The sequence below is a fragment of the Rhinoderma darwinii genome, chromosome 2, assembly GCF_050947455.1.
Source record: "Rhinoderma darwinii isolate aRhiDar2 chromosome 2, aRhiDar2.hap1, whole genome shotgun sequence".
Taxonomy (NCBI): Eukaryota; Metazoa; Chordata; class Amphibia; order Anura; family Rhinodermatidae; genus Rhinoderma; species Rhinoderma darwinii.
Window position 1 is genome coordinate 339,675,648 of NC_134688.1, and position 72,089 is coordinate 339,747,736.

Genomic DNA, 72,089 nt, shown 5'->3' on the forward strand with positions numbered 1-72,089 from the left:
GGTTCGGCCGAACCCGGTGAAGTTCGGATTCGCTGCGAACCGAACTTTTCACGATGTTCGGACTGAAACCGGGTTCGGTTGTCCCGGTTTGCTCATCTCTATTTGTAAATTTGCCTGAAGAAGGAGCCTGCGTGCTCTGAAATCTTGCGTATATATATATTTTTTTCGTTAGCCAATAAAGGTAGCATACCTACAATTCTTTCGTCTTTTTTGTACACAAAAGTATTTAACATTGCATATTTTGTCTGGCTAACACGGTTATTATTGCCTAACATTTTGCATGTTATAGTTAAAAGTCCTGGTTGGATTATCGAGAAAGTATTTAAAAACATTGAGAGTCTATTCACAGAATAGAGGGAAATATCCCAGTATTAAATTAAGCCAGTTAAAACAACCAAGCCTGAAAGTATATTTCTTGGCAGCGCAACTTCAACAACTTATAGAGTTATAGAGTAGCGAAATTTTAAAGCATTTTGTAAGGAGGGGTTTCTAAGTATTACGAAATTATATTACTGTATTTATAAGATGTTAGATCAGGTCAATTGGGGCAGTGTTGGAAATAGCTGCCCACCTTGTATTTATATGTTAAGTTACGGAGCTTGATGGGAAAAATATTTAAAGTAATCAGTCTGTTTCTAAAAACCCTGAATTGGGGAAATATTGAATTGAAAGATGCTTTGTTCATAAATGAAAAGAAACAGAAGAGATTAATGGAATACGTCAGTTGTTCAAAGGTGGGCAATTTAAATCATTTGCAGAGTTGGTTGGGGAATATGGGCAAAGGCATAGGCATAGAGAAATATTTAGATATATTCAATTGAAGCATGCTGTTGAAGGGAGTCAGGAAATAAAATTGGGTGAATATGGGATGAATCCAATAGAGGAAATGCTGAAGGTGACTAAAATATATGAGCGGACATGGAGATTGTCTAATCTATAAAGTAAAATGTAGAAAAAATTTAGATATTATGTCTACGGCAGCCTTTAATAGATGGTTAGATAATTAATCCCTATGGGAGCATGCACTGGCAAATATCCCCGAAACTTTTATCTAGACTTTTTTTGTGTATGGGAAGGGTAAGGGTGATGGGAGAGCCAGATATAGTAATTTATTGTTTTGTTTGTGTTTTGGTATACGCTATGTGCAATATTTTACTAGTAAAGAAGGATTAAAGATACCCCCCAAAAAAATAGTCCCCACTTGTCCCAGCATTCTAATCACTGGGACTGACCGTTTTATACTTACAAAACCCCTTAGGACTGTCAAGTAATAATGCCTATTAGTTTCAGACAATATTGTAATGTCACACAAAAAAAATACATGATATTATAGTGGAAATAAATGTAAAAATATGTATGTAAAAAATTCTCTAATGAAATATAATAGTGTAAAAAACATACAATAAATATAATTTTTTTAAAATCATTTTTATTAAAGTAGCTAAAACATGAAACAACATTTGGTATACCCATACTCATAACAACCCATACACTGAAGGTATCAATTACATTGAACATAATTTTAAAAAAGTGCTTTTTATGCATCCACCATCATAAAAAATGTTATAAAAATTAAAAGTTAACTCATATTTACCCTAACATAGTGCATAACATTTTTTTTTTAAATAATTATAAATGTAAAAATATGTATGTAAAAAATCTCTCATGAAAAATAATAGTGTAAAAAAAATACAATAAATATCTTTTTTTAAATAAATAATTTTTATTCAAGTAGCTAAAATGTAAAAAAAAAAACATTTGGTATACCCATACTCATATAAACCCATACAATGAAGGTATCAATTATGATTGACATAAAAAAAAAAAAAGTGCTTTCTATGCATCCGCAATCATATTTTTTTTTATAGAAATTAAACGTTAACTCATATTTACCCTAACAAAGTGCATAAAAAAAATGTACCATTCTTCGAAAACAAAGCCTCAAATGGCTACAGTCTTAAGAAAGAGAATAAAGTTTTGGTGGATAGAATGGGGGGCAAGAAAGCAGAAATTTCTTTGACCCTCAGGGCACGACGTGGTGGAATTCCGCTGCGGACAGTCCGCAGTGGAATTCTCCTGTGGCCGTTTTTTACGGTTGTTTCAATAAATTTTTAGGGAAGGTAGTTCAGACGTTGCAGAAAACTCCGCTATGGACCATAGGCTGTGGTGCGGAATTTTCCCTCCGCAGCATGCACTGTCTGTTGCGGAGAAGAAGCGGAATTTCACTGCGTATTTCAGCCTTTGCAATGCTAAAACTGAAATCTGTGGCACGTCCGCTGTCTTTTCGGCAACGTCTGAATTACCTGTCAAATATGCAAATGTTGGTGCAGATTCGTTGCGTAATTGCCCCAAATCTGCACCAACATTTGCAGCGGAAAAACTCTGCCACATGTGGCCGTGCCCTTAGGGCATGTTCAGACGTGGCAAAGTTGCTGTCTAATTCCACTGCGGACAGTCCGCAGTGGAAATCCACAGCAGCTTTTGTTTCCTTTGGTTTATATAGCTTTTTCGGTATCTTAGTTCAGACATTGCGGAAAATAATAGTGCGGAACTTTACACTCCGCAGCATGCAAAGTGTGTTGCGAAGAAGCAGCAGATTTTCACTGCAGATTTCAGCCTTTGCAATGCAAAAACTCAAATCTGCGGCAAGTCCGCTGTGAAATCCCCAACATCTGAACAAATTGTCAAAACTGCAAATGTTGCAGCAGATTCGTTGCGTTATTGCAACAAAATATCTGCAAGATCTGCAGCGATAAAAATTCTGCCAGGTCTGAACATGCCCTTAAAGCCAAAATAGTCGTCAAGGGGCTGCTAGATTGTTTCTGTGATAAAAACATGGAGCCAAAAAATGGCCCCATCAAGCCATGCTATTTACAATCTTAGCCTAAATTATTAAAGGAATAATTCAAGTAAAAATTCATAAACTGTGCTAAGCATAGTGCAGTGCCTAAGGTTGTGGTCTATAACACAGGGATTTGAAGAACGGTGAAGAGAGAATCAATGTGCCAGGCTCCATCCCCTCTGGCCCTGTACTAAGCATAATCTATAATAATAATACAGTATCAATTTTGCCTGGAGTCAAATTGTTCTTTAAAACAAAAAACAGTTTAGAAATCAAAATGAATGCCGAAAAGCTCAAAACATGGTATATTCATCACAAAAAGTAACAAACATAATAGTTTAAATACAATAATTTAACGAGGAATTTAAATTAATTTCAGTTATCAGTTTCTAATAAATATTTGCAATCCTTAGGCCCCATGCACACGAACGTGCTTTTGCGGCCGCAATTCTCCCGAAAATCCACAGGTGAATTGCAGCCCCATTCATTCCTATGGGGCCATGCACATGACTGGACATGTCTTATTACGGCAGTGTTCTGCGATCCAGGCTCATAGCAAATAATGGCCGCGGCCATGTGCATGGCCCACGGTTTGGGGGCGGCTCGCGGATATCACTCCGCTGCCGGCCGACCCGAAAATCACGGCCGTGCACATGGTGTGCATGAGGACTTAGGTGAAATACAATATTTGACTTTATATCATTAATACATACTAAAATATATTGAAATTACAATATGATAACAGACAAATACGGAGCATTACATTTTACACATTTCTTTTATGTCAAGTCCAAATATTATAAATGTATCAGATGTTATCAACAGTACTGATGGCAATACATGATAATAATGACGTTTACTTCACTCAAATAAAATGGGCGCTGAGCTGAAACTGAAGCTAAAAGGCCCTGTTCACACTGAGTTTTTTTTCAGCAATTTTTGCAGCGGAAACCACGGAAAAACTCAAGGCAAAAAAACGGCCAAAATTGACTCCTATTGATTTCAATGGGAGGTAGAGGTGTTTTTTACCGCGAACAAAAAACGCTTGTGGGAAAAAGAAGTGACATGCCCTATCTTCAGGCGTTTTCCGCTTCAAAAAACCCATTAAAATCAATGGGAGATACATGCGTTTTTTGACCGCCACCATATCAGCGAGCAGTAATAGAACACTGCTGTATGATACAGGAGCAAGTGAATACTGACAGCTCATATGTGTAGTTCATTTGCATCTTTTATTTTAATAAATTGAGTAATTAAAATGTATATTTTAGCTTTACTTTTCAGCTCATTGTCCATGATATATTATAAATACCAAAGTTGTATATTACGCATCACCGTGTCTAACTGCATTATTCTAAAAGGTTCTTCTCACATCGGCATTGTGGCTTCCATTCAAAACGGAAAGCGCAGCGCTGTGCCGGATCCGTCATACGACAGTTTCAAACAGAGCCCAATAGATCCCATTGACTTATAATGGGGTCTGTGTGGGTCCGCCAAGGTTTCCGTTGCCTTGACGGAAAGTACAGCACTGCATGCTGCCCTATTCTTGCAGTCAAAAGTGAAGGATCCGCAAATGGAGGCTTTGAATGGAGAGTTGAATGGCAGTGTGATCATAGCCTAATACATCTGAAAGCCATTGTTGTTCTGAAAAATACCCCTGATTTTTTTGGGTATCTCAGATCTAAATAATTACTTCCCTTTCTCCTGCATTATCTGGTAAGAGAAAGCAGAAAGACGTTTCATAAAAAAAGACCTGATGAAAAAATATTCCTGTATTTCATTACGGAATCCAATCCCAGACTTGGGCCAAAATCTGTGGCTCTCACATTTGTGCATAAAGCCCAAGTCAAAATGAGGAAACTTACATATCCACTTTTTCTTGCATGGGCAAACATACCTTATGTGTTACCATTGCAGTTGCACAGGGGCCCAATAGGTAAGGGGTCCCTTTTCCTGCATAAAATCTTCTTCATCCTGTCTATTATATTGCATGCCACTGAACTAATGTGTTTCATGGCTTACAGTTACTGGTGGATTGTTATATACAGAGTTATTCAAAAGCCAGAAGCCTATAGGCCCATATACTGTTCTCGCATGTGGAACCTTAAGTCGCACACAGTGAAACTCTGAAGCTTCGCCCACTTTATCATATGTGTCTAAAAAAGTGGCGCTGGGGCTTCCTAATTATAGCGTCAATACATTCATAAATCAGCTCCAATGTGTTAAAATGCTTCAGCCTGGGAGCAGCCACATAAGTGCCTGTTCACATCACCATTGGCTTTCCGTTCCGGGGTTCAGTTGGAGGTTTCCATCGGGTGAACCCCACAACGGAAAGTCAAACTGAAACCACAGCTTTCGTTTCCATCACGATTGATGTCAATGGTGACGGAAACATTGCTAATGGATACCGGTCGTCACTATTCCGGCAGGTTTCCGTTTTAACGACAGAATCAATAGCGTAGTCGACTGCGCTATTGATTCCGTCGGAAAAACGGAAACCTGGCAGAATGGTAGAATGGTGACAAACGTAAACCATTAAAAATGTTTCCGTCACCATTGATATCAATGGTGACAGAAACGGAAGCTGTGGTTTCAGTTTGACTTTCCGTTGCGGGGTTCACCCGACAAAAACCTCAGACGGAACCCCGGTACGGAAAGCCAACGCTGATGTGAACAGGCCCTTAGCGAGGAGCATCTTCCATTTCTGTAGGCTTCTCTGAATGAACGGCTGCAGGCACCCACTAAATAGGCCCAGCCTACAGATGCTGCAGTAGCTCTCTGCTCCCTCTAACGTAAGTTTCTCATTGGTAAGAGTTAAATACTAACAACATATCTAAAAAATGTGTCTTAACAATATCAATTCATATTAATAATTACTGCAAATATTAACAATAAATAAAATAAAAAAAATACATTTTCAACACTACCATCTATGTTGCAAGGTTCTCAGCAAAAAAAGTTTTTCTGCACCCAACTAAATAGAATATGGAGTTCTCCAACAGCTTTGTGTGCAGCAGCCACCTTTTCCAACTATTAAAAATAAGAAAAAGAAAACAATTATTTAAAGTTGGACATGTTGGCTTTTATAATATATTACATATACTACTACAATACTGCTAAATCTACTTACAATAGGGAGGTTCTTAGCGCACATTTTGATCAAATTGTGTGAGCCCACCTGCCACAACAAGGCGACCTCTGTAAGGTGGGAACCTACGCTGCACATACACCCAGAACTGGGACTAAGCCTACATATACTTGGGGATGGTAGGAACCAGCATTAAACTAATTAAAATCACCCAGGGCAGAATGGGAGGAGTGTAAGATCAAAAACGGAGGCAGTCACTAACCCCACATATATGAATCACATAAACAACACAAAAGTTTGAACAGCACATTCCAACAAAATGAAACAAAATGTGAATACAGGTGCAAGAACACCTGTGACTGCAAATATACAGCACACAAGAAAATGGCGACAGAACACCTAACCACTAAATATAAATAAATATGCATTACTGCTAAATCTACTTACAATGGGGAGGTTCTATAACAGTTACCTTAGAAAAATCATTCTTGAACTCTTCCATCATGTTCATTGCTTGTCTTCCACATTGGCACCCAATAGTATAATGCTGGATAAAATATAGAACGACAAATCAGTTACAATTGGTGATATTGATAAATATAAATACATAATAAACATTACTGTCTGACATTTCATGTTGGATTAAGACATGGGACAAGCATGGATAAAGTTTATGCATTTTAATATGTAACTTCTTAGCGATATCACCAGAGTGGCATGACATAGGGTATGTTTGATTCGGGCAGGTTTAATAAGAATAAGGGTATGTTCACACGACAGCGTCCGTAACGGCTGAAATTATGGGGATGTTTCCGCCTGAAAACATCCCCGTAATTTCAGCCGTAACGGCATGTGCAGGCGCTTGAACGCCGCGTCCATTACGGATGTAATTGGCGCTGCTATTCATTGGAGTCAATGAATAACGGCTCCAATTACGGCCAAAGAAGTGACAGGTCACTTCTTTGACGCGGGCGTCTATTTACGCGCCGTCATTTGACAGCGGCGCGTAAATATACACCTCGTGTGAACAGACAAACGTCTGTCCATTGCTTTCAATGGGCAGATGTTTGTCAACGCTATTGAGGCGCTATTTTCGGACGTAATTCGGAGCAAAAACGCCCGAATTACGTCCGTAATTAGTGCATGTGAACATACCCTTATAGAGTGCTGGGTCAGCATAGATGTTATGATTTAATTTTGGGTTATCTGATACATTAATTCAATTCACCAGTAGTTGGCAAGCTACCAAATCCGATATTACATGGCCATTCTATGGTAGTATTATTTAGTTATTTATTGGCTGTATTATTGGGGCACTCTATTGTATAGATTTATAATTGTGGTACTGTATGAAACTACATGGTGGTATTTATGTATAGTTAGTTTAGGTATGCTGTATCCAAGGCACATGGTTAGGGTGGAGCATGTGGCATGTCCCACAAAACTGCCCCTTTTGCCATAACACAAATTCTACCTTTGCCCCTGTAATAAATTGGTACTGTAGATAGTCAAATAAATTGCACTTTGTTTACTATGTATTCATGACATTGAATTTCAAAAACTTACACAGCGAGATGTGAGCTCTATCTTCATCCCAAGCAGTGAATTTGCCAAATTATGATATTGTTTTCGTTCATGTCTCTTCTTCATTGTGAAGTCTATGTTGGTAAAAACATTAGCCAGATAGAAGTTGCTAAGCTCATTGAGAAAGCAGCATTGTTCAGAAACCTGAAAAAGGGGACATTTAGGGGAGATATGAGTTAGAGGACTACATTGAGTTCAGACAATAATAGCAGTCTTCCCTTAGATTGAGGTTTAGTTATGGGTTATCTGGGTTATTTTACTAAAGCGAATAAAATTAATATGCAAGAATATGCAAGACCTCAAAGGTCATACTACCACATGGCAGATTTGTTGCAGAAATTTTTGTGACTGTCCTATTCATTTGAATAGGGCTATCATAAATCCATGTGCTTTCCACCGAAACAACTCTATTCAGATAAATGGAACTGATTTTCAGTTGCCCATACATGAAACATTGTTAATGGTAAAACACCCGACGCGCGTTTCGCCGGAACTTCCGGCTTCTTCCAGGGGGAAGCCGGAAGTTCCGGCGAAACGCGCGTCCGGTGTTTTACCATTAACAATGTTTCATGCTCTAACACTTCTTCCCCTGGAAGAAGCCGGAAGTTCCGGCGAAACGCGCGTCGGGTGTTTTACCATTAACAATGTTTCATGCTCTAACACTTACTCCGTTATTTGAGACACTAGTCTCCAACTAACAACTGTGGCAGAATATCTGCTAAGAGACAGGGACTCCTCTATGCCTCTATCACTGAAGCTGCACATAGTACGTGCGCTCAGTCAATTATAGCAGTTCAAACGAAGGGACCGGGCTGCTCTGGACGTGCTGATTAGCACCCAGACAGCTGATCCCGGCATAAAGGCTTCAACTCCCTGGTCGTTGGTCACGAACGGCACTGTCTACTGTGTGCCGGAATGATCAACGAGCAGCTTCAAAGACCACAGAGACTGTCATTTCAACAGTCTCTTGTTGACGCTGTACACACAGTGTGTGCCTAGGGAACCGCAGCAGCCTGCAGTGGAGGACCGTGCTGAGCTGTACTGGATGTGCTGTTAGCACCCAGACAACTGATCCGGGCTCAACACTGTAAAACTCCCTTTCTTATCACGAACGGCACTACTCCCTGTATGCCGTAGTGATCAACTAGAAGCTCCACAGGAATGCAGAGACTGTCATCCTGACAGTCTCTCCTCGACGCAGCACACAGTGTGTGCCCAGTGAGCCATAGCAGCCCACAGTGAGAGTCCGTGCTACGCTGTACTGGACGTGCTGACAGCACCCAGACGGCTTATCTCGGCTCTACTCTGTAGATTACACTGGTTCATTATTCACAAACGGCACTTTTGATTTTGTGCTGTGTGACCATTGAGCCTCTACGTAGAGACTGTTGATTTAGCAGTCTCTCCATCTACGCTGCACACACATCCTGTGCTCAGTGAGCTGCAGTAGCCCACAAATAGGGACCGTGTTTAACTGCACTGGACGTGCTAACAAGCACCCAGACAGCTTATCCCGGCTTTTGCCGTGTACTCTCTCTCATTTGACCGTGCTCAGCATTGTACTTTGTATGCTGATCTGGTCTATGTGCAACTTGACAGACACACAGTGACTGTCACTTTACTAGGTTCCTCCATCGCTGGGCTAACATTACAGCCCGATGAAGGAACCTTCAGCACAGCATTATAGAGAATTGTGTACCACTACAACCAACTCAAGTTAATGCTCTAGCAGTGTAATTTCCACAACACTTTGCTTTAGCATATACAACTGTGGGCTAATCAATATATCAATATACATCTGAGATTTAGGCTACTTGTCCCATTACTCGCATATTTCCCCAACGGAGTAAGAATAATTAAGACATTTATTTGTCTATAGTGTCAAGTGAGGGGTCATTGGCACTACAAATTTTCAGCTAACATTGTTATTTTAACTATTTACTAATAAAGAATTTATTATTTTCAAAATTATTTGTTCACACTACTTTCCTCTTTCCCTTTCCTGTTACTATACATATATTCACACTCATAAGATTTGTTGCAAGAGTATGGGCAACTGAAAATCAGTTCCATTTATCTGAATAGAGTTGTTTCGGTGGAAAGCACATGGATTTATGATAGCCCTATTCAAATGAATAGGACAGTCACAAAAATTTCTGCAACAAATCTGCCATGTGGTAGTATGTTACTATACATATATCATAAATCGGTGGTGTACACCTAGTGTGAATCTCATTACTCCAACATATTATATATAAAATTGTATGAGGGTAATACCTATCAATCTATAATACTGAGTGTGAATATACACTTAGGGTATGTTCACACGAGGTCATTACGTCCGTAATTGACGGACGTATTTCGGCCGCAAGTACCGGACCGAACACAGTGCAGGGAGCCGGGCTCCTAGCATCATAGTTATGTACGACGCTAGGAGTCCCTGCCTCGCTGCCGGACAACTGTCCCGTACTGTAATCATGTTTTCAGTACGAGACAGCTGTCCGGCAGCGAGGCAGGGACTCCTAGCGTCGTACATAACTATGATGCTAGGAGCCCGGCTCCCTGCACTGTGTTTGGTCCGGTACTTGCGGCCGAAATACGTACGTCAATTACGGACGTAATGACCTCGTGTGAACATACCCTAAAAGTCATACAAATGTACATTAGTATAACACCTAATTCTTACCAAAACTGGTGCAATGGCATAGTCAATGACTTATCCACGGCAACAAATCAGATACCAGCTCTTATTTTCAGAAACCCTTTAGATAATGAAAGAGTAAATCTAATTGGTGGCTATAGGTAACTCCAGTTTTGATAAATATCCACCATTATTTTGAACCAAAAGAAAAGGATACTATAAGAACAGGCTGTAAAATTGGTTATTTCTTCTAAACCCCAAATATGATAAGTTTAATAATCTAGCATTTTAGTCCAAGATGTGTTTGAGCTATGGGAAAATTGTTATTACCATTAGGATACCCAAGGCAGTATCATTTAGAGGTAGTTAAATTTGGGCAACATGTTTGGGTTGCCTAAATTAAAGGAGTATTCCAATTTCAGCAAATGAACATTATTATTTGTATAATCAAAAGTTATATTACTTTCTAATTTGCTGTACATATAGATTCCTTATGGTTTTCAAGATCTTTGCTTGATTCCATTCAATAGGAAACTCCCAGTGGATACAATTCTGTCCTGGTCATCTGATGGACACAAAGGAGCTTATCCCATTATACCTATAGTTAAGTTATCGGAGTTGTGTCTTGTAACAAGCTGTGCATCTGTATTCTCATCGCATAACCAGGACAGATTATTATTCCCTGGGAGTCAATAATAAAAATTCTGATTGAATGACAGCAAACAGGGATTTTCCAAAACATTACGAATATAGGAAGTAGATTGGAAAATATATATTTTTTCATAATACAAAAAAATTACATCTATTTGCTTAAACCAATATACCCATTTAAATGCACACAACAGGGGTTTCTGAAATGCATTATTTAAATGGGATTTCATAACCCATTCAATACAGTGTAACGCCCAACCATAAAGGCAAAAATCCTGAAACTCTGGGAAAACCATCCTTTAAATTGTATTTACATCTGTGGATAACACATGCTAATAATTCCACCCCATGTAATAAGAACATCAGCGTAAAAAATATGTTTTATACTGCCACATGTCAAGGCTGCCGAACCAGTAAGTGAACACCTCCCCTTCCCTCTGCAGTTGATTGATCGCTCTGCTTGGGGGGAGGAGTTGGAGCGATAGATGCCGGACACTTCATGGCTCGGCGAAATGGGTCGTGGCAGAATATAACCCATTTTTTAAATGGACACAAGTGGTAACATCTTACACAATAGTATGTTACTAATCTGTTTCCCGATAGCTACCTAGTGGTGTCAGACGTTTGGCAGAATAAAATCTCCTGATAGACTCCCTTTAAAATATAACTTCCTGCCTGCCTGCAGCAAACACTTGAGAGACCACAGGAGCTGACTGCATACTGTGTTAATATTAAAGGCTATGTAAACCTTTGAATGTCATTTTATTTATTTATAAAAATGTCAGTGAGTGTGATTTGTGCAACTTTATGAATAATTTTTATTAAAAAATAATTTTTACTTTTTGAAAATACAGCTGCTTTGTATTTTCTATACAAAGCAGCTGTATAGTTCACTAAATCCTACATACCGGCAAGTCCACAGATTTGACAGTTCAGTGTCAGCGGGTCCAGGCAGGACCCACCTGTTATCTATCACATCAAAGTTCAAAAATTTGAGCAGATATTTGTTTTTTAACCCGTTAGTGACCGCGAATAGGTGTTTTTACGGTGGCCACTAACATGCTTTATTCCGATACAATAGCCTTTTTACGGCGCTGCATCGGAATGAATAAACAGAGTAGGGAGCCGTTAAATCTCCCTGCTCTCAGCTAGCAGAGGTAGCTGAGGGCTGGGGGCATCCCTGCTGTAACGGGTGAGATCAATATCAGTATTGATCTCACCCGTTTAACCCCTCAGATGTGGCGCTCTCCCCACCGGCATCCCCTCTCATCGCTGGGTGCCGGTGTGTCTTCTATGGCAGCCGGGGGCCTAATAAAAGCCCCCAGGTCTGCCCCTGGTTATGCCTAATAAAGGCCCCCAGGTCTGCCAATAATTATGCCTGCTAGGCCATGCCAGAGGCATGGCCTAGCAGATGCCTGTCCGTTTTAAACGGACAGGCACTAATACACTGCAATATAAAATACACTGAAAAAAAAATGAAAAACCCACTTTTTCCCCTTACAAACTGCTTTATTAATAAAAAAAACAAAATAAAGTAAAAAAAGTTACACATATTTGGTATTGCCGCATTCATAAGACCCCAACTATAAAGTTATTACATTATTTAACCAGCACGGTGAAGTCGTAAAAAAAATAAAAAAAAAACAATTCAAAAATTGCTGTTTTCTTTGAACGTGATAAAAAAATTATCAAAAAGTTGCATTTACTCCAAAATGGTACCAAGAAAAACTACAAGCAGTCCCGCAAAAAAAAAACCTCATACAACTGCATCGGCGAAAAAATAAAAAAGTTTTTGGCTCTTCAAATATGGAGACACAAAAACAAATCATTTTGAAAAAAAACTGTTTTTACTGTGTAAAAGTAGTAAAACATACAAAATCGCTATAAATTTGGCATCATTGCAATCGCAATAACCCGCTGAATAAAGTTATTGTGTTATTTATACCACACGGTAATCGGCGTAAATTTGTGACGCAAAAATTGTTGTCCCCCCCAAAAAAAAAGTTTATAAAAGTTAATCAATAAATTCTATGTACCGCAAAATGGTGCTATTAAATTTACAACTTGTCCCGAAAAAAACAAGACCTTATACAGCTATGTCGACGCAAAAATAAAAAAGTTATAGCTCTTTGAATGAGACAATGGAAAAACGTAAAAAATAGTTTGGTCATTAAGGTCTAAAATAGGCTCTAAAACGTGTAGGAGACCCCTAGGCATATATAGTTAGCAATATTTTGTTTTCTTCAAAATTGTAACCATTTTTTTTTCTACTTACATGAATACGGTTCAGTATACTTTCTTTGATGAGGTTAATTTCTGTTATGATGTCCTCTTTATGCTACATAAATAAAGTCCATAGTCAGTTGCAGTTTTATATATATGTATATATATATATATATATATATATATATATATATATATATATATATACATTGCTGGAACAAATAAACTGTATTGTGATTTATACATTTTCGTTCTATTTGCCTATTATTTGTTGTTTTCTGCTTAGTGGACAGTGATGTATAATCAGACTTTTGACCAAGATATAGCTGGTCAATGGGTCTCTTGCAATTTTCTTTAAAATGGTAATTGTTAAGAATTTTATGTTATATTTAAATAGATTTTTGAGTCTTCTACTATGACATCTGCAAAGCTACTGAGGTCAATATCTTATATGCTATAATGCCTTGCAATAATATAATAAAAACTATTACTAATTTAATATTATTATTTTCTTATTTTTTTTTATTATTATGCATACACTTACCAAAATTTCCTTTATAGCACCAAAGTGCCTTTTTAGCTCTAGTAAGTCTGCTGATACTTTTCCATTGATAGCGAAGCCTTGTGCATTTGACATCCTCAAAAGCAGGATGGTAGCAACTATACTCCACAAATTACCAATCCACATTTCCATGGTAATCTTCTAGGAAAATGTTCTTCTAGTACAAACTAAGTAAATTAAACATAAAAGAGAAAGGTTCATATAGCACAGTATATTACAATAAAAAGCTTTTGTAAAACCAACTTATAAAACTGCGCATTCTGTATGTAAATTACCTGTAAAGACTCTTTGGTGCGTAGCTGAGATCCTGAAGAGTCAGGCAGTACAGTTAATAAACACAACCTTCTTGGCTTTTTGACTCCCAGCAGGCTCTTCTACTTCTTTACAAGCCAGCCTAGGGAATGTCAATCGAGCCAGGAAGGGCATGTTTAGGGATCGGACTGCCTAACTCTTCAGCATCGCGGATACACCCAGATGACTCTTCGTAGGTAATTTGCATACAGCACACGCTGTATTATAAAATTGGTTTTCTAGATTATGCTGCATCAGTCAGTTTATACAGGGGCATCTTTATAAACCTATGCATGTAATGTATTACAGCATTGCGAAGGTTAAGGGAGCTGAAAAGTAATAATAGGTTCCCTTTAAAAAGCCATAGTTCCATAGTTATATTGTCTGTTTAGTGAAAAATGAGTTGACAAGGCACTTACATAATTGTTTATACTGTATCATAGTTACATGATATTAAATAGTATAATATAAAAAATACTATATAAAATATTGGAAACTGAAAATAAGTATAACTGTAATAATAGCCTTTATAGAACAAAAATAATTGTTTCTTTTATATTAATTTTAATATATTAAACATACCATAATATTGCTAATAACCCTTATTTATATAACATCAACATATTGAGCATTGCTTTATAAACATCATATCTGTATATCATGTATCAATAGAGGGTTCTAAGATTTAACCCCTTCCCCTTATCCGCATGCACACCCCTCCCCTGGTCAATGAATGTGTCTTTCTTCAACTGCTCTAACTAGGTAACTATGCACTATAAATTTTCATTTCAGAATGTAGAAAAATGGTTAAGCAGACATAGGAAAATGAAAAAAAAAAAAGATCTTTTACATTTTCAATTAATAACAACTACTAAAACTTTATTCATATTCACATTGAAGAGATACATTATATAGATGATAGATAGATAGATAGATAGATAGATAGATAGATAGATAGATAGATAGATAGATAGATAGATAGATAGATAGATAGATAGATAGATAGATAGATAGATAGATAGATAGATAGATAGATAGATAGATAGATATGAGATAGATAGATAGATAGATAGATAGATAGATAGATAGATAGATAGATAGATAGATAGATAGATAGATAGATAGATAGATAGATAGATATGAGATAGATAGATAGATAGATAGATAGATAGATAGATAGATAGATAGATAGATAGATAGATAGATAGATAGATAGATAGATAGATGTGAGTTGTGATACAGGAGGAACAGTTATATTGGTAAGTCTTACCTCCCGATATCTTCTGACTTACTAAGATTATTTTGAACCTTTACTTTGACTCTTATATACTTCAGCATCTTTATTGTTAACTTCCTTAACACAAAGGTAAGGTGTTTTGTTTTTTTACCAATTTTATGTGTAATGTACCTGTTGCTAACATTCTTTACAATGTGCATATTTTACAAGTTTTAAATAGTCTGATTTTAAATTCATAGGTTTACAGAGACGGAATATCAATCAAAAAATGAAAATGTTCTTTTTGCATATGTTTGTTTACCTTAAGATGATGATTTATCCCCGAAAATAAGAAAGATAATTAGAGAATAAAGATTGAATATTGCATATTACAGATACATAACTAATATACATTATAAAGAAAATGTTTTGCTATATATATTGTTCAATGAAACATTTCTACAAAGGGGTTGCATTTTAAAATAATGGCTGGAAAAATGTATTTCTATTTTTTAATATAAAATGTTATATTATAGCATCTGGAGTAAAACACTTACCATTTGATTAAAGAAGCCCTCCGGCAAAATGTTGTTTTTTTGCACAAATCATGCTAGCTCGGCGTATGCACCCGGGAATAGGAGAACATGCTGCAGGAAGCAGGCAGAAAATGCAGCCGCTCGTCTGGAGAATGGGGTTGGGTGAGTTTTTTCCTTTTTTCATTTTTATTGGCGCATAGGGAACCTAACTGCTATATGGCATAAAGGAGACTTAAATACTAAAGGGCACTTAAGGACACCAAGCGGACCTAACTGCTATATGGGACACAAAGAGGACCTAACTGCTATATGTGGGCACAAAGGGGACCTAACTACACCATGGGAGCACAAAGGGGACCTAACTGCTATATAAGGACACAAATGGGACCTAACTACTATACAGAGGCACCACAGGGACCTAACTACTACATGTGGGCACAAAGGAGACCTAACTACTATATGGGGGCACAAAGGGGACTTGACTACTATTTGGGGGCACAAAGGGCACCTGACAACTATATGGAAGCAAAAAGGGGAGCTAAGAACAATATGGGGGCACTAAAGGGACCTAATTAATATGTGGGGCACAAAAGAGGACAACCACTATATGGGGGCACAAAAATACAGTACTCTTGTGTGCTGGCACAAAGGGGGACCTAACTACTCTATGGGGGTACACAGGGAAACATTACTACTTTGTGGGAGCACATAGGGAGGTATTACTGTCTAAGGAGAACAAAGGAAGTCCCTTTTACTCTCTGTGGGGAATTATAACTGTGTGAGGCAATAATAGGAGCACTACTATTGTACAGTGTCTAAAGGGGGCACTATCACTGTTTGGGGGCACTATTACTGTATGTGGCACCAAGAGGAACACTATTACTGTGTGGGGCCTAAAGGGGTCACTATTACTGTGAGGGGGTCACTATTTCTGTGTGGAGCAAATGAGGTGAGTACTATTATGAATAACGTTCTGGGCCGGATAAAGAGGAAAAAGGAAAGTGATCGACTCCAATCAGAGAAGACGTCACCTGTAATTCACTGGATTTCACTGTACTGTATTCACTTAAATGGTCTGCAGAGCACCTGTGTATAACCAGTATTTAGCACAAGGCTTTATCCGGTGTTACAAAACATTACATACACACACTGTATAATTGATTCATGTTGTATGGATCCACACTATGATACTAATAACCAACACACACACACACATATGTATTTGCCTGCAAATTTGCCAAGTACTGTATATATGGCTTATCGTAAAGTATCCTTCAGAAGTAAAACAATTTGTTTTATGTCTTAAATGTAAAAGAATAGGGAGAAGTCAGCAAAGGAATCAAATTCTTTCTGAACTAGAACAGGGTAAATGTTCAAACTTGATCCATTGATTTTCCAGTATATTTCTCATTATGAATAATTTTCCCATATGTGCTAGGCTTCAGTCAATCCCAGTGACAAGGCAGATGACGCTGGATCATCCAAAATCCTAGACAATTAACCATATCAGAATCAGTTTCCCATTTAGTACAGTGTGACAAAGCAAACAAAATAAAAATATCCTATGACGTTAATGGTAAATTCCTTTAGTCTTTCTAAGCTATGAAAGGTGTATAATGGCAGAAACTTTTTTTTGGATGTTTTGTTATTTCCCCTGAAGCAACAATAACCAAGCATCTTTTACATTTTTACTGTGTGCAATGTTTGACTTCTGTCAGAAGGTAGAACAAGGTAACTTTTTATAGAAAAAGCTGAACTGTAAAAGATTAATAATAAATTAAATCATAATATAAGGGAATACAGTCTTGTGGGGCATGCACATATTATATTCTCTTATGACTTATTGTACATTGAATGGCTAGCTAACATTTGGTTTATTGAATTGGAAGCTCAAAACTTATAAAGTTAGAGGGCCTTTCCTTTGAGGGATGGGGGTCCATGGACGGACTTACAAATGGTACAACTTGTGCAGTGACATGGGGCCCAATAAGTAAGAGGGCCCATTGCAGCCTTAGAAGGAAGCTGCTAGCTGCTTATGTTTGTAGCTCACAATTACTGGAGGACTGTTAGAGAAGCATAAATGGGTGCTCTATGATGAGTAATTAGAAAGCAAGGGGTCCATATACTGTTCTTGCACAGGGGCCCTCTTCTATCTCTGACCACCCCTGGCCATCTCTGTCCCAACCCCAAATCTTACCACCACGACCTCTACAATCAGCTAAATTAAGTGGCAGCCCCTTAACTGCAGTAGACAGCATATCAACATCCATACCAGTGTAGGTCTTGCAGCTCAACCAAGCTCAGCTCCGTTCACTTAAAAGGGCTAATCTGCAGTACCAGACACACTCTCATGAAACGTCTCTTTGCTGGCTACTGCACTGAAGTGGGCCACTTTGCTGATCGGTGGGACTCCAACGATTATACATTAATGGCCTATCCTTAGGACAAGTCATCAATTTAAATATCGCTAAAAATCCCATTAATGGATTTCAATACAATCAGAAAAAAATATAACAGTTTAAGGGATTGTTATTTATTTTTTTGTACATCAGATTAGGTAGCACACAAATTCCCCAAATTATTTTGTAATGTATCATATACACTACCGTTCAAAAGTTTGGGGTCACCAAGACAATTTTGTGTTTTCCATGAAAACTCACACTTTTATTTATCAAATGAGTTGCAAAATGACTAGAAAATATAGTCAAGACATTGACAAGGTTAGAAATAATGATTTTTATTTGAAATAATAATTTTCTCCTTCAAACTTTACTTTCGTTAAAGAATGCTCCATTTGCAGCAATTACAGCATTGCAGACCTTTGGCATTCTAGCTCTTAATTTGCTGAGGTAATCGGAAGAAATTTCACCCCATGCTTCCAGAAGCCCCTCCGACAAGTTGGATTTGCTTGATGGGCACTATTCCGTACCATACGGTCAAGCTGCTTCCACAACAGCTCTATGGGGTTGAGATCTGTGACGGTGCTGGCCACTCCATTACAGATAGAATACCAGCTACCTGCTTCTTCCCTAAATAGTTCTTGCATAAATTGGAGGTGTGCTTTGGGTCATTGTCCTGTTGTAGGATGAAATTGGCTGTCAAGCGCTGTCCACAGGGTATGGCATGGCATGGCATTGCAAAATGGAGTGATAGCCTTCCTTATTCAAAATCCCTTTTACCTTGTACAAATCTCCCACTTTACCAGCACCAAAGCAACCCCAGACCATCACATTACCTCCACCATGCTTGACAGATGGTGTCAGGCACTCTTCCAGCATCTTTTCAGTTGTTCTGCGTCTCACAAATGTTCTTCTGTGTGATCCAAACACCTCAAACTTCGATTCGTCTGTCCATAACACTTTTTTCCAATCTTCCTCTGTCCAATGTCTGTGTGCTTTTGGCCATATTAATCTTTCCCTTTTATTAGCCAGTCTCAGATATGGCTTTTTCTTTGCCACTCTGCCCTGAAGGCCAGCATCCCGGAGTCGCCTCTTCACTGTAGACGTTGACACTGGCGTTTTGCGGGTACTATTTAATGAAGCTGCCAGTTGAGGACCTGTGAGGCGTCTATTTCTCAAACTAGAGACTCTAATGTACTTGTCTTGTTGCTCAGTTGTGCAACGGGGCCTCCCACTTCTCTTTCTACTCTGGTTAGAGCCTGTATGTGCTGTCCTCTGAAGGGAGTAGTACACACCATTGTAGGCAATGTTCAGTTTCTTGGCAATTTCTCGCATGGAATAGCCTTCATTTCTAAGAACAAAATTAGACTGTCGAGTTTCACATGAAAGCTCTCTTTTTCTAGCCATTTGGAGAGTTTAATCGAACCCACAAATGTAATGCTCCAGACTCTCAACTAGCTCAAAGGAAGGTCAGTTTTATAGCTCCTCTAAACAGCAAAACTGTTTACAGCGGTGCTAACATAATTGCACAAGGGTTTTCAAGTGTTTTCTAATCATCCATTAGCCTTCTAACACAGTTAGCAAACACAATGTACCATTAGAACACTGGAGTGATGGTTGCTGGAAATGGGCCTCTATACACCTATGTAGATATTGCATTAAAAACCAGACATTTGCAGCTAGAATAGTCATTTAGCGCATTAACAATGTATAGAGTATATTTCTGAGTAATTTAATGTTATCTTCATTGAAAAAAACTGTGCTTTTCTTTCAAAAGTCAGGATTTCTATGTGACCCTAAACTTTTGAACGGTGGTGTATATCATATTGATATCGCATATGCATTTGTGTCGTACTATGAGAAAATGTATAATTTGGGATTAGATCACACGGTTCCTCAACCAACTGATATTTGGATTGATGATTTCCTCCACAAGCTGGACTTACCAAAACTGAATGATTCACAAAGAGAGTCTCTCAATAGCCCTACCTCAGTTGCTGAAATCGAGAAAGCCATCAAAACTATTAAGACCTCAAAAGCCCCGGGACCTGATGGGAAACCAGGAGAGTATTATAAATCCTTCTCTTATATTTTATCTGGAGCCCTGGCACAAGTGTTTAACACCTTAGTAAATACAGGTTACATAGTTACATAGTTAGTACGTTTGAAAAAAGACACATGTCCATCAAGTTCAACCAAGGGATGGGAAAAGGGAAGGTAAAAATTTCTACACATAGGAGCTAATATTTTTTTGTCCTAGGAAATTATCTAAGCCTTTTTTAAAGCCATCTACTGTCCCTGCTGTGACCAGCTCCTGCGGTAGACTATTCCATAGATTCACAGTTCTCACAGTAAAGAAGGCTTGTCGCCTCTGCAGATTGAACCTTTTTTTTCCAGACGGAGGGAATGTCCCCTTGTTTTTTGAGGGGGTTTTACATGGAACAGGATTTCACCATATTTTTTGTATGTGCCATTAATATATTTATATACGTTAACCCCTTAAGGACGCAGCCTTGTTTTGGCCTTAAGGCTCAGAGCCCATTTTTCAAATCTGACATATTTCATTTTATGTGGTAATAACGTCGGAATGCTTAAACCTATCCAAGCGATTCTGAGATGGTTTTCTCGTAACACATTGGGCTTTATATTAGTGGTAAAATTTGGACTATATATTCAGTGTTTATTGGTGAAAAATTGCAAAATTTAGAGAAAATGTATAAAAAATAGCATTTTTCAGAATTTAAATGCATCTGCTTGTAAAAAAGACGGTTATACGACCCAAAATAGTTACTAGTTCACATTTCCCATATGTATACTTTAGATTGGAATCATTTTTTTAACATTCTTTTATTTTTCTTGGACGTTACAAGGCTTAGAACATAAACAGCAATTTCTCATATTTTGTAAAAAATTTCAAAAGCCTTATTTTTACGGTACCTGTTCAGTTCCGAAGTGGCTTTCAGGGGCCTATGTATTAGAAACCCCCATAAAACACCCCATTTTGAATACTAGACCCTTCAAAGTATTCAAAACAACATTTAGAAAGTTTATTTAACCCTTCAGGCATTTCACAGAAATTAAAGCAAAGTAGAGGTGAAATTTGCAAATTTAATTTTTCTTGCTGAATTTCAATTGTATTCAATTTTTTTGTGTAACACAGAAGCTTTTACCAGAGAAACACTACTAAATATGTATTGTCCAGATTCTGCAGTTTTTAGAAATGTCTCACATGTGTCTCTAGTTCGCTCGTGGACTAAAACACAAGCCCCAGAAGCAAAGAAGGACCTAGTACATTTTGAGGACTCTTTTTTTATTAGAATATATTTTAGGCAGCATACCAGGTTTGAAGAGGTGTTGAGGTGCCAAAGCAGTAGAAATCCCACAAAAGTGACCCCATTTCGGAAACTACACACCTCAAGGAATTAATTTATGGATGTTGTTACCATTTTGACCCCACAGTTTTTACACAGCACGTATTTGAATTGGGCTGTGAAATTAAAAAAATTAAATTTTTGATAAAAATTTCTTATTTTCACAGGGAACAAAATACCCCATTTTGTTGCCCAATTTGTCCTGAGTGCAGCAATACCCCATTTGTGGCGATAAACTGCCATTTGGGCCCATGGGTGGCCTCAGAAGGGAAGGAGCGCTGTGTGTTCTTTGGAGTGCAGATTTTGCTGGATTGGTTTTCGGGTGCCATGTCACATTTGCAGAGCCCCAGAGGTATCAAAGCAATGGAAACCCACCAGAATTGACATCATTATGGAAACTACACCCCTCAAGGAATTCATTTATGGATGTTGTTACCATTTTTACTGCACAGTTTTTTCACAGCACCTATTTGAATTGGGCTGTGAAATAAAAAAAAATGAAATTCTTTCCAATAAGATGTAATTTTTTATCAAAATTTCTTATTTTCACAGGGAACAAAATACCCCATTTTGTTGCCCAATTTCTCCTGAGTGCAGCAATACCCCATTTGTGGCGATAAACTGCCGTTTGAGCCCATGGGAGGCCTCAGAAGGGAAGGAGCGCTGTGTGTTCTTTGGAGTGCAGATTTTGCTGGATTGGTTTTCTGGTGTCATGTCGCATTTGCAGAGCCCCAGAGGTATCAAAGCAATGGAAACCCACCAGAAGTGACCCCATTTTGGAAACTATTCCCCTCAAGGAATTCATTTATTGGTGTTGTGACCATTTTGGCCCCATAGTTTTTTTCACATAACTTATTTGAATTGGGCTGGGAATTAAAACAAAATATTTTTTTTCCAATAATATGTAGTTTTGGCTGAAAATTTCTTATTTTCACAAGAAATAAAAATACCCCATTTTGTTGCCTAATTTGTCCTGAGTGCGGCAATGGCTAATTTGTGGTGATAAACTGACGTTTGGGCCATGGGAGGGCTCAGAAGGAGAAGACCACCATTTGGCCTACTGGGGATTTTCTGGTGCTAAGTCATGTATGCAGAAGCCCCTGAGGTACCAGTACAGTTGAAACCCCCAAGAAGTGACCCCGTTTTAAAAACTACACCCCTTAAGGCATTCATCTAGAGGTGTAGTGAGCATTTTTACCGGAGACATACACCCCATAAACTGTTATGTGGGTTTTCACGGGTATGGCAATACCCTCAATGTGGCTGTTATCAGCTGCCTGGGCACACGGCATGGCTCAGAAGGGAAAGATGAGGGGGATAAGATTTGCGGAGTGCATCAGGGTAAGTAAAACTGGCGAAGATTAAAAATCAAGGGATGGATGATACATTTTGAAGCACTCTTTCATATGGAGCCTTAGTTTTTTGGGACACGTGTCACATTGATATAGCAGACTTTGTACCTCTTTTGACTTTTTCCTTTCTTGCCAGTTTAAGGAACTTCTCATGGAAAGTGTTGCCCTGGTACGATGCGTGTGGCGTGCTTCCAGAAGTACTGGGTGCCCCCCTTCTTGGTCCCTAAAAATTAGTTTCTTGATAACCACCTCTTGAAATTCCAGGAAAGTTCCCGTTTGGCTTGTACATCGATGTAGCACGTACATCTGTATGATGTGCACGGCCAGCTTCTTATACCAAGCCGCATGGCGCTGTAGGGCTTCAGGGCTTGATCTGACAAGTCCACCCCTCCCATGTACCTATTGTAGTCCAGGATGCAGTCTGGTTTGGCGGCGTCTGTAGTGGTACCTTGTACAGGTACATGGGTACTGGTGTGGGCATGTATTGTTGTCAATAACAGGACATCTCTCTTGTCCTTGTACTTGACACACAATATGTTGCTGCTAGATTGTGCCCTGCTCTCACCCCTTCTGGGTGTTGGCCCAAGCAGAGTCTTAGGGAGGCCTCTCAGATTTCTTCTAGCAGTGCCGCATGCCACAGGACTTCTGGAAGCGAGGCACATGAAGAGTGGGACGCTGGTATAAAAATTATCCAGGTAGAGTTGGTAACCCTGGTCCAGCAGTGGCTGCACAAAATCCCACACAATTTTTGCATTATCTCCCAGTAAGGGGGGGGGGGGGTGGGGCATTCTGGGGGCTGAGCACTGGTGTCCTTCCCTTCATATATCCTAAATTTGTAGGTATACCCTGATGCACTCTCGCACAACTTATACATCTTCACGCCATACCTTGCCAGGTACTGGCGGAATTGAAGGCTCATTTTAAAATGTACCAAGGACTCATCAATAGAAATACACTTCTCGGTGGCGTATGCTTGGGCAGTTCTGAAGTTGCTTTGAGGGGCCTATATATTAGACACCCCCATCAAACACCCCATTTTAGAAACTAGACCCCTCAAAGTATTCACAACAGCATTTAGAAAGTTTATGAACTCTTTAGGTGTTTCACAGGAATTGTCAGAAAATCCTTTTTATACCATTTGTTTCTAAAACACAAAAGGTTTTACCAGAGAAACGCAACTCAATACTTATTGCCCAGATTCTGCAGTTTAGAGAAATATCCCACATGTGGTCCTAGTGTGGTAATGGACTGAAGCACCGGCCTCCAAAGCAAAGGAGCACCTAGTGGATCTTGAGGCCTCTTTTTTATTAGGCACCATGTCCGGTTTGAAGAGGTCTTGTGGTGCCAAAACAGTGGAAACCCCCCAAAAGTGACCCCATCTTGGAAACTAGACCCCTTGAAGAATTAATTGTAGTTTTCTTGGGGTGCATGCAGCTTTTTGATCAGTTTTTATTCTATTTTTAGTTGGCGTGGTGACTAAAAAACAGCAATTCTACTATTGTTTTTTTATTCTATTTTTTTACAGCATCACCGTGCACTATAACTGACATATTCACTTTATTCTGCGGGGCGATACGATTACGGTGATACCAGATGTTTATAGTTTTTTTTATGTCTTATGGCGTTTGCACAATAAAATAAGTTTTGTAAAAAATCATTCACTTTTTGTGTTACCTTATTCTAAGAGCCAGAACTTTTTTAATTTTCCATCAATAAAGCCGTGCAAGGACTTATTTTTTGCATAACGAACTGTAGTTTCAATCATTACCATTTTTAGGTTCATGCGACTTTTTGATCTTTTTTTATTCCATTTTTTGTGAGGTGAAGTGACCAAACAATTGTGATTGTGGTAGGATTTATTATTATTTTCTTTTACGGCGTTCACCGTGCGGGATAAATAATGAAATAATTTTGTAGTTCAGGCCGTTACGGACGCGGCGATACCAATTATGTATAGTTTATTTGTTTGTTTATCTATTTTTATTAATAATAAAGGACTGATAGGGGAAAAAGGGTGATTTTTACTTTTAAAACTTTTATTTTCTTATTTTTACACATCTTTTTTTAACTTTTTTTAAACTTTATTACTTTGTCCCACTAGGGGACTTGAGGGCAGGAGGCCCTGATCGCTATTCTAATACACTGCACTACGTGTGTAGTGCAGTGTATTAGAGCTGTCAGCTACTCACTGACAACAAGCATAGTGGGTCCTGACTTTGTCTGGACCCACTAGGCTTCTGTCGATGACATAGCCGGATGCTATTGTTTGGTGTCCGGTTGCCATAGTAACCATCGCCAGCCACTATCGTGTAGCAGGCCGGCGATGGTAGCTTAACCCCTAAAAAGCTGCGATCTCTATTGAACGCGGCTTTTAAGGGGTTAATCAGCGGGGACACAGCGATCGGTCCCCGCTGTAGGAGCTGCGGCAGCTGCTGTACGAGACAGCAGCTGTCACAGCTCCTGTATGTGTCCGGAGGACGGCCGAAATGGGCGTTACTCCCGAGACTACTATTAGGTCATGGAGCGCGAACGATACAGCTACCATGACCTAATAGTGCGTCCAGGAGCGGGAAGGGGTTAATCATGTCCCCCCTTAGTCGTCTTTTTTCAAGGCTAAATAGGTTTTAATAATTTTAATCTTTCCTCATAACTAAGATTCTCCATGCCCCTTGTTAGCTTCGTTGCTCTTCTTTGTATTTTTTCCAACTCCAACCCCTTTCTATGATTTGGAGCCCAGAATTGAACTGCATATTCTAGATGAGGCCTCACTAATGCTTTGTAAAGTGGTAATATTACATCCCTGTCTCGCGGGTCCAGGTCTCTTTTAATACATGACAATATCTTGCTCACCCTAAGGAAATGCTCGCAGCTACTATTGTCACCTTACCAAAACCTGGGAAACCCCCTACTTCGCCAGGCAACTTTAGGACAATATCCCTTTTAGACTATGATTTGAAGCTTTTTGCAAAAATTTTAGCTATGAATGTTGACCCTCTCCTACCATCCTTAATAGGAATTGACCAAGTTGGATTTGTGAGAGGTAGACAGGCCACTGATGGCACTAGGAGGATGATTGATCTGATTCATATTGCTCAGTCTTTCTACACGCTCACAGTGTACATCTCTCTAGATGCAGAGAAGGCTTTCAACAGGGTCCATTGAGGATTTTTGTCAAAAGTACTTGTCAGATTTGTATTTGAGGGATGGATCCATAGGGCAATAATGTTGATGTATACTCTACCATCGGCGGAGATATACATATCAGGCATAGTATCCTAATCCTTTCTTTTGACTAACGGTACAAGGCAGGGGTGCCCCCTTTCACCGTTAATTTGTATTTTAGTAATGAAACCATTTGCTTGACTAATTCGATCTCAAAAGGATGTTAAAGGAGTTTATTGGTAATACTCATTACAAAGTAGGACTATATGCTGATGACGTAATTCTAGTTGCAACATCTTCGGCTCAATCCCTTCCCCATATTTTAGCTAGAATTGAAGCCTTTAGTAAATTTTCCTACTATAAAATCAATGAGACCAAATCAGCGATGTTGCCGATTTATATTTACAAATCTCTAAAAGCACATATCTCCAAAGTGGTGCCATTCAGTTGGGCTGTCAAACATATTCCACATCTTGGAATTAAGGTAATGGCAAACCCGTCGGATATGGTTACCTCTAATTTTAAAGACCTATTGTCCTCTATCAGGGCCCAAATTCAACAAGTCTCTGATGTAATTATTTCTTGGGTAGGGAGAATAAACTTGGTAAAAATGTGGCTAATGCCAGAAATATTTTATTACTTGAGAACCATTCACCTACAAATACCAATAACTCTTTCCCGCCGCAGCCATTTTTCGGATTTTCACTTTTGTTTTTTCCTCCCCACCTTCCAAAAGCCGTAAGTTTTTTTATTTTTCCATCAATATTACCGTATGAGGGCTCAGTTTTTTTGCGGGATGAGTTGTAGATTTACACAGCACAATTTATTGTACCATATAATGTAGTGGGAAACTGTAAAAAAAATATTTGTGGGATGGAATAGGAAAAAAACTGTGATTCCTCAACCTTTTGGGTGGTTTTGTTTTTACGGTGTTCAACATAATATCCAAGCTCTGCATTATTAGAAATGACCAGATCCAACACAGCATCACCTGTAGTCGGGTCTTCCACAAACTGGGCCATAACATTTTCCTGCAACAGGTTGAGGAAATTTCTCCCCTTCACAGTTGAAGCCGAACCATGATCCCAATTAATATCCCTGTAATTAAAATCTCCCATTATTACTACAGTGCCCCCCTGTGCAGCCCGCTCCACCTGTTTATATAGCTGACCTTCTATCACCTTAGTTATATTGGGGGGTCTATAGATTACACCAAAAGTATTTTTTTTCCAGTGTTTACCACCTTTTGTAATTCCACCCACAAGGTTTCAACCCCCTCACAATCTTCACCCTCTAATGTCTCATTCACACTCACCTTCATATCACATTGTATCATATTGTAATAGTTCAGACTTTTACGGACGTGTCGATACCAATTATGTTAGTTTTTTATTTTATTTTTTTCATTTTTGCTTGAGGGAAAAGGTTGTTTTTTTAACTTTAAATGTTTTTATTTGTTTTATTTATTAAAAAAACTTTATTGTACTGTTTTTTACTTTTTTTTACTTGTTCCCCTATGGGACTCTAACCAGCGATCGTTAGATCACTTGCACGATATACTGCAATACTAATGTATTGCAGTATATTGTGATTCTGACAGTCTCCTATGAAGCCCTTCCAGAGGCAGGGCTTCATAGGAGTACATAGATGGCAAACCTGGTGGCCCTCATCAGACCCCCAGGCTGCCATACCAACCAACGGCACCACCCGATCTTGCCGCGGGGGACCGTTGGAAGATTACAGGGGGTCATCGCCCTGTTTTTAGTCATTTAAATGCCGCGGTCGCTATTGACCTCGGCATTTAACGTGTTAAATGAGCCGGATCGCTCTCGAGCAGGATCCTGCTTGTTACCCGGAAGTATCGGCTGTAACACAGAGCTGATAAGCTCATCCTATGGAGCAGGCTCAGCCCGTGAGCCCGCTCCATACTCCCCCACCCAGCGTGCGCCATATATATACGCCGGATGTCGGGAAGGGGTTAAGGATTATTAACAAAGTTCAATCTACTCTCCTTAAATTCATATGGGCAAATAGAAGAGCACAAATTTCCAGAACTTTAATGATAACACTAGAGTCTAGAGGTAGTATAGGCGTACCGAATGTTTATTTCTACTATGTGGCTTCGGCCCTGGCAGCTATTAAATACTGTTGGGATTTAAAAGTAGACTCTCATTGGAAACAAATTGAATGTGCTTATATATATGTCTGTTTCTCTTCGGCTCCTTTCCATAGGGTGCTCTCTCTATCTCCAATTTTCTGACCTCAGGGCCTTATCTCTCCCTTTGGCACTGTCCCTGCTTTTTAAGAATTTCAATCAACAAGGAATAGTCTTCAAGTCACGTTTCCCTGACTCTCAAGTGTACCGCTTTTTGTAACAGTCCAGTGTTCCCACCTTATCACTTCTTCCTGACACTAAAGGGGTAAGTACTTCTAGGGCATTGCTTCCCAATATTTTACCACTAGTCACGCTCAACATGCGCTTTCACAAGGAGGTCTCCAGACGCTGTCCCAGCTCTCCACCTTTACTTCAAGTCAACACAGGCTAAAGGTAGCCTTCCTGCTATGGCCCTAATTTTCCTATTTACCAATTGCTACCTCTCCCATGGACTATTCCAGAAGTCTAGCCTCTCCCAGGACTGCAATAACAATTCCACAGCTCAGGCTTACAAGGCAAGCAGTTCTCTGTAGCATCTTTACAAACCAACAAATACAGGGATCCATCTAGTACATTCAGTACGTCCCACTACGGCCTCCCCCATTTTTTAGATCAATATCGCTCACTCACCCACTGGTCCCAAATCCCAGGTTGGTCTCCATAGCCCCAGAAGATTCCCCAGAACTATCATTTATTAACGTTCCTTCGCTACAGCACAGACTCCAGCAACCACATCCAGCACCTTACACGTTTTACCTGCTCTCTTCCAAAAAGCGCTAAACCACTTTCTTTAAAGGGTAACGAAATGTTCAACAAACTTCTGACATCTCAAAGTGACATGTCAGAAGTTTTGATTGGTGGTGGTCCAAGCACTGAGACCCCCACCAATCTGTTTGGCTTTTTTCGGAAATCAGCAAAAAGTCTCTGAGCCCATACTCTGATACATCGGCTTTCCAGAAAAGAAAAAACAGAAGCGAAGCGGCTGAGCGCTCATACGAGCACTTATGCTACTTAGAATTAGCGATTGGTGGGGGTCTCAGTGCTCGGACCTTCACCAATCAAGTTTGTTGAACGTTTAGTTACGCTTTGAGGGCTTCCATTTGCCCTCTTCTCCTATTAGCATAGTGGTGTGGCGCATCATATTCACCACACTCTACCTCTTGCCAGCACTTGATACTTGTTGGGCCTACTAGTTCTCCATACCTCCCTTAACATTGTACCCAGAAGCCTCTCATTCCTTTGTATGATGACCGCAAAAGCCCTCCTCCCTGGACCTGCAAAACAAAAGCATTACATACACAGTACATCCTATTACATCAAGTGCCTGAATAGTCTCTGAGCAGCTTTTCAGTCCCTCTTAAAGAAACAGGTAACCATTTATAAGAAGAATACATATAGTCCATAGGCTGTAAATGGGGGAAATATAGTTCACCTTACAGGCAACCTAGAAGGGGGAACAAGTAACTAGAGAGAGACAATGTCAACTCCAAGTAGAGCACAGTTTTCGGTTCATCTAAGAAACAATGTAGGTGTAAAATTGATTTATTGAATTGAAAGCTCAATCTGTATTAAATTTGATATTTAAACAGATTTTCCAGGATATTACATTGATGACCTATCTTTTATGAATAGGGATTCCACCCCAGGGACCCACCCCCTACTACTCCTTCACTGTAGAACCTAGCACAGTGACATCTATTCAAGTATGGCTGTGCCTGGTACTCTAGCTCAGCCACTCTCAGCCCTATTCACTTAAACGTACCTTAGATTTTCTGATGGTGGGACACCCGGATTATAAATAGATGGCCTATACTAAGGTTAGTAAACCTACAAGAAACCTTGAGCGTCTGACGTGATTTTATGGCTCTCAATCACCACGCAGACCCATGTCTTTAGGTACGGTCTGTTCATATGTTTTGATGATCCACTCAGCTTAATTCCAGCTTACAATTTCATTGCTGTATTTAGGTCTTACCTTATGTGTATTCATCATCTACTCCTGCGTAACTAATAGCTTCATATTTGACTTTCTGGCCATTGCCGCTTAGTAATTAATGCTTTGTATTTTATGGTGAGGTGGAGTATGGGACATTTTTGGTTGAGATGGGTTGTTCTGTTTACCCCTGGGTATATTCACATCTATACCACTGATACTGCTCTTCTTATATGACCTGTTCTACTTTGTTCATTTATATATACTTATATGATACCATGTATTGTTATTTATTACTAATAAAGGTTTATATTTTTTGATACATGGCAGATATATATTCTTTCATTCTATTCTGGGTGTTACGTACCCTGCGCTTTTGTGCTTTTAGGTTATTCTATACTAAGGATAGGCCATGAATGTTATACTCTGGAAAACACCTTTAAAATGGGTGTCCAGCTGTTAAAAATAAAATCTGGCTGCTGAATGTGTTAAAACAACAAAACAGACAATACTCACCCGCAGCTCCAGCATCGATGCTCCTGTGATCCCTGGGCTGATCTCTTTTTACATAGCAGAAGTGATGACAAGACACAAAAAGTCCAGTCAAAATTTGAGGTATTTGGATCATATACGGATGTAGTCATCTTTGACTTGACTCTGATAACTGTCCGCAGCGGGATAACACACAACAAGCCATTGAAAAGTCATTGAAAAAGTCAAGATAAGGGATCTAGCCACTGTGTATTTAATGCGTTAAAAGTCAAGGTAAAGACGGCTACATCTGTAGGAGAACATATAGTGACAGTGAGCGACTGAAAGGATGTTGGAAGAAATTATGCTTTCTGTCAAGCAAGGTGGGAGAAATGTGATTGTGCTGTAATAGCATATGTTCTGGTCAGTTTAAAGATACCTTGAAAGCCCTTACATACCTTGAAAGACCTCTTACATTTGCTTTGGAATTGCCACAAGATCGCTGATTATTGGAGTAAAATATTTGTGATTGTTTCTAAACTTTTTGGATATCACCCCCAGATTAGTGTTACTCAGAGATGATTCAGAAGTGCAGTTATCAAAAGGGCAAAAAAGGGGCTGATTAAAACTCTGTTCATTGCTAAACTCTTAATAGTCAGATTTTGGATTTCGGAAAAAATCCCTACAATCAAGGAGAGGTTATTACAATTAGAATCCACTATAGTGATTAAGAAGATACATTATAGTTGTACACAAGTAAAAAATTACCCAACGCTTTGGGGCGTTAGCTAGGTATCTTTACAATCTAAGTATGTATATAGTAAGTCTGGTTTATTGTTTCTATTTATATCCCTGACTGGAATAGGGTGGTGGAGTGGGGGAGGGAGGGTATATGATAACTATGAGAATTTTTTTTATTATATGTATATCTGTAATATCTAATATTTATTCTTGAACAATACAATTATTATTATTATTATTATTATTATTATTATTATTATTATTAAATGGAGAAAAAAAAAGATACCTTGAAAGGAAAACATTTTTTTTTAATTACAATTTTGTTCCAATTTTTTGCATGCTACTGTATATTATTCAGTAATTGACCATGACAAATCACACATGAAGGTTTTAATGTTTTATTAAATTATTATTATTTAATGTTTGGGCTGTAGTAGATAAGAAGTATAGTTTATTAGTGGTTTCTACTTTGTTGTGTTCACCAACTTGCAGTATAGGTGGATAATTCTCAGTTCACTGCCAACAAAGCAAAATTAACCATTTCTACTACTGTGAAAAAGCAAGCCCTTCCTAATATGTTTTGAACATCTTTCCGACTGTGCAAATTAGAAAATCCTATGTCAAATTAAAGCCCTTCTAAAATAAAATGTAGGACCAGAATTTGTCCATTTTGGGTTCAAATTGAGGTAGCAAAGTAGAGCAGTACCGGTGTATATGTGAATTACTCCATTCATGGTTACTTTTACCACATCTCTACTTACACTGTTCATAACTCCTACGTACCAGGCAATGGTGGTTCCAACTTAAAATGTATAAACTTGCTTCCTATACCATTCATTTATGTGTTGTTACATATAGCCACATGCATTTAAGACTGTTTTTTAACAACAGTATTTGATCCCGGATCCTTGCTATTGATTTTTTACATTATGTTCTATCATTAATATATGTACACCACATGGGCTGACGCCAACTTTACACTGTATGACTCATGTTTTAATTGTCTTGTTTTTGTGTTTCCACTAATAAAGAAGTTTTTCTATCATATATTATCTTGAGCGTACTTGACCTCTTTTCTCTATAGGTTTCTTAGTTACATAGTTTGTACGGTTGAAAAAAGACACATGTCCATCAAGTTCAACCAAGAGATGGAAAAAGACAAGTAAAAGATATCTACACATAGGAGCTAATATTTTTTTGTTCTAGGAAATTATCTAAGTCTTTTTTAACCCCTTAAGGACGCAGCCTAGTTTGGGCCTTAAAGAGGCTATGTCACCAGATTTTGCAGCCCCTATCTGCTATTGCAGCAGATAGGCGCTGCAATGTAGATTACAGTAACGTTTTTATTTTTAAAAAACGAGCATTTTTGGCCAAGTTATGACCATTTTCGTATTTATGCAAATGAGGCTTGCAAAAGTACAACTGGGCGTGTTGAAAAGTAAAAGTACAACTGGGCGTGTATTATGTGCGTACATCGGGGCGTGTTTACTACTTTTACTAGCTGGGCGTTGTGTATAGAAGTATCATCCACTTCTCTTCACAACGCCCAGCTTCTGGCAGTGCAGCACTGTGACGTCACTCACAGGTCCTGCATCGTGTCGGCACCAGAGGCTACAGTTGATTCTGCAGCAGCATCGGCGTTTGCAGGTAAGTCGATGTAGCTACTTACCTGCAAATGCTGATGCTGCTGCAGAATCAAGTGTAGCCTCTGGTGCCGACACGATGCAGGACCTGTGAGTGACGTCACAGTGCTGCACTGCCAGAAGCTGGGCGTTCTGAAGAGAAGTGGATGACACTTCTATACACAACGCCCAGCTAGTAAAAGTAGTAAACACGCCCCGATGTACGCACATAATACACGCCCAGTTGTACTTTTACTTTTCAACACGCCCAGTTGTACTTTTGCAAGCCTCATTTGCATAAATACGAAAATGGTCATAACTTGGCCAAAAATGCTCGTTTTTTAAAAATAAAAACTTTACTGTAATCTACATTGCAGCGCCTATCTGCTGCAATAGCAGATAGGGGTTGCAAAATCTGGTGACAGAGCCTCTTTAAGGCTCAGAGCCCATTTTTCAAATCTGACATATTTCACTTTATGTGGTAATAACGCCGGAATGCTTAAACCTATGCAAGCTATTCTGAGACTGTTTTCTCGTGACACATTGGGCTTCATGTTCGTGGTAAAATTTGGTCGATATATTCAGTGTTTATTAGTGAAAAATTGCAAAATTTCGAGAAAATTTTGAAAAAATAGCATTTTTCAGAATTTAAATGCATCTGCTTGTAAAACAGACGGTTATACCACCCAAAATAGTTACTAGTTCACATTTCCCATATGTCTACTTTAGATTGGCATCATTTTTTGAACATTTTTCTTGGACGTTACAAGGCTTAGAACATAAACAGCAATTTCTCATATTTTTAAGAAAATTTAAAAAGCCTTTTTTTTAAGGTACCTGTTCAGTTCTGAAGTGGCTTAGAGGGGCCTATGTATTAGAAACCCCCATAAAACACCCCATTTTAAAAACTAGACCCCTCAAAGTATTCAAAACAGCATTTAGACAGTTTTTTAACCCTTCAGGCGTTTCACAGGAATTAAAGCAATGTGTAGGTGAAATTTGCAAATTTCATTTTTCTTGCTGAATTTCAATTTTATTCAATTTTTTTCTGTAACACAGAAGGTTTTACCAGAGAAATACTACTAAATATGTATTGTCCAGATTCTGCAGTTTTTAGAAATGTCCCACATGTGGCTCTAGTGTTCTCGTGGACTAAAACACAAGCCCTAGAAGCAAAGAAGCACCTAGTGCATTTTGAGGCCTCTTTTTTATTAGAATATATTTTAGGCAGCATGCCAGGTTTGAAGAGGTGTTGAGGTATAAAAGCAATGGAAACCCACAAGAAGTGACCCCATTTTGGAAACTACACCCCTCAAGGAATTCATTTATGGTTGTTGTTAGCATTTTGACCGCACAGTTTTTTCACAGCACCTATTTCAATTGGGCTGTGACATTAAAAAAATGACATTTTTTCCAAGAAGATGTAATTTTTGATCAAAATTTCTTGTTTTCACAGGGAAAAAAATACCCCATTTTGTTGCCCAATTTGTCCTTAGTGCGGCAATACCCCATTTGTGGTGATAAACTGCTGTTTGGGCCCATGGGAGGGCTCAGAAGGAAAGGAGCGCTATGTGTTTGTTGGAGTCCAGATTTTGCTGGATTGGTTTTCGGATGCCATGTCGCATTTGCAGCACCCCAGAGGTATCAAAGCAATGGAAACGCACCAGAAGTGACCCCATTTTGGAAACTACACCCCTCAGGGAATTAATTTATGGTTTTTGTTAGCATTTTGACGATACAGTTTTTTCACAGCACCAATTTCAATTGTGCTGTGACATTAAAAAAATGACATTTTTTCCAAGAAGATGTAATTTTTGATCAAAATTTCTTATTTTCATAGGGAACAAAATACCCCATTTTGTTGCCCAATTTGTCCTTAGTGCGGCAATACCCCATTTGTGGTGATAAACTGCTGTTTGGGCCCATGGGAGGGCTCAGAAGGAAAGGAGCGCTATGTGTTTGTTGGAGTCCAGATTTTGCTATATTGGTTTTCGGGTGCCATGTCGCATTTGCAGCGCCCCAGAGGTATCAAAGCAATGGAAACGCACCAGAAGTGACCCCATTTTGGAAACTACACCCCTCAGGGAATTAATTTATGGTTTTTGTTAGCATTTTGACGATACAGTTTTTTCACAGCACCAATTTCAATTGTGCTGTGACATTAAAAAAATGACATTTTTTCCAAGAAGATGTAATTTTTGATCAAAATTTCTTATTTTCATAGGGAACAAAATACCCCATTTTGTTGCCCAATTTGTCCTTAGTGCGGCAATACCCCATTTGTGGTGATAAACTGCTGTTTGGGCCCATGGGAGGGCTCAGAAGGAAAGGAGCGCTATGTGTTTGTTGGAGTCCAGATTTTGCTATATTGGTTTTCGGGTGCCATGTCGCATTTGCAGCGCCCCAGAGGTATAAAAACAATAGAAACCCACCAGAAGTAACCCAATTTTGGAAACTACACCCCTCAGGGAATTCATTTATGGTATTTGTTAGCATTTTGACCATATAGTTTTTTCACAGCACCAATTTCAATTGGGCTGTGACATTAATTAAATGACATTTTTTCCAAGAAGATTTAATTTTTGATCAAAATTTCTTATTTTCACAGGGAACAAAATACCCCATTTTGTTGCCCAATTTGTCCTTAGTGCGGCAGTACCCCATTTGTGGTGATAAACTGCTGTTTTGGCCCATGGGAGGGCTCAGAAGGAAAGGAGCGCTATGTGTTTGTTGGAGTCCAGATTTTGCTGGATTGGTTTTCGGGTGCCATGTCGCATTTGCAGCGCCCCAGAGGTATCAAAGCAATAGAAACCCACCAGAAGTGACCCCATTTTGGAAACTACACCCATCAGGGAATTCATTTATGGTTTTGTTAGCATTTTGACAATGCAGTTTTTTCACAGCACCAATTTCAATTGTGCTGTGATATTAAAAAAATGACATTTTTTCCAAGATGTCATTTTTGATCAAACTTTCTTATTTTCACAGAAAACAAAATACCCCATTTTGTTGCCCAATTTGTCCTTAGTGCGGCAATACCCCATTTGTGGAGATAAACTGCCGTTTGGGCCCATGGCAGGGCTCAGACGGAAAGGACCACCATTTGGCCTCCTGGAGCTTTTCTGGTGCTAAGTTATGTATGAAGAAGCCCCTGAGGTACCAGTACAGTTGAAACCCCTGAGAAGTGACCCCATTTTAAAAACTACACCCCTTAAGACATTCATCTAGAGGTGTAGTGAGCATTTTGACCCCACAGGTACTGTGTAAAAGATAATGCGCAGCAGATGGTGCAGAGTGAGATTTGCAATTTTCTATATATATATGGCATGTCAGTGTCCGATATAGTGTGCCCAGCATGCGCCACCGGAGATCTACACCCCATAAGCTGTAATGTGGGTTCTCCCGGGTACGGCAATACCCTACATGTGGCTGTTATCAGCTGCCAGGGCACACGGCAGGGCTCAGAAGGCAAGGACCACTATTTGGCCTACTGGAGCTTTTCTGGTGCTAAGTCATGTATGGAGAAGCCCCTGAGGTACCAGTACAGTTGAAACCCCAGAGAAGTGACCCCATTTTAAAAACGACACCCCTTAAGACATTCATCTAGAGGTGTAGTGAGCATTTTGACCCCACAGGTACTGTGTAAAAGATAATGCGCAGCAGATGGTGCAGAGTGAGATTTGCAATTTTCTATATATATATGGCATGTCAGTGTCCGATATAGTGTGCCCAGCATGCGCCACCGGAGATCTACACCCCATAAGCTGTAATGTGAGTTCTCCCGGGTATGGCAATACCCTACATGTGGCTGTTATCAGCTGCCTGGGCACACGGCAGGGCTCAGAAGGAAAGGACCACTATTTGGCCTACTGGAGCTTTTCTGGTGCTAAGTCATGTATGAAGAAGCCCCTGAGGTACCAGTACAGTTGAAACCCCCGAGAAGTGACCCCATTTTAAAAACTACACCCCTTAAGACATTCATCTAGAGGTGTAGTGAGCATTTTGACCCCACAGGTACTGTGTAAAAGATAATGCGCAGCAGATGGTGCAGAGTGAGATTTGCAATTTTCTATATATATATGGCATGTCAGTGTCCGATATAGTGTGCCCAGCATGCGCCACCGGAGATCTACACCCCATAAGCTGTAATGTGGGTTCTCCCGGGTATGGCAATACTCTACATGTGGCTGTTATCAGCTGCCTGGGCACACGGCAGGGCTCAGAAGGGAAATATGAGGGGGATAAGCTGTGCGGAGTGCATCAGGGTAAATTAAAAATTAAGAGATGTATGATAAATTCGAAAACAATCTTTCATACAGAGCCCTGGTTTTTCGGGACACGTGTCACATTGGTATATTGTTTCCCTCCTTATCCCCCTCTTTGAGCAGACTCTGCACCTCTTTTGACTTTTTCCCTTCTTGCCAGTTTGGGGAACTTCTCCTGGAAAGTGTTGCCCTGGTACGATGCGTGTGGCCTCGCTTCCAGAAGTACTGGGTGCCCCCCCTTCTTGGTCCCTAAAGATTAGGTTCTTGATAACCACCTCTTGAAATTCCAGGAAAGTTCCCCTCTGGCCTGCACATCGATGTAGCACGTACGCATTGTACAATGCCATCTGTATAATGTGCACGGCCAGCTTCTTATACCACACCCTCGATTTCCGCATGGCGCTGTAGGGTTTCAGGACTTGATCGGACAAGTCCACCCCTCCCATGTACCTATTGTAGTCCAGGATGCAGTCTGGTTTGAGGGTCTCTATACTGGTACCTCGTACAGGTACATGGGTACTGGTGTGGCCATGTATTGTTGTCAATACAAGGACATCTCTCTTGTCCTTGTACTTGACACACAATAAATTGCTGCTAGAATGTGCCCTGCTCTCACCCCTTCTGAGTGGTTGCCCAAGCAGAGTCTTAGGGAGGCCTCTCAGATTTTTTTCTAGCAGTGCCGCATGCCACAGTACTTCTGGAAGCGAGGCACTTGAAGAGTGGGACTCTGGTATAAAAGTTATCCAGGTAGAGGTGGTAACCCTGGTCCAGTAGTGGGTGCACCAAATCCCACACAATTTTTGCATTAATTCCCAGTAAGGGGGGGGGGGCATTCTGGGGGCTGAATACTGCTGTCCTTTCCTTCATATATCCTGAATTTATATGTATACCCTGATGCACTCTCGCACAGCTTATACAACTTCACGCCATACCTTGCCCTCTTACTCGGCAGGTACTGGCGGAATTGAAGCCTCCCTTTAAAATGTACCAGGGATTAATCTATAGAAATACACTTCTCGGGGGTGTATGCTTGGGCAAACCGGGCACTGAAATGGTCTAATAGGGGTCTCAGTTTGTATAAACGGTCAAAACTGGGGTCATCTCGGGGTGGGCACTGCTCATTATCCGTATAATGCAAGAAGCGAAGTATTGCCTCATAACGCATCCTGGACATGGCCATACGGTACATCGGAGTGTGGTATAAGATGTCCGTGCTCCAGTAAGTCCTAATGGATGGCTTTTTCAGAAGCCCCATGTTCAAATGAAGTCCCCAGAACTTGCCCAACTCTGCTGCATCTACAGGGGTCCACCTGTGGGATTGGGCATAAAATGATGTGGGGTTCTTTGTTATATACTGTTGGGCATATAAATTAGTCTGGGTGACCATTAGTTCTATAAAGTCATCAGTGAAGAAGAACTTGAAAATGCCCATCTCACTGAGCTCTGCCGTGTTAAATTTTATCCCTGAGCTGCCCGTGTACTCTGGGATTTGGGGCTCATAAACATCTGGTGTGGGGGTCCAAATGGGGTCACTTCGCTCGGGGGCTTGAGCTGCGGCGGGGTCATTTCGCTCGGGGGCTTCAACTGCAGTGGTGGTCCTGGGGCGTCTCCTAGGGGGTTCCTCTTCTTCATCACTGGATGAGGAGGTAGACAAATAGAACAGAGTCTCACCACCCGACGACTCTGTGTCGGAGGCAAGAAATGAATACGCCTCTTCGGCAGTAAATGTCCGTTGAGACATGTTTGATTCCTTCCCAATAGGCTGCTAAACCAGCCAAAAAAATGTGTTTTTATAGAACGAGTGGGCTTCCCTGACACTAAACCTAAATAGGGCGAGGGTTCCTAACACTAAACCTAACTAGATTTTATTTGAACTTCCCTGAGACTAAATCTAACTACGGCGACTATTCCCTGACACTAAACCTAACTATATTATTCCGAGCTTCTCTAACACTAAACCTAACTACGGTGACGGGTACCTGACACTAAACCTATCTAGATTATTACGAGCTTCCCTGACGCTAAACCTAACTACGGTGACGGACCCCTAACGGTAGATCTAACTACAGTGACAGATTACAGACGCTAAATTCCCTGACGCTATACCTAACTACGCTTTTTGATGGTTCCCTGACACTAACTAACCCTAATACTAAACTAACCAGTTAAATTGTCAAAATTGGCTAAACTAACTATTTTTTTTTAACTTTTTTGTTTTATATGAAGAAAAAAAAAATAATAATCTCCAGGGACCAAGAAATTGGTCCTGAAGACTAAGAAGTGGTCAGTGATAGGAGATCACTGACCAAAAAACGTGGGGGGAACACAAAGAGGAAGGGTACAGGACTGGGTAGTGGATTGGGGAGGTGGGAAGCAGAAAAAAGTTGTTTTTTAACTTATTTGACTTTTTCACACTTTTTTCACTCTTTCTCTACTCTCTCTCTTTCTCACAACCGCTCCGAATGCCTCGCTAACTCCAACAGGGCGTTCAGGGCGGATGTGAGGTCAGGGAGAGGAAGTGAAGCGACTGATCGCCACTATTGGACAGTTGCTCACAAACTGACCAATAGTGGCGATCGTGGAGGCGGGACCATCGCGGCAGGTCCCGGCGTATTGAGCTGTGATAGCCTGCTGTTGGAAACAGCAGCTGTCACAGCTAGTGCACGCGCCGGGGGAAAATGGCGATGCATTTTCCCCGCGACGTAATAGTCCGTCGCTGAGCGCTAACGATATAGTTAGCACGACGGATTATAACTATAATGGGGTCCCTTGTACCCCTGAGTGACTGGAGCGGCAGGGTGTGTGCTTGACCTGCAGTGTCATTAACTCAGGGGTACAGGGGACCCCCACTGATCAGCATTTTATCTCGTATCCTGTAGAGAGGGGATAACATTTAATCTTGGGACGACCCCTTTAAGGCCTGAACATGCAGTGAATAGTTTTCAGATTATATCACTGACTCGATGATCACATTCATTCCTAGTCTGGTCTGTGCAGCTTCTGTTTACAAATATTACGGATTGGTTGTACAGACCCAACAGACGTGGACAGAAAGTGCAGCATGCGTTTCTATACTGACTGTAAAGAGCCATTAAAGGGGTTTTCCCACAAGGGATATTTATGACATATCCACAGGATATGTCATAAACGTCAGATAGATGTGGGTCCCCCCTCTAGGACCCACACCTATCTCTAGAACATGACCCCTAAACCCTATTCTACCTCTCTGTGTTCTGGCTGATTTCTGACCATGAAGGAGAAAAGCCCCATAGAACTGAATGGTAGTTACGGAAACAGTGTAGCTCACATGCTACGCTGCTTCTGTAACGGCTATTCACTACTATGAGAGTTATGGAAACAGTGTAGCTCAATGGGCACTCGGCTGTTTTCGTAACTCCCGACCATAAAGTCAGGAAGTGGTCGGGAGTCAGAGATAGCGGACAAAGCTAGAACAGGGTTTAGGGGGGCCCGTTCTAGATATAGGTGTGGGTCCCAGAGGTGGGACTCGCATCTATCTGACATTTATGACATATCCTGTGTTACTAATGGGGCGTTTTTGTGTTTGTGCTTTTTTACAGGTTTGGATGTTGGACTACGTCGGATTCGAGGACTAATTCAATGATGGCTTTATTTATTTTCAATTAAATGGTTATTGAGGGTTGTGTGGGTTTTTTCATTTCAATAAAATATTTTTTCTGTCTTTTTATTTTTTTTAAACTTTATTATTACCGCCGTAGTAATGGCTGCTGGCAGATTGACAGCGTCCATTACTAAGGCAGGGCTTAATTTTAGTCTGTGAAAAGGCTAACAAAACCACCATTATTACCCCGGTACCCACTGCAACCAAGGGTGCCAGGAAGAGCCGGGTAAGATCCAGTACCCGACCATCTGTAGTGATGGTCAGGTACTGGGGTGGCCACAAGCTGGTATTATTAGGCTGGGAAAGCTCAAAAACAGTGGGCCTTCCCACTCTGGTAAAGCTAGCCTGCTGCAGCTATGTTGTATATGGCTGGTTATGAAAAATGGGGGAACCCTACATAATTTTTAACCCCTTAACAACCACCAATACACCTTTTCATGGCGGCCGTTAAGGCTACTTATGCCAGAGCGCCTCTGACATAAGCCCGGCACGCGTATCCTGTGCCGGCTAAAGCGGGTGTCGGGCGGTCTAAAGACAGCTGGACACCTGCACTATCGAGCGGGATCGATTTCAACATCGATCTCACCCATTTAACCACTTAGATGCGGCGCTCAATAGCGAGAGCCACATCCAAGTTGCTTTTCTGAGGGAGGGTGCTCCCTCTCTCACCGCATCGGCACCCTGCAATTGAAATCACAGGGTGCCAATGTCTTCTATGGCAGCTGGGGGCCAAACAAAGGCCTCCAGGTCTGCCTGTAGTGGATGCCTGCTAAGCCATGCCTGAGGCACGATCTAGCAGGTGCCTGTCAGTTTTACACTGACAGGCAATAATACGCTGCAATACAGAAGTAATGCAGTGTATTATAAAAGGGATCAGAAGATCGCATAGTGAAGTCCCCTAGTGGGACTAAAAATAAAGTTATCAAAAAGTTTAATAAAGTTAATAATAAATAAATAAAAATCCTAAATAAAAAAAAAATGAAAAACCTACTTTTTCCATTATAAAATACTTGAATATGAAAAAAGAAAAAAGAAAAATTCTAAAAATTACACATAATTTGGCAATTATGTTATTTAACCCACACGGTGAACGCCGTAAAAAATAAAATAAAAAACATTGCCAGAATTGCTGTTTTCTATTCATCCTGCCTTCAAAAAGTAATCAAAAGTTACAAACTCCAAAATGGTACCAATAAAAACTAGAAGTCTTCCCGCAAAAAAACTAGCCCTCATACAGCTGCATCGGCGTAAAAATAAAACAATTATGGCTCTTAAAACATGGTGACACAAAAACAAATAATTTTGAAAAAAATGTGTTTTTACTGTGTAAAAGTAGTAAAACATACAAAATCTATATAAATTTGGTATCGCCACAAACGTAATGACCCACTGAATAAATATTATTTATACCACACAGTAAATGGCGTAAATCTAAGACGCAAAAAAGAGTGGCAAAATTTATGGTTTTTTTTCCATTACCCCCCAAAAAAAGTTAATAAAAGTTAATCAGTAAATGGTATGTACCCCAAAATGGTGCTATTAAAAAATATAACTTGTCCCACAAAAAACCTTATACAGCTATGTTGATGCAAAAATAAAAAAGTTTTAGCTCGTGGAATGCGACAATGGAAAAACGCAAAAAATAGCTAGTCATTAAGTTTTAAAATAGGCTGGTCATTAAGGGGTTAAACAAAAATAATAATAATTAGAAAAGCGATGTGGGGTCACTCCCATTTTTAATAACCAGCCAGATACAACATAGCAGCAGCAGGCTAGCATTAACAGGGTGGGAAGGACCACTGTTTTTGGGCTTTCCCAGCCTAATAATATCACTACATTTTGTTGGGTACTAGATTTTACCCAGTTCTTCCCAGCACCCATGGTGGCGGTAGGTACCGGGGTCATAATGGGGGTTAGCATTAGCCTTTTCAACCCCCTTAGTAATGGACACTTTCAATCAACCAGCGGCCGTTACTAAGGCGGTAGTAATAAAGTTTAAAAAAAAAACAAGACCATAATATACATGTATACATATATACACATATACAGTGAAGGAAATAAGTATTTGATCCCTTGCTGATTTTGTAAGTTTGCCCACTCTCAAAGACATGAACAGTCTAGAATTTTTAGGCTAAGTTAATTTTACCAGTGAGAGATAGATTATATAAAAAAAAAAACAGAAAATCACATTGTCAAAATTATATATATTTGTTTGCATTGTGCACAGAGAAATAAGTATTTGATCCCTTTGGCAAACAAGACTTAATACTTGGTGGCAAAACCCTTGTTGGCAAGCACAGCAGTCAGACGGTTTTTGTAGTTGATGATAAGGTTTGCACACATGTTAGATGGAATTTTGGCCCACTTCTCTTTGCAGATCATCTGTAAATCATTAAGATTTCGAGGCTGTTGCTTGACAAATCGGATCTTCAGCTCCCTCCATAAGTTTTCGATGGGATTAAGGTCTGGAGACTGGCTAGGCCACTCCATGACCTTAATGTGCTTCTTTTTGAGCCACTCCTTTGTTGCCTTGGCTGTATGTTTCGGGTCATTGTCGTGCTGGAAGACCCAGCCACGAGCCATTTTTAATGTCCTGGTGGAGGGAAGGAGGTTGTCACTCAGGATTTGACGGTACATGGCTCCATCCATTCTCCCATTGATGCGGTGAAGTAGTCCTGTGCTCTTAGCAGAGAAACACCCCCAAAACATAATGTTTCCACCTCCATGCTTGACAGTGGGGACGGTGTTCTTTGGGTCATAGGCAGCATTTCTCTTCCTCCAAACACGGCGAGTTGAGTTAATGCTAAAGAGCTCAATTTTAGTCTCATCTGACTACAGCACCTTCTCCCAATCACTCTCAGAATCATCCATATGTTCATTTGCAAACTTCAGACGGGCCTGTACATGTGCCTTCTTGAGCAGGGGGACCTTGCGGGCACTGCAGGATTTTAATCCATTACGGCGTAATGTGTTACCAATGGTTTTCTTGGTGATTGTGGTCCCAGCTGCCTTGAGATCATTAACAAGTTCCCCCCGTATAGTTTTCGGCTGAGCTCTCACCTTCCTCAGGATCAAGGATACCCCACGAGGTGAGATTTTGCATGGAGCCCCAGATCGATGTCGATTGACAGTCATTTTGTATGTCTTCCATTTTCTTACTATTGCACCAACAGTTGTCTCCTTCTCACCCAGCGTCTTACTTATGGTTTTGTAGCCCATTCCAGCCTTGTGCAGGTCTATGATCTTGTCCCTGACATCCTTAGAAAGCTCTTTGGTCTTGCCCATGATGTAGAGGTTAGAGTCAGACTGATTAATTGAGTGTAAAGGATCTGCCAGGCACTACGTCTGGGTATACTCCCAGGATTAATCAGTCGACACCTGAGGCCAGACCTCTGAGACTGACACCTGCTCCCACCAATCAGGGTGGCAGGCTCAGGAGTGGGAGAGCCTATCGCGGCCTGGTCAGTCAGAGTTAGCTCCGCCCCCTGTCCATTTATACCTGCCGTTTTCTCTTCCTCCTTGCTTGTTATTCTTCTTGGATTCCTGGCCCCACTGCTGCCTTGCTCCAGCCTGCTTCTGCCGTGCTTCTGCCTTGCTTCAGTTCCGTTTATCCTGCGTTGCTCTGCCCCTGGCTTGCTTCTGCTCCGTGCTCCCGTTTGTATACTCCACTACTTCCTGATCCTGACTGGCTCATTCACCGCTCCGTTTCCTCGCGGCGTTCCGTGGGCTACTGTATTCCCTTGCGTGTTCCCTGTTTGTACTCCTTGCACTTAGACAGCGTAGGGACCGCCGCCAAGTTGTACCCTGTCGCCTAGGGCGGGTCGTTGCAAGTAGGCAGGGACAGGGCGGTGGGTAGATTAGGGCTCACTTGTTCCCTTCACCTCCTTCCTGCCATTACATTGAGTCTGTGGACAGGAGTCTTTTATACAGGTGACCATTTAAGACAGCTGTCTTTAATGCAGGCACCAAGTTGATTTGGAGCGTGTAAATGGTCTGGAGGAGGCTGAACTCTTAATGGTTGGTAGGGGATCAAATACTTATTTCTCTGTGCACAATGCAAATAAATATATATAATTTTGACTATGTGATTTTTTTTATTTTTTTTTTATATAATCTATCACTCACTGGTAAAATTAACCTAGCCTAAAAATTCTAGACTGTTCATGACTTTGACAGTGGGCAAACTTACAAAATCAGCAAGGGATCAAATACTTATTTCCTTCACTGTACATACGGGCACACACATTTTTTTTTGGGGGGGGGGGAGACATATGTCTTGGGGCTATTGGGGGTTTCAAAACCAGCATTTGCATCTCTGGAAAGAGGTGGAGCTCCCTTTGTGGTTGGCCGCAGCGGGAGTCTTCAGTGCCTGCTAATGTCATCTTTAGCCCTCAGCAGAAGTGCCAGTGAAGCCAGGCCAAAAGGACAGCCTATGCAGCAGTGACAGGTGAGTAAACTGTGACTGTCTGTCTGACTGACTGCCTGCCATTCCTACATAGCCCCTGTAACCATTCTTCCACAGAATGCATTCCACCTACTGTGCACCTCTTACATACCACCACAAAGCCAATGCCACTTTCTCTGCCCCACACCATCAAAGAGCCCCTGCCCAACAGACCCTAGCCATTGTCTGTCCCCCTGCCTACCACAGAACCACCACCACATTCTGTAGATTAATACCAGCCCCAGTGGCGTAGCTATAGGGGACGCAGCGGTCGCAGTTGTGACTGGGCCCCCAAGCCTGGGGGGCCTGCAGGCCCCCCGTTTCCACACAGCGCTGATACAAACTTTGTACGTGCCGTGATGCCAGCACTTCCTGATTACGGGCATGGTTTGTTTAGACGTCACAGTCACATGGTACACTGAGCGTACCATGTGACCGTGACGTCACATGTGGGGGCGTTCCAGCCACTGTGGAAGAGCCGGTGCGGAAGAGCATGGAAGACTGCAGGTGAGCTACTGTCTGTTGTATTGTACTGTCTGTGTTTGCGGTCGAGAGATGAGAGGGGGGCTTTAAATTACAGGCCCCCTTATCCTCTCTCCACAACAAACACAAACTGCACGACACAATACATTACAAACTGTGGGTCACACTCCTGCTGGGGGGTCATGTGAAGACCTCCGGGGGGTCGCGAACCACTCACCGAGGTCCTGCTTCCAACTGTATTTGCGTCCTCAGGATGCAGAACCAGTTGAATTTAATCCTGGAGCAAGGAGCTGATGGCTCCTTCCTCTAGCATTCACTGTGCCGTGAGCTATTAGCGTCTCAGTGCAGACAGGCGCGATTTAATGACGTCATCGTGCCTGTCTGCGCCGAGTCACTCAACACAGGGCAAAGAAGGAGAAGGATCTCCTCCACCCGTCATGGGAACGGGGATAGGTAAATAACTTTATTATTTTTCTATTATGCACATATGGTGGAATTATACTGTATAAGGAGGGGGGCTAATATGGTGGCAGCTATGAGTGGCATTATACTGTATGGGGGGCTGATATGGTGGCAGCTATGAGGGGTATTATACTGTCTGGTTGGCTGATAAGGTGGCAGCTATGAGAGGCATTATACTGTATGGGGCTGCTATAGGTGCATTATACTGTGTTGGGCAGCTATGAGGGATATTATACCATATGGGGTCTGCTATGGGGGCATTATACTGTCTGGGGGGCTGATATGGTGGCAGCTATGGGGGCATTACACTGTAGTGAGACAGCTATGGGGGCTTTATACTGTGTGGGGGCAGCTAAAGGGGGCATTATATTGTATGGGGCTGCTATGGGGGCATTATACTGTATGGGGTATTATACTGTGGGGGGTAGCTATGGAAGCATTATACTGTGGGGGGGTAGCTATGGGAGCATTATACTGTATGGGGGCAGCTATGGGGGCATTATCCTGTATGGGGGAAATTATGAGGGGCATTATACTGTATGGAGTCTGCTATGGGGGGCATTATACTGTATGGGGTCATTATACTGGTGGGTAGCTATGGGAGCATTATACTGTATGGGGGCAGCTATGGGGAGCATTATACTGTATGGGGCCAGCTACGGGGAGCATTATACTGTATGGGGCAGCTAATGGGGGCATTATACTGTGGGGGAGACTATGGGGGGAATTATACTGGGGGGGCTGTTGGGCAAGGTGGCTGGCCATAGGCGTGGCAGGGGTCTTGTGGTGTTGGGGAGGGATAGGGGGGCCCAAGCTGAATTCTTGCACCAGGGCCCATGAGCCTTTAGCTACGCCCCTGACCAGCACTGTACAAGTAAGCAGATCTGAAGTTTCTACACTTCAGTATTTTTTAGATTAGATTGGATGGATGGACTTGTGGAGACAGGGACAACCACATAATAGTGTTTTCTCCTGTCATTCACCTGTCTTTTTCCAACCGTACTAACTATGTAACTATGTTACTTGGTAGAAATGCCCTTCAACACATAGTTTATGTGCTTGGTAATACTCTTATCTACACTTCCTTGACACATGTATTTTTTGGTAGTAGAGGGATATATGATCATAATTTGATGTGTTTGAACATCACAGTCTCCACCGAAGGATAAGGGTCAGGTTGGAGAGTACACCCTTTTTGGCTTCAGTTAATAGGGAGTCAAGATCGCATTGCAGAACAGATATCCCTATTCTGAGATGTTCATGTAGACCCTGTGAACCTTAACATACTCTTGGATACTTTGAAGCCATATCTGCGTGGCGGTCTTAAATTCACCATATATTTCATTAAGAAAAAGTTATCTAGACACAAGGAGTTCTTAGCTGAGAACTGTTCTGTTAAAAAGCAATATTATATTAGAACCCCTACAGAAGTAAAAAAAAAAAAAAAAACACGCCTGGCTCCAGGTAGACTATATCTCAACTTCCCCGTGAGGAAGTTACTCTTTTCTAAACAGTCCTACTTTGAATTGGGCAATCAGTCTAGTAAATTTCTTGCACACCTCGTACATCAGAGTAACAACTAGACTTAAAATGCAATCAAAAGGGGGAGATATTTTGATAGACAACAACCAAATTTTAAATGGATTTAGAGACTTCTATCAAAATGCTTGCAGAGGGGTAGAGACACTCATGACATACAGGCCTATTTAGACACTATTATATTTCCAAAATTGACTATGGAAGATTATAATTCCTAGATTTTGGATTTTGATATCACCCTATTACTAATCAACAAAGCAATAGCTGATATGGCCAATGGTAAATCACTCAGGTCTCCCACTCAAGGTTTATTCCAAATATGCAGAAGTGCTGGGTCCACATCTAATTAATATATGTAAGACGGCCTATGAACAGAACTCTTTGCCAAACTCCTTATATGAGGCTACTATCGTGAAACTTTTTAAACTGGATAAAAGCACTTTAGAATGCTGTTTATATTGGACAATCTCGTTATTAAATGTGGACTACAAAGTTCAAACCAAAATATTGGCCAACCGCCTCAATAAGGTTATTCTTAAAATTCTAAATCTGCATCAGTCAGGATTTTTTTCTGGGTAAAAGCACAATGGATAATGTAAGAAGGGTGCGGATTGTGTCTGGCTGGGGGTGGCTGGGTTGTGGGAATGTAAATTGGCTTTACTTGATGCCGCCAAGGCTTTTGACTTTGTGTAGTGGCCATATTGGTTTAACGTTCTGCAGAGATTTGGCATAGGTCCTAAGATTATAAAATGGATATCCATTTTATAAAAGAAACCCATGGCAAATATTCTTATTAATGGCCAATGCTCTTCCTTTTTTTATCTTGGTTAGAGGTATGCCTCAGGAGTTTTCCCTGCCACATTTTTTTATTTGCTATGGCATTGGTGCCTTTGGCCCTCTGTATCGGACAAGACACTATATTTCAAGGGGTGATAATGGATGATGGAAAAAATAGAGTTTGTTTCTTTTCTGATGATATAATTTTGTTTATGTCAAACCCTATGGTTATACTATCCAGAGCTATCTATATTCTTGGGAAGTTTGGCCTCTTAAGTATTAACTAGGAAAAATTGACCCTTATTATCTTTTGGGATTCTAGTTGGCCTACCTCACTTCATAAACTTCGCATAGCAGATAATCAAATACCTAGGAATCTATTTTACTAATGACCCTAACAAGGTGCAAGAAAAAATATATATACTGTATACCCCTTTCTAAAACACACTACGTATAAATGTAAAATATGGAGCTCACTGCTTTTGTCGGAGCCTGTCAATCTAATACAAATTATCATTTTACCCAAAGATTTATATTTATTAGAACATGCTGTGGACCCAGTCTCGAAGACCTTCCTCTCCCACCTTCAGTCTATACTCATATCATTTATTTGGGGTAACTCTAGACAGAAATGGAGTATATTTTATTACAGAGACGCAAAACACAGGGCCAAATGGCACTACCTGATTTTTACTTGTATTTTCTAGCGGGGCAACTACAATTCCTTAATTGATGAGTATCTCACCTGCCACTGCAGAGTACTACTTGGCACATTATTTAGACACTTCCAATTTATGTGTCGTACTTTAAAAGCCTACTCATTACCCTCGTAAACGGCTTTTACTGCTAAATTAGTAATACAAGTTTGGCAAGTGGCCAAATAAATGTCTGGATACTCTGATCTTCCGCCAGAAGTGCCCCTATGGAATAATTCTATATGATATTTTCAATCTAATGCTGAATCCTTTACCTGCTATGATTTGTCTTCAGGAAACTCACTTGGTGAAGAAAAGCTGTCGACTTTTCTCTATACCATGGATTGTACACCACCTATTCTTCTTACTGTATGCCAGGGAGGCAAGCTTTTGAAACTATCGCAATATCAAAACGCAAATATTTGATGTCTCTCCGGATACGGAAAGAAGATAATATTTTATATACGGTTGTTTCAATGAATTTTTCTGTATTTTAGTGATGGGTTATGTACCCTCTTCATTCTTTTGGAATTTTAACTCTGTAATAAGTTAAAAATATAATAGATTTAGAAAGGTTTCTTCTTCATCTCTTCATCAGTAAGATCCAATTATGCCTTGAGGAGCATGATATCTGAGCTCAGATGGATTGATAAATGGAGAGCAAGACATCCTGAGGAGCTGCATTAGTCATGTTATTCTAAAGTTTGGGGACAATGTCTCGTAAAGATATTTATTTTGTTAAGAAAAGTATAGTTAATAACACACAGAGAATCTCCTACGAAGTTACATGTCTCTCAGATAATGCTCCCTTATTGGTTGAGGTTAGTACTTCGTGTAGGCGCGGATTAAGAAGTTATAAAATGTCCTCATATCTTTTGAAGAGGGATGAAGTAGAGGATGAAATGGCTCAATATTTGGACCTATTTTGTTATATCTAATAAAAACTCAGCTACTCCAGATGTAGCATGGGAAACTGAGAAGGCATATATATGGGGCTGTATTTCTCAAGGAGGAAGAAAATGTGAAAAGATACAATAAAAAAAAAAACAAATATAGCGGTGTAGAGAACAGGTTCTAATGGCTGAAAAAACTTTTATAGATAATCCCTCGGTTAGGTGGACTATGGAGAGATTAAAAATTAGGGTATGAATCTATTATAAAACAACAAGCACATCAACAGATGTCATAACTCCGAACAACACATTTTTGAGGCAAGCAGATCAAGTAAATTATTGGTGAAAATAACACAGAATCAAGACCCACCTAATTATATGTACTTTAAATGTATTCATTAATAACAAATTAAGAACCTTCTGGGATTTACTAAGTTTATATAATATACTGGATTATGAGCTTTATAGATATGTTCAGCATGCAAATAACTGCACTGCAACTTAGAATCACAGGATTTAATACATTAGAATTCTTATTAACAACAAGAAATAGGAAAGAGGTGCAGGTGCATTCTGGTATCTATAAGATGTTGGAGAGACAAAACACATGTCAGAAAATAATTCTGTAAATACATGGATGAAGGATTTGGAGGGAATTTCAAAGAAACAGTGGCCTAACATATAAATCTACTAATACAGTGTCATTAAACTATGCTCATCGTTTCATACAGTTTATGCTAAATCACAGACTTTATTTTATGGAAAAAATATTTAAATATATGTGGGGGAGAGACAATGGGGCTAATTTATCAACCTTTCTATGCCAGTTTATGAATGTAGAAATGTTGCAAAAGGGCCCAAAAGTTGCAAATTGCAGTGCAAATTGTGAGTTTTTGCCTTTTTGTGCCACTTTTGTGCAAAGGCCGGAAAAGGATTGAGCCACAGCAGCCCAACTATTTTTTTATAATTTAAGCCAGAAAAGTGGCGTAAATGATAATAAAAACCTACGCCAGCTCCTAGCTGGCATAAATTTCACTCTATGGGGTGTAGCAAGGTAGAGGCCTGTACTGGAACCCTACCTAATCAGACTACCTCACTCAATAATATTCTCTTTCTTTTAGGAGACACAAATTCCTTGACTATAAATTGTAATTCAGATTTATACTTTAACTTTTGTTTTCGTGATTCTACATAACTGGTTCATAAAAAAATATACCGAATGTAAGTGAGTGGATACACTAGGTGAATAGGGTCATGCTTTATTAAAAAAAAAAAAAAAAAAACTTTATTATTTTACTGTAGTACATATGGACGTCATTTGAGGCCCTGCAAAGAGTGGCTTTCGATCTGGATATTTTTGTGAAGCTTTTTATTACATGGTAGCCCACTGAGCTCATGCCACACAAAGTCTAGATTTTGTAACATTAATTAAATTTTTACAAGTACTATTATGTCAAGCAATTTCTTGTCTGAGCAAGTTAAGAACACATAATGCGGATTTTACAAAATTTGTAATTTGACTCACTTGATTTTTTGCCTTAAGGTAAATATTTCTTAACCTTCTATAGTAAGTAACAAAGCAGGAACTTTTACCTACAACAATTTATTGTGCTTTGTTGCATCTATGTGTTTGTGACCATGTGAGGGAAGGGAAACTGAAAGTGATTCACACCCAACGCTGACGTTAGGTGTACAGCACTCATAATTTACAGTATGTGTGTTTGCAAGATGAAGTCATGGGAAGTGTAAAAGTAATAATTAATCACATGGAATTATCTTTCTGTACAAATTAATGTATACCTAGAGGAGTGACACCAAATCAATTGCAGTCTATTTAAAAAAAATAAAAATAAATTATAAGCAGTTAATTCCTTCCAGTTATTAAAAAGAGCATTGTGATATTAAGGGAAATGGGTAACTAAACATATGTCATCAGTAAAAAATACCTTCTGTCTGGGCCAGAATGAAAGGGAGATGAGCAAATCTTTAAAAAAAAAAATCATCTCTACATGAATTAGTCAAAATAAAAATCACTGTACAATAGTTACAATAGTTAGACCTCATGCTCATGGCCATATAACGGCACTGTACATCCTCCGTGATCTATAGTCTATGGGATATTAGTGTACCTCTGTTTTACATGGAAGTTTTTATCTGTCACACTCCATATGAATCTGACGGATGCATCAGATGCCATATAACGGAGATATTCTCCCATAGAAGCACGGTATAGAGGCACCATACTGTAACAATACAGGCTAAGAGGCCTCACAGCTATCATGCTACAAAAAGTGTATTGCCCCAGCCTTAGGTATCCAGTAATATTCTGCTAATACACAGATTATTTGTAGGTCAGTACCCGATTGTTGCAGTCCATAGAAATATAATAAGCCAGCAGTCCTGCTGGATTTTAATGGCAGAACCATTAGAAGCACAGTGCAACTGTGATGGGTATAGTTGACCATGCAGGGATAGGGTGAACGGTACCTTTGGAAAACCCTATATCACTTCTCAAATCTCACTTGACTAATTATGACATGTAACTTTATTGAAAACTTGCCAAGTGGAAATAAAGAGAGATAGTAAACAAATCTGAGTTGTGGGCTCAATTGTTTAGACAGTAAGAATGTGTTAAGGTGCTGTAAGTGAGAGCACTTTACTGTGCAATGATGGGAAACTCAAATATCAATTGAAGTAATCAAGCTACCGAATGATATCAGATCAAATTTCCACAAGGAGAAAGTGTATAGTATAGGTTGTATCTTCCATACATTTGTGTCCACCCATAGAGATAAGTGCACATGTTAAAGCTGAACCATTGTTAGCAATTGTGCTTGTGACTAAGGGTTAATAAAATGATCATTCCGTCAGAAATATTTCCTGCTTATATTCCAAGCAAAAATTGCAACCGGTAGCTTTTCAATCAAAGGGGCGATACAAGATACGACTTTTAATGTCTGTATTTCATCTCTCTAGGTACTACTTAGGCTAAGGACTCGTCTGAGCCTACCTGTGTACCAGATACCAGTGTCAGTAAATCAGCTGTTAAGCTGTAGAACCAGCGGTTAGCTGTACCAATCTCTCTCTATGTGGTTCCTATGAGCCGGCGTGTTAATCAGCTGTTGTTTTCACAGCCGATACACACCTCGATAGCTCAAATCTGAGCGGCGTATGTCACTGCCACTAGATTGTACCAAAATCCCAAAACGGTCCCTGGTTCAGTGGACCGAAGTATTTAGAATCGTATCGTGCATCGCCTGTGTGTGCACACGACAGCTGATTGACACGCCAGCTCAGTTATCCACCATTGGTGATGTGCATTAGGGCCACAATAAATTATAAGAAGCTTTGGATCATTAAAGAGGTTTTCTAAAATAGGTTGGTTTAATAATTGGGGATACCTAACCTATTGATTCTGATGAGTAAAAGTATTACTCTATCTACATTTTAATTCGTATACTCTGCAATATTATAGACACATTTAATAAAAGTGAATTTTTAGTGTTATACCAACTTTCCAAACCCTATTTCCCTTTCCCTTTATACTTTGTATCAGTCCATTGGTGGTGTACACCCGGTATAACAGCTATACCAAAAATAATTCAAATATTACTAGTATATCTATATGCCGTTATGAGGACTAACTTCCCGCACCTCGACATACAGTTACGGCCGGGATCGGATATAACTCAGAACCTGTCCGTTTAACCTTAGAATCTTTGGAGTATAACAGAGGAAGGGGGCTTTCTCTGCTTTACTATCGGCACGCCCATGCCACAATCGCGGGGTGCTGATGGTTGTCATGGTAGCCGGGGGGCCTGTGCCCCCAGGGATGCCATGTCTATATGCCAATTCATATTTATTTTTTACCATCCATTCACACCCTAGCACTACACTGACACACATTTATCGCACACCTTTGAGCACTTAGTCCGCCACTCCCCTCAAGACTAGTGGGAGGGGCTATCACTATTTAATGCACACTCCTTCTGCAGCATTCTTTGACCCGTCTGCGTCCTGATGGGAACGGGTTTTCACCCACCCACCTACCTAGTGAGTATGGCCTTTTTTGTGGTTTTGATATTTATGTCCCATTTTTTCTGTTTGTGTTTTTAAATTAGGAACGATAAGTTCTGGTTAGGGACTCGCAAGGCACTGGGGACCCTTGACGTTGGGTTGCGAGCTTTGCGTATTGTGGCCAAAATAACAACTAATACCCCATGTTTCATGGATATTTCTTACTACGTATACTACACTTTTTTTCAGGACGCAGCCGGGTCTTATATGCTGGGAGGGCATGATGTGCTGGCGTTTGGTTTGGAATGCAGAGCAGCCCGCTTTAGCTAACACTGGCGGCGTTACAAATAGGCTGTTATTCGGCATGATATGCCATGCCTGACGACCAGCACATTATCCCTCCACGTATTACACACAGTACTGACACCCCATGTACTATTCACAGCACTGACCCCTATTCATCACATTTATTTTATTTATTTATTTTTATTACATTATTACACAGTTCTGACACTTTCATACATACATATTTATTTTTTACCATCCATTCACACCCTAGCACTACACTGACACACATTTATCGCACACCTTTGAGCACTTAGTCCGCCACTCCCCTCAAGACTAGTGGGAGGGGCTATCACTATTTAATGCACACTCCTTCTGCAGCATTCTTTGACCCGTCTGCGTCCTGATGGGAACGGGTTTTCACCCACCCACCTACCTAGTGAGTATGGCCTTTTTTGTGGTTTTGATATTTATGTCCCATTTTTTCTGTTTGTGTTTTTAAATTAGGAACGAAAAGTTCTGGTTAGGGACTCGCAAGGCACTGGGGACCCTTGACGTTGGGTTGCGAGCTTTGCGTATTTTGGCCAAAATAACAACTAATACCCCATGTTTCATGGATATTTCTTACTACGTATACTACACTTTTTTTCAGGACGCAGCCGGGTCTTATATGCTGGGAGGGCATGATGTGCTGGCGTTTGGTTTGGAATGCAGAGCAGCCCGCTTTAGCTAACACTGGCGGCGTTACAAATAGGCTGTTATTCGGCATGATATGCCATGCCTGACGACCAGCACATTATCCCTCCACGTATTACACACAGTACTGACACCCCATGTACTATTCACAGCACTGACCCCTATTCATCACATTTATTTTATTTATTTATTTTTATTACATTATTACACAGTTCTGACACTTTCATACATACATATTTATTTTTTACCATCCATTCACACCCTAGCACTACACTGACACACATTTATCGCACACCTTTGAGCACTTAGTCCGCCACTCCCCTCAAGACTAGTGGGAGGGGCTATCACTATTTAATGCACACTCCTTCTGCAGCATTCTTTGACCCGTCTGCGTCCTGATGGGAACGGGTTTTCACCCACCCACCTACCTAGTGAGTATGGCCTTTTTTGTGGTTTTTATATGCCAATTAGATACGGGCACTGCTAGGGTCTTAAAAGATATGGGGCACAAGCCCCGAGACATATATTTACATATATATCAGAGATAGCATATCTATAAGACTAAGGCTCCTATAGCTACACCGCTGGTTAGAATTGCATGCATTGTCTTAGCAGACAGTATCATACATGATAGGCTTAGATACATGGCCCCAACAGACGGTATCACACATGATAGGCTTAGATACATCGCCCCAGAAGACAGTATCATACATGATAGGCTTAGATACAGGGACCCAGCAGACAGTATCACACATGGTAGTCTTAGGGCTCATTAAGACGAGAGTGAATCTCGTCCATGGGCTGTGCGTTGAAATAACGCACAGTACACGGACCCATTGATTTCAATGGGGCTATTCACACATGTGAGATTTCACGCAGCGAGTGTCCGTTGCGTGAAACTCACTGCATGTCCTATATTAGTGCGTTTTCACGCATTTAGTCGCCCATTGAAGTCAATGGGTGCGTGAAAACAACGGACACCACACGGACAACGTCCGCGTGCTGTCCATGTTTCATGCATCAATTACATTGAAAAACAAAAAAGTGCTTGAAGTGCGCGGAAAAGCTCACGCCATATGCAAAGCACAATAATGCAAAATGCAATGCACACGACCAGATTTAAATCTGTCACGCTCGTGTGAATGTAGCCTTAGATACTGGGCCCCAGCAGTATCCTTGTACTAACCCTCAGTGGCAAATTTTGCATTTCTGGGGCCCCAAGAAAAGTCTCGGGGCTCCAATTAAAAGCACCTGTAGAGAGTTCCACACACAAAATATTTTATTGAAATAAACCCCCCCACACACACAATCCTAATTAATCCTTTTACTGAAATAAAAAAATCCGTCATCGAAGTAGTCCTCGAATCTGACGTAGTCCAATGACTGAACCTGTAAAAAAACACAAACACAAAAAAAACATTAGTAACACATGTGGTAGGCTTAGATACAGGGCCAATGTGTGATACTGTCTGTTAGACCATGTATCTAAGCCTACCACAAGATAGGCTTAGATACAGGACCCCAGTAGACAGTAATCTTATACTGTATAAGATTACTAATCAATATATGCACTCCAAAACGCATTAGTACTGCGGGCTAGGTCTGAATCAAAGACCGACCTCCCATATATAATCAAATAGGCAACTCCATTTAAGTATATCAAAAACACAGAAAAAAGAGAGCTTATAGCCAGAGATATATATCAAACGTACAAATTTTATTTTTTATTAACATGTACAAGAATACAATTATATAAAAAATATATGTATATGATACAATATATTAAAAAGACGAGACTCTAGTAAAAAGGTTCAGGAGGCAGATATCGGAAATATCGATATAAAAATTGGGTTAGCTATATTATCACAAAAGCAAAGTCTCTCAAGTATGTTAGGGAAATCCCTCTTATAAAGCGTAGTGAAATTGCATGGCCTCAATATAGAAAAGCACAGTTGTATGGATCTAGATACTACGTGTAGCACATAAACAGGGGGATAACAGTTGTCTAACTAAAATGATTAGTGAGAGAGAGAATGCATTGGACAAGGCTTACCCATATTATGTTGAAGTGGCAGTCCGATAAGTGCTCCAGCACAAAAGCCCCAACGCGCGTTTCGCTATAATGTTGCTTCCTCAGGGGGAGATGTGTGTGTATGTCCTGTGTCTTATGGCCCTTTTATATTATGTGTCTCAACAAGAGACAGCCGATGATTATCGGCGCATGCCCAGAGCCACGGCCGGAAGCGAGGACTGCCCCACTTCCGCCTCCACATGCTGGAGCGCACATCCGGATACCCAACGCGTAGCGGGATTTCCGGGCATGCGCAATGCATCAACAGAGACGGAGCGGGGACAGCGTCGCAACCCAGGTCGGATCCGGGCATGCGCACACATCGCACTGACAAGTTAACAGATCAGGTAAGTAAAGTGATGTTCATCTAGATGTGATATGTCATGTGTATATATATGTGTATAATCATCGGCTGTCTCTTGTTGAGACACATAATATAAAAGGGCCATAAGACACAGGACATACACACACATCTCCCCCTGAGGAAGCAACAATATAGCGAAACGCGCGTTGGGGCTTTTGTGCTGGAGCACTTATCGGACTGCCACTTCAACATAATATGGGTAAGCCTTGTCCAATGCATTCTCTCTCTCACTAATCATTTTAGTTAGACAACTGTTATCCCCCTGTTTATGTGCTACACGTAGTATCTAGATCCATACAACTGTACTTTTCTATATTGAGGCCATGCAATTTCACTACGCTTTATAAGAGGGATTTCCCTAACATACTTGAGAGACTTTGCTTTTGTGATAAATATAGCTAACCCTATTTTTATATCGATATTTCCGATATCTGCCTCCTGAACCTTTTTACTAGAGTCTCGTCTTTTTAATATATTGTATCATATACATATATTTTTTTATATAATTGTATTCTTGTATATGTTAATAAAAAATAAAATTTGTACGTTTGATATATATCTCTGGCTATAAGCTCTCTTTTTTCTGTGTTTTTGTATAAGATTACTGTCTACTGGGGCCCTGTATTTAAGCCTACTATGTGGTAAGCTTAGATACTGGGCCCATCAGACAGGATCAGATATGGGCCACGTATATAAGAATACCATGTGGTAGGCTTAGATACAGGGTCCCTGTGGGCCACGGTATCTAATCTTACCACAAGGCAGGCTTAGATACAGGACCCCAGAAAACCGTAACGTTACACATACCTCTTCTTCGGCTCCAGGTTCAGTGGATGTCCCAACACCATTTAGAGTTGTGACCGCTGCAACCCGAATGTGGTAGTCGTCGGGGATCCGGGGCACTGGGCCAAAGGCAGGTGCAAGCGAAGCAACTGTAATTAGGTTATTCCAAATCACGACCTAATAGATTGACTGTCAGTTTCACACTGACCGGCAGAAATGCTTTGTTATTCTAAGTTTACCAAAGAATTATAGAATGGGGGTTTTCCCATAATCATTATTTATCGCCTATCCACATATTTGATCTGTGTAGGTTCTACCGTTGGGACCCCTACTGATCACGAGAACAGGTAGACCTTGCCGTTTCTGGGAGCCGCATAGGAATAGAGCAGTAGAGGGCATGCTCCACCACCACTCTATTCATGTTTATAGGGCTGCCGAGTGCTATACTTGCAGCACGCGTCTGGCGATTTGGTCATTGAGTCCAATAATATTAATATATTCACACTCAGACCACCCTGTAGCCGCTGATTGACACTTTTCTCCCTATGCAGTTATTTTTGCTAAGCTATTCCCTTAGTCTAGACACTTTCAAAGCTGTCTAGTGTGGAGCAAAAAGTGACTAAAACACATAACAAATCTGGGGCAGGGCATGTGCGCCAGTTTTTTTTAGCACAAATTGAGCCCAAATTCTAGCATATTTAGCGTCCTCCATTGTATTAGGAAAGATATGGCTTATAGAGAAAAAAAAAGTTCCCTCTTTATAAAGCACTGGTTTATATAGTCCAGCTGTGGCACCAGTCCTTAAAAAAATATCCGTGAGCTGGGGGGATTTCAATGAAGGGCATGAAGGTCAGCCAAATTAATATGAAGTATGAAAGATGACACTTATGAAGATGTAAAATCAAGTGTTCATGTTGTGTTACTTCATATGTCATTAAATGTATAGCGCATGTAGAAATATATGTTTCTATTTGGAGTACTTATTGCGACATTATGTTAATATGTAAAGATTCAAGTGCCTGTGATGAGGCAAATTGTTTGGGAGTGCACCACAAGGATATATTAGCTCCTTAACGACACCGTATTTGACGGCAGGCGGTGCAGGTGCTTCGTCTACAGCAACGTGTTTTGACATTGCTGTGGAAGAGGCTGCTGAGCTCTCCTGTGAGCGGTCATCCTCTAAGGCCCCATGCATACGTCTGTAGATTTCATCCATCCATGAATGCTGTCCATAAATACGGATCCGTAGTAATTTATAATCATCCATAAATCATCTGCATACGGAGCGGACCACAGGGCTGTCTGCAGTGGCGGATTAAGTAGACATCCACAAGCTTGGGCCCCACTCTCCACCACCGCCCTGCCATGTCGTGTCTATATTAAACACCTCCTTTTTGTGCGAGCATTGACAAATGAGTGTTACGATTCCCATTGTCAAAGGGCTGTGTCCCGACAAACTCACAGTCTCCAACCATTGCTGACAGTATCACACTGTGTAGGGACACATCCTCCTGACCATGGGAATGGTAACACACATTTGTCTATTAGTCCTGGGTACACAAAGGCTTTTTATAGAATACATGGATTTCCTATAATGGACTTGTCAGGGGAGGGGACAGATCTATAAATTCAATGACTCACAATTGATGTCTTCTCCGATGGGAATCATTCTCATTTCTTCTCCATATAACACAGACCGCTATGGCGACTTCTCTTGATGACTGCAGAGTTTCCTGATGAGAAATCTTTGCCCCTCGATTCTACAGCCATTTTCACAGTCTATAGTAACACAAAAATTCAGAAACTAAACACACTAAATTGTTTTATACTCGAGACCAAACTCCTAAGCAAATTAGCCAGGCCCATACATTAATTCAGACCAATAAATTCAGTCCCCCAAGGGGTAACTAAACTTTTAAAAAGCCTTTGGCATGTCATAGTGATATGTCAGAAGTTTTGATCGATGGGGGTCCGAGCATTGAGACCCCACCGATCACTAAAACAAAGCGGCAGGAGTGCTCGGGTGAGCGCTGTTCCACTTAATTTCTGATCGTCTTTCCTCTGAGTGTTGTACGGACTCACAGACTTTCCATTGAGCCCGTACACCGCTTGCTCGGCTATCAGAGGAAAGACGATCAGAAACAAAGTGGCTCCTCACTCACCTGAGCACTTCTGCCACTTTGTTTTAGCGATTGGTGGGTTTCAGTGCCCGGACCCCCACCGATCAGAACTTTTGACATGTCACCATGACATGTCAATTTTTAAAAAAAACGTTTAGTTACCCTTTAAGCAGTCAGACACCCTCCCCCTTGCAGTATAATAACTACTGAGGGCTCTATAGGGGAGATTATACTGCAAGGGTGGGTTCTGAGCATCTGAGGGCTCTATGGGTGGGAAACAATTTCACACGCAAAAATTTAGAAACTAAACACCCTATATACAATTCACACTAACACCACACACTATATATTCAAAGCACACACTACATACACCCACACACTTACACTATATAGACACATTACACACACAGCACAAACTATATAGACTGACATACGCACAGCACACACTGTATAAACTTCCATTATACACACAGCACACACTGTATAGACTTAAACTATGTCCACTATACACACAGCACACACTTACATTATACACACAGCACACACTATATAGACTCACACTATGTCCACTATACACACACACACACCATATAGACTTACATTATACACACAGCACACACTATATAGACTGACATTATATGCACAGCACACACTATATAGACTGACATTATACACAGCACACACTATATAGACTGACATTATACACAGCTCACACGATATAGACTGACATTATACACAGCACACACGAAATAGACTGACATTATACACAGCACACACGATATAGACTGACATTATACGCACAGCACACACTATATAGCCTGACATACACAGCACACACTATATAGACTGACATTATACACAGCACACACTATATAGACTGACATTATACAGAGCACACACTATATAGACTGACATTATACATAGAACACACTATATAGACTAACATTATACACAGCACACACTATATAGACTGACATTATACACACAGCACACACTATATTGAATTACATTATACACACAGCACACACTATATAGACTGACATTATACACACAGCACACACTATATAGACTGACATTATACGCACAGAACACACTATATAGACTGACATTATACGCACAGCACACACTATATAGACTGACATTATACACACAGCACACACTGTATACACTTACACTATGTTCACTATACACAAACCACACTTACCACAGCTTCCTCTTCGATGCTTGTGCTCTGGCAGCCTCCAGGATCTTGATCATGTGACTGTGATGTCACCACAGGTCCTTCTCTTCCTACCTCTGGGACCCGCACCTATCTCTAAAATGGTGCCCCCTAAACCCTGTTCTACTGCTCTGTGTTGTGGCTAAAGCATGTGATTTCCAACCACGAATTACGGAAATAGCATAACTCGCTGAGCTACGCTGTTTCCGTATGTCCCATAGAACTAAATGGCAGTAACAGAAACATGCTGCGCTGCTTCCGTAACGGCTACTCACTACTATGGAAGTTATAGAGACAGCGTAGCTCGATGAGCTATGCTGTTTCTGTAATTAATTGTCGGGAATCCCACGCTTCAGGCACAACACAGAGCAGTAAAACAAGGTTTAGGGGGTCCCGTAGTAGAGATAGGTGCGGGTCCCAGTGGATATGTCATAAATGTTTCTGATGGGATAACCCCTTTAAGGCATTTTCAGGCCCGGTCAATAAGGTCTAGCTCCGATCTCTGCCATTAACCCCTTAAATGTAGCGATCGAAAGTGATTGCTGCATCTTAGTGGTTGTCAGCAGATCGCCAGCCCTGCCATGCAATCAGGGCTGGCGACTGCTGCTATGCCAACAGAAGACCTAACAATGGCCTCCTGCTCTGCCGATACGGAAGCCGATTAAGCCCCGCCCGGAGTCGAAGCCTAATCGTCTTGCTGTCAGTGAAAGACTGACAGATATAATACATTGCACTACATAGGTAGTGCAATGTATTAGAAAAAAAATCTGACCATTGGACCTTCAAGTACCCCAGTGGGACTAAAGAAAAGTGTAAAAAAAAGTGTAAAAAAGAAACAAAAAGTAGTAAAATATATAATAAATGTTTCAAGTAATAAAATAAAACAAAACACAATCATCCTGTTCCCTTATCAAGACCTTTATTATTGAAAAAATATATATAAACCATACATATTTGATATTGCCGCTATCGTAACAGCCTAAACTATAAAAATATTATGTTATTTATTCCACGCGGTGAATGGCGTAAAAAACAATGCCAGTATTACTGTTTTTTGGTCACTTTACCATACAAATATTGGAATAAAAAGTGATCAAAAAGTCGCATGTATCCAAAAATGGTACAATGGTACCTATATAAACTATATCTCGTCTTGCAAAAGGCAAGCCCTCATACAGCTCCGTTGACGAAAAAATGTAAAAGTTATTATTCTCACATCATGGCGACAGAAAAAATACACTCTTTTTACAAAAGTAATTTTATTGTGCAAAAAGTTGTAAAAAAATTAACAAAGTGCTATAAATTATGACCCACAGAATAAAGTTAATATGTAATTTATAACGCCTGGTGAACGCTGTATAAAAAAACAAAAAAAACTATGCCAGAATTGCTGTTTTTTGTCACCTTGACTCCAAAAAAATAGGATAAAAAGGTGATCAAAAAGTTGCATGTATCCCAAAATGGCATTAATAATAATTACAGCTCGTCCTGCAAAAAACAGCCCTCATACCACTACGTCTATGAAAAAATAAAATTAGTTAAGGCTCCAAAATGGTCAGGAAATAAATGTATGCAGTTGTGCAGGCCCGAGGGGTACATTTCTTCTTGAGGCGATTTATCGAGGCCCTACAATTAGGGAACCAGGAAGGGTAGGGCCCAAACATATCTGCTGGAAGCGAGAGTACCCGTATTATACCAGGACAACACTTTCCCAGCAAAATTCCCCAAACTGCAAAGGTGCGGAGTGTGTACCAAAAGGGGGATAAGAAACGACACCATTTATCAGTGCGACATTGGCCTGTGTATAAAGGATTGCCTCACAGCGTAACACACAACTATGGATTATTTTATTGGGAGATTTTACACCATTATTATACCACCTGACTATGCCCCTGATGTACTCTGCCCAGCTTACATGAACCCCCACATTATAAACTGAAATACCAGTAAAACTCCAAACAAAACTGCTACTAAGCAAAATTTACGCTCCAAAAGCCAAATTGCGCTCCATCCCTTCTGAGCCCTACAGCGTGCCTAAACAGCAGTTTACTTCCACATATATGGCATCGCCATACCCGAGAGAACCCTTTTAACAATTTTTGGGGTGTGTGTCTCCACTGACATAAGCTGGGCACGACATATTTGCCACTGAAACGGCATATCTGGGGAAAATTTTAAATGTTTACTTTGCACCATCCACAGCGCAATCTTTTATGGAAAAGACCTGTGAGGTGAAAATGCTCACTGCACACCTTAATACATGCCTTGAGCGAGCGGTGCAGATTAAAAAATGGGGTCACTTCTCAGGGGTTTCTTTTATTATTTCACATCAGAGCCCTGCATTTGTGAACCAATACTTTATAAATCGCCAAATTAGGCCTAAACTTCGCATGGTACTCTTTCACTCCTGAGCCTTGTCGAAAGTCCAGGCAAAAGATTAGTGCCACATGTAGGGTGTTTCTAAAACCGGAAAAAACAGCATACTGATTAGAGAGCTGTCTTGTTATGGTGGCACGAGCTGGGCACCACACATTGGCATATCTATGTAAAAAACTCCCATTTTCAGTCTGCAACATCGAGTGCACGCTAATTTCTGCGAAACCCCTGCAGGGTTAACATGCTCACTACACCCCTAGGTGAATACCTTGAGGGGTGTAGTTTCCAAAATGGGGTCACTTCTGGGGGGTTTCCACTGTTTTGGTCTCGCAGGGGCTTTGTAAAGGCGACATTGCGACCAGAAACCAATCAAGCAAAATCTGCACCCCAAAAGCCAAATGGTGCTCCTTCCGTTCTGAGCCCCGCACTGTGTCCAAACAGCAGTTTATAACCACATATAGGGTATTACCATACTCGGGCGAAATTGCTTTACAGATGGTGGGGTGCTTTTTCTCCTTAATTTTTTTTCGGGGAAAATGAACAATTTGGAGAAATTGGAAAAAAATGAAATTTTTATTTTCACTGCCCAATTCAAATAAATCTATGAAACACCTGTGGGGTCAAAATGCTCACTAAACCCCTAGATTAATTACTCAAGGGGTGTAGTTTCCTAAATCGAGTAACTTTTTTGGTGTTTTCACTGTTTTGGTCCCTCAGGGGCTTTGTAAATGCGACATGGCCTCCACAAACCATTCCTGCTAAATTCGAGCTCCAAAAGCCAAATGACGCTCTTTCCCGTCTAAGCCCTGGCGTGTGTCCAAACAGCCGTTTATGAACACATGTGGGGTATTGTTTTACTCGGGATAAATTGCTTTACCAATGTTGTGGTGCTTTTTCTCCTTTGGTTCTCGTGGAAATGAGAAAAAATAAGCTAAATTTACATTTTCTTTGAAAGAATATAGATTTTCATTTTCACGACCTACTTTCAATAATTTCTGCAATAAACCTGTAGGGTCAAAAGGCTCACTATACCTCTAGATAATTTCCTTGAGGGGTGTAGTTTTACAAATAGGTTCACTTTTGGGGGATTTCCACTGTTTTGGCACCTCAAGAGCCCTTCATACCTACCATGGTGCCTAAAATATATTCTAATAAAAAGAAGGCCCCAAAGTCTTCTAGGTGCCCCTTTGCTTCTGAGGCCTGTGCTTCAGTCCATAAGAACACTAGGGCTTATGGACTGGTAAAACTTTGTGTTACAAAAAAAATGGATTAAAAATTAATTTTTGCAAATAAATAAATAATGAAATTTGTAAATGTCACCTCTACTTTGCTTTAATTCCTGTGAAACGTCTAAAGGGTTAAGAAACATTCTGTTTTGAATACTTGGAGGGTTGACGTTAAAATGGGGTGACTTTGTGAGGATTTCTAATATATAAGGCCCTCAAAGCCACTTCACAACTGAACTGGTCCCTGTAAAAAATAGCCTTTTTAAATTTTCTTTAAAATGTGAGAAATTGCTGCTAATGTTCTAAGCCTTGTAACGTCCTAGAAAAATAAAAGTATGTTCAAAAACTATACCAATCTAAAGTAGACATATGGGGGATGTTAATTATCAACAATTTTGTGTAGTATAACTGCCTAACTTACAAGCAGATACATTTAATTTTAGAAAAATGCAAATTGTTGCAATTTTTCACAACATTTTCGTGTTTTTCACAATAAAATTATTGGAATTGCTTGGATACGTTTAAGCATTCCCAAGTTATTACCACATGAAGGGAAACATGTCAGATTTGAAAAATGAGGCTCAGTCAGGAAGGTCAAAAGTGGCCAAAGTGGGAAGGGGTTAAAGTCCCAGTAAATTCATTGCTGATCGTATTGTTTAGCAATTGTGATTGTCGTTATGCTGTTGGTAAGGAGGTTGCAGTGACATAATCACTGGAGTTTTCTTACTGTTCAGGGCCGGCCTTAGGGGTGTGCGACCTGTGCCATTGCACAGGGCACCTCACTCCAGCAGGTGGAGAGGGGCACTGTGGTGGCTCCCTTCCCCTGCTTGTGTTTCCGAAGCGCCTGGGCCTGGCGATTCAGCAGCTGCCTTTTCGCCTGGGTGCCTGGGTGCTTCTTCTCCCAGTGGTATCGCTACTGCTGTAGCAGCCATAGCGGCTGCTAGCGGCAACATAGGCATCAGGGCACACGTGACTCACGTCAGGAAAGCAATGCCACATTCAATAGTAACTGCATCCTTATAACGCAGATACTATTGAACACTAGAGCAGAGCAGGGAGGTATCTGCCTGCTCTGCTATCTACTAGCGCCACTGTAGCTCCCTGAAGGAGTGGAATCCCCCTGTGGCTGAATATTACACTCCTGGATGGAGCACTTGATGTCTCTGTCCATATATGGATAGTGACATCAGGGGCAACTCCTGTATCGGAATCCCCGTCCACAGCATTGCCGACTCGGTGATCGAGGATTCCACTCCAGGAGAGGCCCCTGATGTCTCTGTCCATATATGGACAGAGACATCAAGCACTCCATCAAGGAGCTGAATCCCTGACCACAGGGGGATTCCGCTCCTTCAGGGAGCAACAGTGTCATTATCTACAGGAAGGGGGGTTTTATCTACAAGGGGGCTGAGTGGCACTACCTACAGGGGGGTGTCTGGCACTACCTACAAGGGGGCTGTGTGGCACTACCTACAAGGGGGCTGTGTGGCACGACCTACAAGGGGCCTGTGTGGCACGACCTACATGGGGCCTGTGTGGCATGACCTACAAGGGGGCTGTGTGGCACTACCTACAAGGGAATGTGTTTCTATCTACAGGGTTCTGTATATCACTATCTACAAGGGGCTGTGTGGCACTACCTACAAGGGGAATCTGTGAATGGCGGGCTGATGGTCATTTTAGTGAGAGTGGCAGGCTGATGGTCATTTTATTGTGAGTGGGGCGCTGATGGTCATTTTACTGTGAGTGGCGGGCTGATGGTCATTTTACCGTGAGTGGGGGCTGATGGTCTTCAAGTGGTTTTCACCTCAGACCTCCAATTGAAATTAATAGGGGGCGGAAAATACCTGCCGCGCTCGTTTGGAGTGCTTTTTTGCCTGCATCTTTTGAATTAGCTTCAACGTCTTAAAAAAACGCAAAAAAGAATGTCAAATAACGCTGTCAATTCAAAATCTGCCTCAATGCTGTGTGAACATACCCTAAGAGTGTAGTGCTTGTTTTTAGCCGTTTTCTGTCTTTCTCTAAACAATTTTTCATAGGGGTGCCCTGAGGAATAAAAATTCCAGGCGTGCCTCGAGTCCAAAGAGGTTGGGAAACTCTGTGCTAGGCTGCAGGATCACGCCGGCCTTCGCAAGAATCCCATAGTCAGCATTGTGGAGCAGCTCAGTTTGTCGTGGGAACAGGGCCTAGGAGAGTACAATTTTTTTGTTGGGGGCACTGTCTACAAGAGGAGGTGGGGGGCTGTATGGCACTGTCTACAAGGGGGAGGTTGGGGCTGTATGGCACTGTCTACAAGGAGGTGGGGGATTATGGCACTATCGACAGGGAGACTGTATGGCACAATCTACAGGGGGCCCTATCAACAAGGGGGGCTGTATGTAGCAGCCACGGGAGGGGGCATTATACCCTGTAGAGGCACTACAGTGAGCAATATACTGTGTGTGGCACTTAGGAGGTTTAATACTGTGTGGGCACAATTAGAGGACAAAATACTGTGTACTTGAAGGGGTTATAATATATTATTAAATATTATTATACTGCATGGTGGTCACTTAATGGGCATTATACTGTGTGTAGGGCACTAGGGGGGCACTATACTGTGTGGGGGCACTATATAGGGCATTATAATGTGGGGGGCATTATACTTTTTTTATGGGGCATTTTTTTTATGAATGGGTGGGGCGCCGAAAGATAATTTCGTACTGGGCGCCATCTATCCTAAGGCCAGCCCTGTCTAGAGATACCCAGAAAGGGCTGAATATATCACAATCAAAGCTATTAGGGCATATAAATGTGTTGTGTTTAACCACATTTAGCTCTATCCTCAAGTGATCATTGCACCCTAACTATTTGCAAGTCACTGTGACAAAATGCTTGGACTACAACTTAATGTGCATTTTCTGTAGTTAACTTTGTGAGTTCTACTTTGAAATGCTTTGTATTCTATATTCAGAGCAGCTGTAATGTGCACTAAGACTGACGGGTTCAGTGCCAGTAGCAGGATCCACTGGTAATCGATCACATCTAGGTTTTAAACTTAGATGTGATTGGTAGCAGCTCGATCCTGCGTCTTAGAGACAAGCAGAACCCGCTGTCATTGAAACCGTCATTCCCCCTTACATGACGGATTCAGGCCTTAGCACTAGATATAGATGCTCTGTATACAGGATACAAAGCAGCTGTATCTCAAAGAGTAAAAATTATTTTTAATGAAAATTATTTAGAAAGTTGAACCAATCACACTGATAGACATTTTTATTTTAAAAAAACAAAACACTTGTTTTTCTGTCCTGATCCCTCAACTTAACATTACTAGTATATTTGGGGTTGTTATGGTGGCATCAACAAATTGAGGCTCTATTCACACTGTATTTAGTGTACCAATTTGACGTTTACATTGGGAAATGCTCCCAACATATATCTCCAATGAATACCTCCACGAATGCAACATGTATGCCATATAGTATCATATGTAGAATTATTCCTGCCGTCAGCAGGAAAATTCCTACTCCCATTAACTTCAATAGGAGTTAAGGGCGGAATCCGCCTGAAGATCGGGCAGGACACTACTTTTGTCCGCTAGCTGAAAAAATCAGCTAGTGGGAAAAATAAGTGTCCGCCCCCATTAAAATTAATGGGAGGCGAAATTTTGCAGCGGATTCCGCTGCAAAAATTCCTCGGTGTGAACATATCCTTCGTTTTTTATTGTTCTCGTGAGTCATTTATTCAGAAAATGTTACGGATTAATAAATAAGTCTTAGGGGTTGCTCCATAAAGACAATATTTTTCAAAAAGCCCTGTTAGGGTATATGTATGTTATATGAGGAGCTCCCTGGTTTAGACTCTCTTCTGATAGCCAGAGGCACTATCAAAGTATTTTGCTGTTTCATTTTATACATGGTCGCCCATTCATTTAAATCACCAGCAAGTAATGCTACATTTTCCGTATGGCGGCAGATGATCGTTTAGCGTTCTTGAAACTGTGTCTTGATGAGGCAAAGCTGTTTTGAAGTTATATGAAGAAAATAATTTTTCAATACTGTAAATACATTTGAAATAATTCTACTTCCCTACATAGGGCACAGTAAAGGGGTTGCTGACGGTCACATGAATCGCAGAAAACTCCTTTAAGTCACTGAGATTCAACATTTTTACACAGAAAGGGCGGTTTTTGTATCATCACTGCATAACACGTAATTTGTCAAGAAGGTTTTTAAAGTGGTTATCGACCTAAAACATTTTCATAAAAACGTTTCATTCTCTGTTCGGTATAACTCTTCAATGGTTTGTGAAAGATGTACCTAAAAATGTAAAGTTGCATTTCGTCCATCAAGCCTCAAACCTGGCTTATGTTGGTTTACTGACATTGGAAATACCTTGACAGAGAATTGCCTGTAGGGTCAAGACGTATAAAAATAGCAATGCTTTTTCATAATCCAGGAGGGGTTTTTCTTTTTTTTCTGTGGAAACCCTTGCCTTTTTAAAGTAAAACAAGTAACCGTAAAGGAGTTTGTTTCTCTAGGAAACCAAACAAACATGTTAGTTCATTCATAAATGTTAATGCATCAAAAGTACACTGTGACCTAATCTTAGACTGTGAATTTCCTATGGCATGTCAACAAAATTTCTCTACCTGATTGTCTTTCTGATATGTCAAGCAAGATAATATCCTCATTTTACCTCCTTTCACATAATGCAATTGTAAAAATAACACATTGTATGTGAACACTTTTTAACCCTTTAATGACCAGCCTATTGTATACCTTAAAGAGGTTCTGTCACCACATTATAAGTGCCCTATTTCCTGCATAAGGAGATCGGTTCTATAATGTAGGTGACAGCAGTGCTTTTTATTTTTAAAAAATGACCTGTTTTCACCACTTAGTTAGCGATTTTAGATTTATGCTAATGAGATTCTTAATGCTCACGTGTGCGTGTTTTTACTTTAGACCAAGTGGGCGTTGTACAGAGGAGTGTATGACGCTGACCAATCAGCATCATGCACTCCTCTCCATTCATTTACTCAGCGCATAGGGATCCTGCTAGTTCCTTATGTGCTGTCTTATACTAACACATTAACAATACTGAAGTGTTTAGACAGTGAATAGACATTCCACGGGATGTATATTCACAATCCCGACACTTCGTTACTGTTTCTGTGGTACTTACAGCAGAGCAAGCGTAATCTCGCGAGATTACGCTGTAGATGACAGGTTACAATGAGATTACGCTTGCTCTGCTGTAACTACCACAGAAACAGTAACGATCTTATGTAGGAGATACGGCACTAACAGTATAATGTGGTGACAGAGCCTCTTTAATGACCAAGCTATTTTTTTTATTTTTCCATTGTCTTATTCTAAGAGCTCTAACTTTTTTATTTTTGCGTCGACATAGCTGTATAAGGTCTTGTTTTTTGCGGGACAAGTTGCATTTTTTAATAGCACCATTTTGGGGTACATATAATTTATTGATTAACTTTTATTAACTTTCTTTTGGGGGGGGAGTAGAAAAAAACCAGACATTTCGCCACACTTTTTTGCGTCCTAAATCTACGCCGTTTACCGTGTGGTATAAATAAAACAATAACTTTATTCAGTGGGTTGTTACCATTGCAACAATACCAAATTTGTATAGATTTTGTATGTTTTACTACTTTTACACAGTAAAAACCCTTTTTCTTCAAAATTATTTGTTTTTGTCTCCATTTTGAAGAGCTATAACTTTTTTATTGTTCTGCTGATGCAGCTGTATGAGGGCTTTTTTTTTTGCGGGACGACTTGTAGTTTTTATTGGTACTATTTTGGAGTAGAAGCGACCTTTTTCACTTTTTATTACAATTTTTTTTAAAAGCAAGATTCAAAGAAAACAGCAATTTTTCCATTGTTTTTTATGTAATGTAATAGCTTTATACTTGGGGTCGTTACGGAAGCAGCGATACCAAAAATGTGTAACTTTTTTACTTTATTTTGTTTTTTTAATAGTAAAGCATTTTGTAAGGGGAAAAAGTGGGTTTTCCATATATATTTTTTTCACTTTTTTTTCACTTTTTTTAAATTAACTTTATTAAACTTTTTTTTTAACTTTTCTACTAGTCCCACTAGGGGACTTTAATATGCGATCATCTAATCGCTTTAATAATACACTGCAATACTTTTGTATTGCAGTGTATTACTGCCTGTCCGTTTCAATCGGACAGGCATCTGCTAGGCCATGCCTCAAAGCAGCTGTATCTCAAAAAGTTAAAATAATTTTTAATAAAAAGTATTTAGAAAGTTGCACAAAACACACTGATAGACATTTTTATTGAAAAAAAAAAAACCACGATTTCAAAGGCACACATAGCCTTTACTAAAGGTCAATGATTTTTTTTATTTCCTTGCCAATTGACCGAGGTAATTTTCAATGCTTTAATGATTTAATGCTTATATTGTACTTTGTATGACTTCAACGGCAGAATATATAAGGGGGAGAGCTAGAGAGCTAACATATGTTATATTAAAGAGGCTCTGTCAGCACATTATAAGTGGCCTATATTGTACATGATGTGATCGGTGCTGTAATATAGATTACAACAGTGTTTTTTATTTAGAAAAACGATCATTTTTGACTGAGTTATGACCTATATTAGCTTTATGCTAATGAGTTTCTCAATGGACAACTGGGTGTGTTTTACTATATGACCAAGTGGGCTTGTACAGAGGAGTGTATGACGCTGACCAATCAGCGTCATACACTCCTCTCCATTCATTTACACTGCAGATAACAATATAGCTATATCGCTATGTGCAGTCACATAAACACACTATAACGCTACTCATGTGTCATGACAATCTACAGGGTTTTACACTGTTTCGGAAAGACAGGACAAATAGGAAAGGTGGTGGTGTATGT